Genomic DNA, 72089 nt, shown 5'->3' with positions numbered 1-72089 from the left:
TTCAGTTCTGCGATTTAGACCTAGTTTAATCAAGGAATATGTTTATCTCTAGTTTAGACATTATTTAGGTCTAAATTACTCTTGGTTTAGATGTGGGTTGGGTTTTTGGTTTAGAGATGGTACTTAGTGTAAGAAGATTGAGAAGCACTACAATATTGTTATCATTCTAGAGAAGTTTTCCTTGTCCGTTCCAACCTTTGGATTTTTTTAATTTAATAAGTGAGGATACAGAGGTAATTATAAAACTTTCTTGTTCCCTTTCCAGGACATTCAAGAGCCAGATATCGACTGGTATGAGGTAAGGTAAATTCCAAAATAAACTTGTACATAAAAGGATAGTTGTGTCCATATTAGTCAGAAGTTGTGCATAACAAACATTTGTAAACTCATAATAATTTAAATCGCATTCAAAAGATACAACATACAGTTTAAATAGTTACAACTTCAATAACTAATAAATACAAATTTCAAGTTTAAATTTGTGCTTTATTCTTCATGAACACAAACAGCAGTGGCTGCTTGAGAATACGGATTTTTTTCGTTGAGAATACGAATTCACAACAGTGGTCTGACGTCACAGTTTCCAAGGCTGATTAATGGAGCACAGAGTGCGAAGATAGGAGCCGCGCATGCGCTCTTCAGACTGACCGTCTCAGAATGCACCGCGGCCGCAGCTTCATTCCAGACAGCGCAGAGATCACAGTGGTAAGTTAAACATTCCCTTTTCTGGCTGTTCTTCAAAAGTACATTTTCAGATCGTTTGAGGAGAGAACATTATACTTTTAAGCTTCCCTATTTACAGAGTTGGTGCGTAATTTAAAAAAAGAGTCTGATTTATTTGTTTTGTGTTTATCAGGCTGATGTGTGTTGCTTTATTATCTCAATAATTGCTGTAATAAATTGTAAATGTCTCCCAAGGATGACAGCAGCATATAAAATAGGGCTGGACGATAATTTAATAACAATATATATCAATCGAAAGACGTGTGGCACAATAAGGGAAAAAAAGGGTCGATAAAACTTCAATAGACAGTTTTCCTTCCTTCCTCTTAGCCTATTATATTGGTTGATGCTACAGTCACTACTTCCTCTCAACCAATCGTAATGGAGGACCCAGGCATGCCGTCACAAAGCGCCGCCCTCTCAAACCACAACACAGAGCACGTGAATATGTTGCAGCAAGGAGCGGCGGAGGAAACAGTCCCAAAACGGGGTTTTACTAGTTCGCCAGCCTGACAGAAATAAACCACAGGGATTTGTAAAATTTGCAAGGAACCGGTAAAAACAGAGTCTGGTAATGCGACCAACTTGTTTCATCACGTAAGCCGCTCACACCCGCAGCAGCGCGAGCTGTGCAGCCCCGCGCGACTCCGCGTCATCTTCTGGAAGTTCTTCCAAAACAAAGCAGGTATAGCAGGTAAAGTGGGCTCCCTTCTTTGTGATAAAATGACAAAGCGTCCAAGCAGCATAAGGACATCATGCATGCAGTAAAATGCCTCATAGTGATGGACATGCTGCTGTTGTCTGCAGCTGAAAAACCTGGCTTCAAACAACTACTCGCCACTCTTGATCCGCGATATAAAGTTCCGGGCTGCAAATTTTTCTCTAACAGCGCTCCCTAACAGCGCTGGTCACTTTAGTTTATTCTTTGTCAGTATTTAATAACATCACCCAGGTCTCTTAAGTTGAGTCATTTTTCTTTTAAAAAAAATCAGTTATGGTTAAAAATGTTGGTTAAATAAGAATTTAATTGGGATTGAGTGTTTGTGTGTGATATATAAAAAGTAAGTCATTTAGCAATATTATAAGAGCCAAGTTTTAAATCTTTTTGATAATTATTTTACAATCAACTTTGAAGAATATAAAAGAAAACTAATGCCCTATGGAAAGAAAAGTAAGTACAGTTTAAACACATGCTTCAACATTTTTTACCTTAAAGAAGCTTAATAGCAACAGCAATAATTTCACTTCAAAAACTTGTATTTCACAATGTTGTTGGAGTTATCTTTTTAATCAGTATTTTTGCTCTATATCTTTGTAAGCAAAAACAAAAGCTAACTGACTATCGTGGCTCACTTCCATATGTTCTTGAAAACATATTGAAAACACATTTTGAGTCAAATGGTAAGCTTTCTTTTTAAATATATTACATAGTGATATTACCTGAAACCAAAAACAATCTTAGATCAAATTGGACTTTTTCCATGAAGATTTGCATGTAAAGAGTTTTTCAAGCCACGTCTGTTGAAGGACATCTCTTTCAACTTTTCCTTGGAACTCGGAGCAAAATCTCTAGGTGGCAATTCTGTCAGCATAGGTGGGAATATAGATGGCCAAGCTCTCATCCATGCTTGCTATAGCTGATATGTCAGTCTACAAGCACTATGAAATTATGGTTAATATAAAAACCGTAAAAAACTAAAAAGACTCTTTTAAGCACATGATTATTAATCTTTATAGCAGAATTTATGATTAAATGCATGACATGTTTTTAAAAATATTAAGCTGCTTATCCTTATCTCTATGTCATTAACATCCATGTAGAACATTTGCAGTCACAGGCCCTGTTTACAGAGTACTTAAACAGTGTAATTCCCATGCCGCACCACTAGTAGCGCTGTGATTTTTGAAGCTCCGCATCAAATTGCCCAGAAGAAGAAAACAGCGGCTGGCGGAGGACTGTTTCCGATGCAAACTGTTGTAAATAAACCCACAGCTATAGCTGAAAGCCCCCCCTAAGCAACAGTTAAATCTTGTTGTGTGTAAATGGAGAGTACCTGTTTTCACCGTGTAAACAGAGCCAGAGACTGTACTACAGTAATGCAAGTGTATCCAAAGCATAGTTGTTAACAGTGTTGGGGAGTAACGGATTACATGTAACGACGTTACGTAATTTAATTACAAAAAAAGAGTAACTGTAATTCGTTACAGTTACAATGAGAAATTATGTAATTCAGTTACAGTTACTTCCGAAAATATTAAGAATTACAAATTTAGTTACATTTTTTTTTTAAATATAAAGAAAAACCTTTGCGAAATATGTAATGATATTTTTATTGCTTCGCGCCCTGTATCGCCGTTTCCCGCTACGGCTCCTTGTGTCTATCACTCTGATGATCCATCCTGTGCTGGTGGAGCCTTCTGAAAGAACAGCAAGCGAGCGGACGTTTCCAAAGTTTGGCTTCATTTTAAGAAAGAGAAAGATGCAACAAGGCGCTTTGCAATCATGCAGTCTCTTGTTATTCACACACAACAATAAACCGTGAGAGCCGGCGTGTGTTGTGAAACTGCAAAACTTTGTCTTAGGCGGAGAATCAAACGCGTGTCTACACAGCTCAGCGTTCACAGTGTTGCGTTCGTGAGCGTCGCAAAGCAATGGTGCATTCAGGAGCATGGGACATTTCAGTTTTACAACGAAAAAGGCAGAAAACAGAACAGAACTTAACTCATACAATAATGTATTTATCCAGAAACAGTGTGGGCTTTCTTACAATACTGAATGCTCTATAATTGTATTTCTGTTATTTTTGATTATGCTAGCATCTGCTAGCTTTTTATTAAAAAAAAAACTATAATATTACAGCAGCAAATTATCAAAGCTTTTCAAAGCCTGTTTAAAAGCTCCAAATGGGGCTTCAGATCATACAGCAAGAATTGTGCTGTCATTGTTTTACAGGGCAGAATTTGCATTTGCTGACTCTTGTCCTTTAACTACTGATGGATATACAGGAATAGAGTCATAGAAGTGTCAATTCCCAATTCCGCTTTTTTAAGGTTCACATTCAGTTCTCAAAAATTAAATGTTGAACATGGGTCAATACTCATTAAAACCTTAAAGTAATCAAAAAGTAATCAAAAGTAATTAGTTACATTACTTTTTAAAAGTAATTGAAAAAGTTACACTACAATTACATTTTAAACAAAGTAACTTGTAACTGTAACGGATTACATTTTTAAAGTAACTTACCCATAACTGCCTAATTGATCAAATTTCAAGTAGAGGACTTGCTGTATATGCATGACTTACCTTGTCACTCCTCAGTCCAGAAATACATTCCTCCGACAAATGACGACTTCTTAAAAAGAAATAAAAGGCGCCCTGCGTCTCTCCTCTTCTCCATGACAGTCAAATATCCCGCGAGCTGATGCCGGGTTATGTTGCGTTGTTATGAGAAGAAAATTATGTCATTTAAGCAAGATAAGTCTCTCATTAAAACAAGAAACTTTGCCGTTAAAGGGAGAAAGTTATATAGTTATAGGAAGTTGCCTTGTCAGCCGTCTGTGCGCATGTTTACAGTGTCCTCCACAGATGGATCTCATGGCTGATCCAAGGTCAGTGGTGTGGGCGAGAACCCGATAGGGGGCGTGGTCAATTTGCATATTTTCGAAACATTTAGATATAATACTTAACATTTAGATATAGATTTAACATTTAGATATAGATTTAACATTTACATTTAACATTTAGATATAGATTTAACATTTAGATATAGATTTAACATTTACATTTAACATTTAGATATAGATTTAACATTTACATATAGATTTAACATTTACATTTAACATTTAGATAAAGATTTTACATTTAGATTTAAATTTAACATTTAGATATAGATTTAGCATTTAGATTTAAATTTAACATTTAGATATAGATTTAACATTTATATTTAAATTTAATATTTAGATATAGATTTAACATTTACATTTAACATTTAGATATAGATTTAACATTTAGATTTAAATTTAACATTTAGATATAGATTTAACATTTAGATATGGATTTAACATTTAGATATAGATTTAACATTTAGATTTAAATTTAACATTTAGATATAGATTTAACATTTAGATATAGATTTAACATTTAGATATAGATTTAACATTTAGATATAGATTTAACATTTCCATTTAACATTTAGATATAGATTTAACATTTACATTTAACATTTAAATATAGATTTAACATTTAGATTTAAATTTAACATTTAGATATAGATTTAACATTTAGATATAGATTTAACATTTACATTTAGCATTTAACATTTAGATATAGATCTAACATTTACATTTAACATTTAGATATAGATTTAACATTTAGATATAAATTTAACATTTAGATTTAACATTTAGCATTTAGATATAGATTTAACATTTAGATATGGATTTAACATTTAGATTTAACATTTAACTATTTATTTTACTTTATAAACATATTGTTCACAATTGCATATAAAATCTTGTTTATTGTGAATTTCTGTCTTAAATGTGAGAAAAGTGAGCTAAATAATCAAAATGTATCAGCTATAGAATTTTATCTGAAATTTTACATAGCACGGCTTTACCGGCGCTGCAGCGGAGGAGAGATCGCGCTGAAGTGACTTGAGTTATATTTGCCCCGTAGTAAATGGGCAGGTGGTCATTATTGTATAAAAATTAAAATATAAAAGCGTTCCAGCACATGCTGGGGCGGAGGGATACCACATCACTGGTCGGTAACCATCCCCGCAATTTCTAAATTAAAAATTCTAAATTAAAAAATAACTTACCGAAAATCCTCGCTCTCATGTCATGTTCAAAACATTCTTCTTCGAAATAGTTGCTGCATATCACGTGTTTTCTCTCTGGCCAGAAGTTAGATGGCAAATCCGCTCTCTTCAAGTTGGCAATCCAGCGACGAGCCCAGGGGCTCATGAATCAGAAAGTTGAAATAAGCTATGTTTTTTCTGATTTTACCAGTTGTGTAGGAACATCCAATGGCCATGCACATGGGCATTGTTGCTGTAACAATAGCTCTTGCGAATGTCAATGGTGAAGTCCTCTGGAAATCCGAAAAAATTGTTGATGATCGCAGCTGTGTAGAACGGCTCCTATTGCATTTGCTTGGAAAGAGCGGAGATATGCTGTCGTCGCTCCGCTTTTCCACGTAGCAGGATGTGATGTCAGACGGCCCTTACTGCCCAAATATGGGCAGTAATTGCGGCCCCCATACACAGTGATCCAGATGACAATTTATGTTTTTATTTTCTTATTGATTAAAGATGAGTTCATTAAATAACCACAAATGTATTAGTTTTAGTTATTGCTAATGGTCCCCTGATTTTTCCTCGTTGACCGGACTTCCCCTTTAACTTTGGAACAGAATGAAGGTGTAACGTATTCAACAAATTAAGTTACTAACATGGTTTAAAACAAAGAAATAACTTCTATTAGCATCTTATACAAATAGACAACACCTACAAACACACAATTAAAAATAGTTGGAATGGAAATTAATTTACTGATTATTTTATGTATTTTTACAGGTAGTGAAAAAAACGAAATGAAGCAGCATGTGTACGTGACTACTCCAACTGATCTACATTAGGTCAGATGTAGTCATGTCAGCTTAAACATGCAGCCAGCTGCAGCAGCTCCCTGTCTTCAGCCGCCGGATGGCCGTCCTCCTCTGGGTCAACCTCCTCGTCCTCCATGTCTAGCTGGTCCCCTGCCTCTATACTAATATTGTGGATGATGCAGCAGCTGGCGATTACTTTTGGGGCAAACGTCAGGCAGACCTCCAGCGCCCTTAAGAAGATGGAACGCCACCGTGTCTTCAGACCACCAAAGGCACGCCCAATGATGTTTCTCGCCTTGGCGTGGTGTCTGTTGTAGCGTGCCTCCACCTGGACTGTACCAAATATAAAATTAACTTGTAATTTAGGTAACATGCTGATATGTCTTAATCTTCTATTTAATTAATATAATGTATGTATCAATTGTGTGTCATTGTTGGCTCTATTTAAGGACAAGAAGGTAAGAGATCTTACTGGCAAGCTGTTTCCCTATAGGATGCTCCACAGGCCAGCCAGCAGAGGGTCACCAGCACCTCTATCTCCTGTGGCCATCCATGGACCTTCTGGATGGGCAACAGCTGAAGGAGGAGGAAGATGGTAGCCCTTCTTAGCCTGACGGCTGGTTTCAGGTCCCCTTCATTAAAAAATATTTAGAGGATTGGCACAGAGGTGTTTATCCTCACATATTTTGTTTCTGTTTCTTCCTGTAAATAAAAAATGCCAAATGTTACCATAGTTGTTTTTTCAATTCTCACCTTTTCACACCATAAAACTATGTGGTTAACATGCAGATTATTATAGCTCTCAAGAAAGAAAAGGTCAAATGTATAGTAGTAAATGTAACAAATGGCTTTCCTTCTCTGGTATTTCTACCATACTACTGAAAGAATTAACTGAACTAACTGCACATAATTTATAGATTAATCACTGTAAAGGTGGGCAGCAGAAATAACTTTTCCTTAATGAACAATGCTGTGAAGGTTAGTAGGTGCAACAAAGTAGCTTAACCCTACTCCCTTTACTGTTACTAATATATAAAAATTATGTTTTCATTTTAATTATTTACAGATAAATAGTCACAACGTGATCACATGTTTATTTCCCTCCTCGATGATGAAGATAAAAGTAGGAAATAGGCAGTCAATCTTAAAAAACCTACCAGTTGGCACAGACACTCAACATCGGACTTTTTATTAAAATTACGCACTAACTCTGTAAACAGGCCACATAGGGAAGCTTAAAAGTATAATGTTCTCACCTCAAACGATCTGAAAACGTACTGTTGAAGAACAACAGCAGCAGAAAAGGGAGTGTTTAACTTACCACTGTGAGCTCTGCACTATCTGGAATGAAGCTGCGGCCGCGGTGCATTCAGAGACGGTCAGTCTGAAGAACGCATGCGCGGCTCCTATCTTCGCACTCTGTGCTCCATTAATCAGCCTTGGAAACTGTGACGTCAGACCACTGTTGTGAATTCGTATTCTCAAAGAAAAAATCCGTATTCTCAAGCAGCCACTGCAGTTTGTGTTCATGAAGAGTAAAGCACAAATTTAAACTTGAAATTTGTATTTATTAGTTATTGAAGTTGAAACTATTTAAACTGTATGTTGTATCTTTTGAATGCAATTTAAATTATGAGTTTACAAATGTTTGTTATGCACAACTTCTGACTAATATGGACACAACTATCCTTTTATGTACAAGTTTATTTTGGAAGTGACCTTACCTCATAGACTGGCAGGTTGCCACAGACTACACACCTGATGGAGGTTTAATTGTGGTTCCAGAGTTTAACTGTCCCTTGGATGAAGAGGAATTCACTAGGCTTAATTTGTTTTTAGACAAACATTGCACACACACAAATACTAGAGAGCTATATCTGTGGTGCAGAGAGGACCATTATGCTTTCGTATGAATTATCATAGCTCATAATAAAAGATCACAAACAGCTGTTTTAATTGTATATTTGGAATGAGGTAACAAGACTGATTGTAACTACAGATCATACATACCAGTGTAGCAAAAGTGTTACTTAGTTGTTTGTCTTTGCCCAACTCTATTTTTGAAACAACCTATAGAAATATGGTGATGATAATGTATTTCTTGATGGGAACATTGCCTTCATATCTTGAACTAAAGTTACTATTTTTGAACAAGAATGCTTATAGTATTTTTAAGAAATGCCCTGTACTTTTACATATTAATTATTGTAAAATAAACAAAATGTAAAAACATACAAAGTCAATGTATTATTATATAAAATTCCCTTAACAACACAACAGTTACGTTTAACACGTCAATGTTAACCTTGCAACATACTGTATGTCTAAGCGTCTTCACTAACTGGGCTCAGAAAAAATAACTGAATCAGGCCTTTTGTGATTACAACATTTTAATCTTGTAAACAAAAAACAAAGCCAAATATGCAGATGTTTTTGAAAACTGCATATGTTATGGGATCAATATTATATTTCAGCATCTCTATGGATGGAGTCTGGTGTAACCCTTTACTACAGCATTAGTGTCTACTAAACTCACTTCCACCTAAGACTGCCTGTGTAACATTTTTCTACAAGTCACTAAGTGTTGTTAGGTGCTTTGCTGGTGTTGAAATTAATATGGGTCTGCTCCTGCTTATTTCTGAAAGCCCGTCTTACCCTGGTTTAAGATTTGGCAGCAAGGAGAAACAATTATCAGAGGCAAACATTTAAAATATGCATATTTAATTCATTTGGAATTCCAGTGACAAGGAAAACTTACAAGCTTATTCTACACATGTCCTTCTCCCAGGCATTGCAGCTTCTTTGTCTAACAGGGGTGTCAAACATACGGCCCGCCGAACAATTTAGTCCGGCCCTGTGGCTATATGCATTATCATTATAAAAAAAAAAAAAAAAAAAAAAAATTCCAGTGTCCTGTCTGGCAATGTGGCAATACTACTTGTTGTCTTAATGCCAAAAAGAGCTCGTCAGATTTGACTTTCACAAGTGGAGCAGTATAGTGCTCCGCTTGATTTATGAATGTGAATAGTTTTATTATGATTCATGTGGGGAAAATCTCAAATGATACGGACACTACAATGGGAAAGTAGGAGAGGAAAGAAAGAACAAGAAGAAAAAAAAAACAAAAGGTGAAAGAAAGAGGAGATAAAAGGAAGAGAATGATAAAACAATTATTGAAAAAAACATGTACTTCGTTTAATTGAAAATATGCAGTTCCTATATTGTCCACGAGGGGCGCTGTGTTTTAATTAGCAGATTAAGCTTCAGGTGTGGAAAAATTTAAATCATTTCTTAATTTTTATCTGTTTGATGTATTTTGTCATGTAGGACAATGTTTTTAAGTTCCAAAAATGTGAATAAATGTTTTTCAACATTGTACAATCACTGTGATCAGTTCTTATGCATAATGCACAAGTAAATGTTTAACTGAGAAAAAGTATTGTTGAAATTGCACATACTTTTCTTAAAAACGCTGAGGTTATTCATAATATATTGTGTAAAAGTGAAATTAATTTAATATAAAAATCAACAAGTCCACATTTATTAGTTCTATTTAATCTTGCAATGAGTTTACTCGTGTGGCCCTCTTGAGATCAGATAAAGCTGTATGCGGCCCCTCAACCAAAATGAGTTTGACACCCCTGTGTCTTTTTTGCAAACCCATCGTTTTATCATAGTGACTAACCCCTCCCGTTAGTTTGGGGTTTTTAGGCCCAGACACCGTGGCTCCAGGCTCTATCTGCTCTCAAAACAAGAAAGCTCTTCTCTCAAGGTCTTCATTCAGTAAAGCTGATTTAGTACCAAACTTGTCCTATAAGGGGTCAACCCAAATGACCTCGAAAACCATAAAATAGCTCTCAAACATCCTGTGAGCTGTGTTTTCTGTCTCAGATGGTAGACACAGTTTAAAGGCTTCTTATTACTTTCCATAAGAATGCTGATTAATAAAACAAATAATATTTTCCACAACACTGGTAAAGGGATCAAAACTGCACATGCATTTACAGTAGGGTAACAAATGCTGTGGGCTTCATAACGTTGATGCACAATCATGCTCAAAATTCACTGTTATTTTGAAGGTCTCTCCTGCACTCTCAATTAATGGCACATGGGCTTGACCTGAAATCCACTGGAAGAAACTTGTCACAGACACAGGCTGTTTAGCCTCATCAGATTGGCCTCTCTCCTGATGTTCCACCTCTGATTAAGGAAAAAGGTTGGTTAAATGAGTGCCATTGATTAGTTGCTAAACATAGAGCTATTGCAACCTCCTTGTGGTGTGCATAGCATGGTCTCTACTTACCTTGGTCTTTTCAGACTTTGTAAATAATTCTGCAAGAAGTTTGATAATTCCATTTGTTTTTGGCGTCTCACAGAACTTATATCACTAAACTGAGAATGGGGAGCCTTCAAAATCCAAGAAAATGGCAAACAGGAGGGTTGAAAGTGGGCGCCCCTGTCTGCGACCCCTTCCTAGTGGAAATCTATCAGACCTATAGCCGTTAACATTGACCGCTCCCTGTGGGGAGGGGTTAAGTGTTTGTATCCAGTCAACAAAGTGTGAATCAAATCCAAAACGTTTCAGTGTATGAAACAGATCTTTCTGGGATACACTGTCAAACGCCTTTTGAGTATCTAAGGATATGATTGCTGAATCAATTTTTCTTTCTTTTTGAACACTTATGCTCAGTAAGTGCCTTAGATTATCAGCATAGTACCTGCCTATGATAAATCCTGTCTGACCAGGGTGATACAATTATTAAGTCGTCTTGCTAGGATTGCTGTAAGTATGCATATATCTGTATTCAGCAGTGATAGGTCTATAGGAATGGCAGTCAGTGGGGACCTTCCACCTTTGTGGATTACAACTATGGTGGCTTCTGTCCAGGGTGGTGCCTTCGTTTTAGAATTTTAAGCATGGTGATATGCCTTTAGTAGTATGGGAGCCACCAGAACTATAAAAGTTTTATAAAATTCATTGGCATAACCGTCTGGGCCTGGGCTTTTATTATTCTTAAGCGATTTTATTACCTGTATTTAAATGTCAATAATCTAATAGCCCTCTGGCCATATTCATAATATTTTTGGTTTGTGAACCTCAAGTTACCCTCCATTTCATCTGACAACATGCTCTTTAGTTGTCTGCAGGTTTCGTTTAAATTTTTCAAGATGCTTGCCGAAGTGCATTGTTAGTTTAAACTCTGGTTCTTTTAGCTCGTCCTCCAAGTCTTGTTGTTTAGCATTGTTTTGTTTCTTCCCAGCTGACGTAAAAGAAATTATGCGGCCCTGAGGAAATGCTTTGGCACGATCCCATATAATCAGAGGTGTTGTGTCTGCAGATACATTCATTTCTGAGTATGTCCTTAACTCTTCTGTTACAAATGCAATGAATGCATTGTCATTAAGCAGGGATGTATTACATCCCTACTACATTGTTTGGTTACTGGTCTATGCCCCATGTCCCATTTTAATAAGATAGGTGAATGATCTGAAACAGTAATAGTTAATATTTCTATGTCTACTATTCTATGTCTACATAGATTGCACAAAGCTATAGATTCAAGTAACTTTACATATCAGGCAGGCAATTTCACTTTCTGGGTTTAATGCTCTCTTTTTTTGGCCTTTAACCCAGTTTCAAATGTTAGCTTTTTAAGTTTTTATTGTTTGTTTTTGTGGATCTGTATTTCATTTTACATTTTCCTTTTTTATTCTGTGTTGAATTACTAGTTTTTAATTAAATTTCCTTTATATAGCGCCAATTCATGAAACATGTTATCTCGAGGCACTTTACAAAGTCAAATTCAGATTCTGGCAAATGAAAATAACCTAACCTACACTGAAGGTGAATACAAACTAAACAGAGTTCCATTGAAGCACAACTTCTTTGTTGATTCAATGTGCGCTTTCGCCTTTCCATTACTCTCAGCACTGGAAGCTTGTCTCAGAGAAAATGTCCAATGTTTGCTTGGCCCCATTAGAAAGCAGAGAAGTGTTTAAAAACATGTGCATTTCTGTTTATCCCTCTAAGGGTTGTAACTGATCATGAAGTTACAACCCTAAGTCATAGTATATTAAAAGGGGGCCATATAAAACTGGAGTTACTGTAATCATACCAGTTGATCATAGAAATATCCAAGCAGATCTGAGTTTCATTTACAGGGCTTGCATACGCACAAAATAGGGTCTAAAAACATGGACATCATTTTCCGTGCAAAATCTATAAAAAAGGAAAATGTGAGGCCCTCACGGCTAATCTGACCCAGGCATACTCTTATTTTGGATACACGGGAAACGGGCGACACAGATGGTGAAGTGGTGAATTACAGCCAGAATGCATCATGATTCCTCTCAGACGTTCAATTTCACTCTGTTGTGCCATCAAGCCACGAGGAAAAAAATCAGACTAAGTTGTTACAAAACACATTTGGGACTCCCCCTCACAGCAGGGTTTTTTACTTGATAAAGGCTTGCTTTCCACAGAGAATTGTCCTCATTTCCTGTTGCTCCGTGGAGCGGCATTGGTGAGCAACCTCATCACCCTCAGAACTGCCGGCTGGATAGAAGGAATTTCACCTTCCTCCTCAGTTTGCTTGTTGGGTAACTTTGATGAAAGCACTTTGCAAAAAAAAAAAAAAAAAAAAAATCAAGTTTGCCTGGCTTTAACTGCCTTATTTAATCGCAAAGAAAACTATCTTGGTGAATTAGAAAAGCAAAAAAATTCTCAGTGTATGTTTGGATGGCTCCGTTTGCAGCTCCTTATCACTGTCCTAGTCCATGCTGTCTCTCGGTGCTGGTTCTATCCGGGGAACTGGAACCCGACTGTGCCGGGCACCCCCTTTGGCACTCTCAGTTTTAAACACACGTGAGAACAACATTTGAGCAGGCGGAAGCAGGCTCGGGGTCTTTCTCACACCTCTGTGCTCCGATTGCCGCTCGGAGTCTGGGGCCTGGAAGAGGAGTTAGCCACCTGATTTGTGGTCTTGGCTGGCGGTAGAAGGGTTCGGTTGATTGGCCAGGACTGGGGCCAGTACTTTTGCTCTGCCCTGGAATGTGTGTGAAGGGAGGGCCTAGGTTATGGAGTGGGAGCGTGTGGGGAATGTAGAACCTCAGGTTTGTGTGTGTGTGTCTGTGTGTTGGGGGAGGGGGGACCTGGGAATATAGGATGTGTGGTAAGTGCGAGTGTGTGTACTGCGAGTGTTTGCGTGTGGGGGCACTAGGGTGGGATCCAGTGAATGTGACTGTGTATGTAGTTTTCTGTTTGTTTATTTGTCAGGTTGGGATTGTACTGCCCCCTCTCTCATCTCTTTTCAGGTGAAGAAGCAGACTAAGGATGTAGCGTTCTCTTCCTTTTCTCTACTCTTTCTCATTCACCTTTTCTCTTTTTTCTCTTCTACCTTCTTGTTTCAGTGTCCATATAATATGAAATATTTCCTGCATAAATTATAATAAGAGTGCGTCTTCTTTTTTTGGGGCACACATAACCCTTTAGTATGGATTCTAATAGGTTTTATAAATAAGACCCTTAATCCTTTGTGGTTGTCCAAATGTGACGCTGTTAAAATCTTTCCACACACAGATTACATTGAATTGTTTTAGAAATCAAAACATAGTTACATTTAGAGAGCAACATAGTAAGGAACACACACATTGTTATTACAATATTGTATGACTTTAATCCATAAATCCAGTCATATTAAAACACATGGCTATTTTACATAATTCTTCCAAAAGCTAAGAAAAACAAAAACACAGTGAGAGGATGTAAAGTCCAAATCTAGCCAGAATGTACAGAACCAGGCTGCAGTAGGAACATTAACAGTTGGTAACATGTGATGGAAGAAGACAAAGCTAGATGCAAAAACAAGCCATTGCATTATCTACATCAGATAAACTAAATGTTTTACCTCTGAATGAAGTTAGCCTTTGACATCAAAGCAAAAGAGCATAAATAACTGCAATAAAAACTATTTGTTTGCTGGTGAACGTCACACCTTACCTTCCAAAAACATCATCCCAACAGTATGTAATAGTATCTGAAGACAGTCCGGATGATCCAATTCTTTGTGTGTTTGACGGTGTCAACATTTATTTCTCAGAGCCCTACAACTACTGTTCTGTATGAGTCTTGTTATCAGAAGTGTGTCTGACTCTGGAAGCAGCTCCGAGAAAGACTTCTTCAGAACAAACCCGGTACAGGTCATCAGGACCCAATGACCTGCATGGTTTCTAAAAGGGCCTGATACTCACATCAGGCCTAGTTTCTAGTGGTTTGTCACCCTCCATGAGCCCCTCAGAGGTTTGGTGCAGATATAAGCAAGGGTTTTGTTCTTTCATCAGTGACAAAGACACCCTCTTCTAGTGGCGGATAAAGAAAACTGGTGCCAAGTAAGCAGTGACTCCAATTTATCACCGGACTAGGTTTGGTGAAAGCCTAAAGCTCACCATGTACAGGGAAACTAGTTCTAGTCAACATAAAATTCAAATTCAAGAGTTGTAGGCCCTCTGGTAACAGATTATCTATGTAACTGAGGCCAGGATTAAGAAGAATGAGAGTGTTTCTTTTTTTTTTTACCATCCATCCAACATCATGTGCATTTAGACTCTAATCCAAGAACCGAACTTAGCGTGCCGTTGCTTTCTGCAGCTGAAACTTTCAATCTCAGTTAAACCAATAGGAGTTCAGCTTCAGAAAATAACTGGAAAATATTAGAACCATTATTTCTGACTTTTCTCTTCAACATAACGGCAGAAGTCTGCCACGGTGTTCCTGAGTAAATGCAAGGTGTTTTTCATGGCTTGACCTGGAATCAGTTGTCCTCAAGTCCAGCAGAAGTCTAGATTGGACAACATGGAGACATAATCCTTAATCAAGGAATTTTTCTTCCCCATTTTTATTCTCCGAACAGAAAATGAAACAAAACACAAAGTTCACTTAAGTGATGGTGGCAGCAAAGAGGACTCAAACCAAAAATCCTAAGCCACGACAGTAATAAGCTGGTGACGGCTGCAGACTGTACCTAAACTTGATGTTTATTTGTAGATCTTGGCAGGACGTCAGCAGGTTGGAAAGTAGTGTCAAAGGTCAGATATCAGATGTAGAAAAGGCGAACCCTGGAAGTACTCACATGAAGATCATTGTCGTAGAACTTGGTCTCTATGATCACATTACCACTGGAACACAAGATGTCAAACTTAACAATGAGATCGTTCTGCTCCAAAAACATCAATGTTTTAGTCTCTATAGCAGTGATTGAACGAATATCAGCATCTATCAGAACTTATTCCAACTTGGCTCTACTGATTCTGGTTTGCAGTTAAAATTCCCTAAAAGATCTCAGCCACAAATAAAGTGAAATGACATAATTCTGACAATTTCAACAGCTGTAACAACTCTTGATCTCAGTTCTCATGCAGTGGTCCACGGATTCAGAATTCTGATTATTAAGAATCTCCTCTGACCCAGTCTAGTCAAATGCCTATAAAAAGATCTTAGCAGGACAGGAGTGTTGTGGTTCTTGAGACCACCTTTTTTAAAGTCTTGCTTTTGTGCCTTTCTCAAGTACATTTTTACTTTTTTGGACACGTTAACATGTCCACATCTACAACATCTTTTTCTTTTCTTTTTTTTTACTGCAAATGGGTGTAAAAGTCCTGGCTGCATTCAAATGCAACCAATTAGGTTTATTAATTCAAACTAGCAGTGCTGCCACCTGGGTCTCAAGGAGGAGAACATACTACTACTACTACTAACAATAATATTTGCTACTACTACTCTATGTGGCACCCAGGGAGAATTCTGAGGCCAAAGATTTTGCTCAGGGACCCAGAGTGGCAGTCTGTGAGACAACTAGACATCCAGTTCCTCATAAAATGAGAGGGATAAGAAATCATGGGAAATAAACATTTTAACTTACACACATACATCTCTATCTCTATATCTAATTAATCATTAGGCTCTGTTAACACGACGAGCCACTAAAAACAACTTGTTTCCTTTCCATTAAAAAAGTTTACATGACAACATTCTAATTATGATCTCCATTTACACGGCAGCAAAAGACACTTGAAAATGGTGTAATTCCCATGCTGAGTCACCAGAGGTGCTATGTTCTTTAAAACTCATCATGTGAGCGATTTCTCAAGAAATGTAAGTAAGAAACGCCCAAGTCCCTTTTTGAGTAACTGCCCATGTGCAAGACCTTCTTACCTACTCTCCTCAGGGGATAGCATGAAAACAATTCTCCCAAATACACTCTGGTCTTACTTATTTCTACTGAGGCCTTCCTCTTCTTCTTATAAACTTGGAAGACAGTTTGCTCCTTGTTACCTTCAGACATTTTCATAGTAGACTTTGAGAGCAACGGAGTTGCTCAACGGAATCTGCTATAGCAGAGGTATGGTCTGCTATAGACCATACCTCTGCGGTAGGATCTGTAGGACCCTGTAGCTCCAAACATCCGTAGAAGCTACAGATGCCAACCAAGCAATGAAAAAGTCAGAAACCTCTCTGCAGAAGGGGGTGCTAAGACTGAGCTCTGAATTGACAGAGCAATGGCCATGCATACAGACTAAAGGCGCCGTGACTAATAAACTATAGAGATGGTAGAGAATAAGGTTTCCCTATGGACAGACGATGAGGTTCAACTGTTGCTTAAGATAACTTTGAATTATATCCTTGTCAGTCACAGTTATAGTCAGAAGCCAAAACAGTTCCCTGCTATCCAATATTTTTTTCTCCTTTGGCTTTTAGAATTGTATGCAGCTGCAAGATGTTCATTAATTTCTGCCAATCTCTGTTATACTGCCCATGAGCCCGGGATTCCCTGCAAGAAAGAAACTGTGATGTTTTTGAACCATTACACTCTGGAACCTAATTTCAAACTGTGCCATTGTAAGAAAAAATATTTGCCGCTGTCGTGTAAATGACGAGTACAAATGCAACGACACTCATGTTAACAGGGCCTTAATTCAGCAAGAGACTTCAAAGGGCACAGAAATGTGTAAAGAATGACTGAATGCTGAATTTAGAAAGTAAGAAGAAAACACAGCTGCCTTACGTTAAAACATTGGCTGGCATCATCTGGGACTCCGGAGCTGCTTCTATCAGAGACTGCCATGTGTTGGTAGAGTTTGGGATGACAAAACCAAATTCAAAGAACCATTCTGCACACAGAGAGAAAAAGCCCACATTTCTCAGTCATGCCTTCATAACAAACAGCAACACACAGACATTGCAGCAGTAATTAACAGTGTAAATACTCCATCAGCTTTTGTGGCTACTGGAAACCAGCAACATTAACATGTTGTGATGTGGATACCATGTTGTCCCCAAGGCACTGGTTGAAGCCTCACTCCTAACAGCAAGGCCCTGTGGAGAGCATTCCAAACACACATACAGTGCCAGGTGATAAACATTTATGGGCATGAATGGCAGCTATAATCCAACTGTCCATAGAACCGCAATAACTGGACAGTGTGACTAAAATGATCTAAATAAATAAACAAACAATAAACCTAACTGCAGGCTAATTTTTTATTTGAACAGGAAAGAGTACACTGCAAAAGCGGATCTAAAAATAAGTAAAATGTTCTTAAAGTTAGTGTATTTGTCCTCTATTTGAGCAGGTAAATAAGATTACCTGCCAATGTAATGAGTATTTTGACCCCTAAAATAAGATAATTAGATATACTACACTTGAAATAAGATGATGGAGATGAATTGTTCGGATTTTAAGTGCAAAAATCTGATTCTATTGGCAAATCATCTTATTTACCTGCTCAAATCAAGGACAAATAGACTAATTTTAAGAGCATTTTACTTATTTTTAGTTCCGTTTTTGCAGTGAAAATTTTATTTCCACTCCAGCATTTTGGATTCAATGGAGAGTTACAATATAAACTTTTATGTCCCAAATTCAATAAAAAAAATACCTGATCCTAAAGGGAAACAAGTGTAATTAATATCATCCAAGTTTCTTTCAAAGTTGTTGTAATTGCTGACGGCAGCATGTAGAAAGGCTCTCCTATAGCGGTTAGTATTGCAGCAGATCTGAAGAACCCTTTGACTGAAGACACTGTTGTTGCATTGTCTCATGAAGCTGTAGACAACCCCTCATTCTCATACACCGACACCATATGCATGCTTAGTATAAGGTAGGGCTGGGCGATAATCAATCCATCTTTATTGTCAACTACAATTTGCATTGTAATCGAAATTACAGTTTCAGCACCACCGTCCATCACATACATTTGGGGGGAACGGTTGACTGAGGCCTTGCGTTGCCAAAGAACGCAGCCGTTAGGCGCATTCTTTTAACTGCCAAGCATCCCGCCTGACGCGGTTTCCTTAGGGTACTGCCTTAACCCAACATACACAAGCCAAAACACAAAATACTCTTTTAGTTTTAAGAGCAAGCTGCACAAATTTTGTCAGCTTTGAAATAGGATGGGGGAGTGGTGGCCTAGTGGTTAGAGCAGTGCGCTTGCGCTCTGAGAAGGATGCAAGAAGGATGTACCCGGTTTGATCCCAACTGCCTGCCTGCACTCTGGGTCCCTGAGCAAGACCCTTAACCCCTGATTGCTCCCCGGGCGCCCCACAGTGGCAGCCCACTGCTCCCCAAAGGGGATGGGTTAAATGCATAAGTGAATTTCTGCATTGTAAGATGAATAAAGTATCAATTATTATTATCTTTGTCGCTGGGCTCCACGTGGCAAATCCAATATTCCGAATTTGTTGGGCTTTTTCTGCCTTGAAGCGAGCGTGCACATCCAAGGTTTTATCCCATCTCTCCAGCCAGCGTTCCATTACATCCAGCTTACGGTTCTGCTCGTGTATATATATATATATATATATATATATATATATATATATATATATATACACATACATACATATATATACATACATATATATACACATATATATATATATATATATATATATACACACATATATATATATATATATATATATATATATATATATATATATATATATATATATATATACACACATATATATATATACATATATACATATATATACACATATATATATATATATATATACACATATACATATATATATATATATATATATATATATATATATATATATATATATATATATATATATATATATATATATATATATATATATGTGTGTGTATATATGTATGTGTTTGTGTGTGCATATGTGTGTACATATTAATATGTATATAAATATGTGTATATGTATATATATGTGTTTTTGTATACTGTTATATATTATGAATGTTATTTATATATAAATAAATAACATGCAAAATATTTCAGCACATGACTTTCTCTGTACTTCATAGTTTTAGTACATAACATAAAAGTGTATGGAATTTGACATTTTAAAAGTTTTAAGCCCCCCTGAACATGAGAAAATCCTCGTTATTCGATGCTGTAGCGCACATATTCCCTAGTTACTGGAGGAAAATAGGGAGTACCAATATGGCGGCTGGTGGCTTCACAATGACGTGTGTTATATACGGCCAATATGCGCTCCAGTGAATAAATACAGCTCAGTACTCTGTCCAATCACAGACACTTTTTTTCCCCATTCAATCAGAGTATGGGTTGCAAATACTGCAATCGGATGGATTAAATCACAATCCTGCAGCTTTTGGCAGAAATGACTAAACATAACGGTGGGATTGAAGAAAAAGAATAAACAGTTGAATATTTTAGCCTAAATTTTCTAGGATAAAATATTCAACTGTTTATTTCTTTTTCCTTTTTTTTTCTTCAATCCCCCCCCCTGTCAATACCTGTCTCACTGCGTGCTTGGATTGGTTCATGCATGTTCAATTCAAAGGCACAAAATAACTCCATAGTAGCCTCGCTGTGTCGTGCTGTGCGAAGCCCACCGCTACCCCCTCGTGCCACCCATCAATACTCATAATAAATTGAATATATTTTCTGTATATTTCTGTTATTACTGTAAATATGCCTGTCAATATGCATGCCTGCCAATGCATTAAAGTGACTGACAGTACTGCACACTGCATGGCAGTGTCTTATTAAAATATTTTTCTATTTATCAACAGGAAGCAAATCACATAAAAACATTATCCTCATTATTCAGGTAGGTGGGAAAATAATGTATGCATGAATAGAATATTGTCTTTTTGCCCTTATTCATCCATCAAAATGTAATATTAAAATTGTGGTTGAATATTTTTGAACATTGTTTTAATACCACAAATTGTGTGTCTTCTTTTTTTAGGGTGTCCTTTGGAGGATCCAGTGGACTTTGTGAACAGTTGGACTTGAGGTCTAGGGAGAGAAGGTAGAGGAGGAACCGTTATTCGCAGCCTTATACTGTACCTCGGGGAGAAGGAAGAGGAACTTTTTGAATACTGCTTGGTATGGCATGATTTTAGTCATTTAAAAATAATGTTTTATGGTGGGCTAAAGGGACTTTGTGTAGGAATAACTGCCATCTACTGTTGCGGTTGTATTTCGATATAATAGAAATGATATTGATTGATATCGATAACTATCAACAAATTCAAAACATATATTTAAAAAGCAGCCCTGGCCATTTTATTTTGTTGCATAGCAACCTATTTTTAGATAAAAACACAAACACAGACTGAACCTTTTATTCAACCACCTTTTTACCAAAACTACAAGTTTTTAAAAAAGAAAAAAGTATGCATTATCTTTGAACTATTTGAAGGTGGCAAAGCTCGGTTCCTGGGTCTGCTCTGTGATTGGTTAGGATGTAATGAATTAATATTAACCCACATGTCTAAAATGCAAAAGGAGGGAAAATTGTTTTCTATTAAACTTTTATTGTCCCTTTTTTTTCTATCATCGACGAACGTCTATCGATTGATGTATATCGTTATTGAATTATCGTACAGGCCTAGCAGACAGCAGATGGACAACAGCCGCTGCATGTAGCGGCATAAACAAGCCTCTACGCAAAGAAGTGGTCCGTCAACACAGGGCAAAAAATGGCAATGTTGTATCATTTACCTGATCCAGGTTTATCAGCTTCCTTTCGACTGCTGTGACTAAAATGACATCTGTTTTGTTACCGACAGCCATCGGCCCAGCTGCACATAAATGCAGCATCAATGTAACGCACCATTACTGAACGTATATAAACATGGCGACACGATATGGCAGCCAGTACAGAGCTTTCCATGTATATCCATGTATATACAATATAAATCATTATTCAGAGCTTATTAGAACACTTCAGTCTGTTGATGGGTGCACTTAGTGATTAATAAAAAAATACTTTTTGACTATTTAATTTTAAAGGGCTTCACAGTGGTGCAGTGGTTAGCGCTGGTGCCTTGCAGCAAGAAGGTTCTGGGTTCAAATCCAACCCTAGGTCTTTCTGCATGGAGTTTGCATGTTCCCCCTGTGCATGTGTGGGTGCTCTCCGGGTACTCCGGCCTTCTCCCAAAGTCCTAAAAACATGACTGTTAGGTTAATTGGCTTCTCTAAATTGTCCTTAGGTGTGAGTGTGTGCGTGAATGGTTGTTTGTCTCTCTGTTGTCCTGCGACAGACTGGCGACCTGTCCAGGGTGAACCCCGCCTCTCGCCTGGTGAAAGCTGGAGATAGGCACCAGCAACCCCGCGACCCTAAGGGATTAAGCGGGTTAGAAGAGGGATGGATGGATGATTTTAATAGATAACAGGAGATGTTATCTCCTTTACACAATGTCCCTTTAAATGTTCAATTTAAGAAGAAAGTAGTCAAACAAACAGATGTATTCTTGTGTTCTTTCTTCCCTGATAAAGAAGTCACTTTGATTCATGCAGCTTTTTTATTTGTTTTTCGTATAAAACATTCTTTTTTGTTGTTGTGCATTACATGCAGGAGGACAGTCGAAGTGACGTCAATAAACATATCCTGAAAATACTTGTTCTCCACGGTGCTGATGAGGATCCAGTTGATGTCTCCATCCTTGAAGGCCAGGAGATTTTGGCAGCATTCAACAGTACTGCAAAAGCCTGCTCGCTGCTCCTGGGACTGATATATGCCCTGAACTTGGCATACCCTTCACTGATCTCTATTTATTCACTGGATTGCTGATTTGCTGTTATTAATACATATCTCTGTGAAGCCACCAGCCGCCATATTGGTACTCCCTATTTTCCTCCAGTAACTAGGGAATATGTGCGCTACAGCATCGAATAACGACGATTTTCTCATGTTCAGGGGAGGCTTAAAACTTTTAAAATGTCAAATGCCATATACTTTTATGTTATGTTCTAAAACTATCAAGTACTGAGAAAGTCATGTGCTGAAATATTTTGCATGTTATTTATATATACACACACATGTATAAATAACATGCAATATATTTCAGCACATAATTTCCTAGTAGTTGATAGTGTTAGTACATCCACTGACTGTAGAATTACCTGTGAAACGTTTTCACACAGCCAGAAATTTGCTTGTTGTTGCAACCAAATCCTGTGGGTTTCTGTGAGAGTAGGGAGTAGCAAGATGGCGGCCAGTGACTTCAGTTTTTCAGGCAAATCAGCACTCCAGTGTATAATAGAGATCAGTGATACCCTCCCACTTTGCACTATACACTTTTGAAGTCTTCCAAAAACTTGGATGTATTTAAACTGTCCCCAAAAGTAAACAACTTTGAAGTTTAAGTTGCTTTCCTACATGCATTTATGACTTTGCCATCTTAGAGGAGGAAAATGTGGCATCAAATGCCAAGAATTAGCAGTGGGTTCCATTTAGTGTTAGTGGAAGGTTGCCTTGTCATTAATGTTTTTTATTTTTTGCCAAATAAGGTATCTGTTATTTTTTTAACCAAATAGTAGATATCTTTATTCAAATATCTAGTGGAGATTTTATTCTTCATTCAGAATGGTTAGACAGTTGAAGCAGCTAATTTTTTTTTGTGTTGATTTTGTTTCATTAATTTTGTAACTGCATTCTTAAAAGTCAACTAGTCTGGACGGCTGGTTTAAGTGTTGAAATTGCACTTTTTCAGTGTGTAGGTTTGTAAGATTTTTATTGCACATTTGAGTAGTGACTATTAACAGATCTGTGTTGGATGTGGTGTATATGTATTCTGTGTATTTGTTGTTTACAAGTCATACCAATCTTATCTTTTTTTCGGTACAAATTCTAATGCAGTACAACAAAATGTACTTTTAATATTAATGCTATATTTGTACATGCTTTTTTCATTTAAATAGAGGCATACATAATCTATACTCTACCAGACGCGGATTCAGGCAGGGGCGCGGGGGGCACGCGCACCCCCCTTTTGGAGAAAGGACGCACTGTGACGCCGAATTCTAACTGCTCACAGCTCAGGTCTTGTAATACAGAGTGATGAAGTGATGGAGTTATCCATCACTCTCTGCCGTACCGGTCGTCGCCATCTTGGATTATTCTTCTTCTTCTTCCTCTTTTTCTTCTTCTCTTTTTTTATGATGGTTGGCCAACAACTTTTAGGTGCATTACCACCACCTTCCAGGTTGGAGTATGGATCAACATTAATCTTATTTTCTCCCTACAGAAAAAAGGTATAATGGTCGCTAGAAATTGTTGATAATAAGAAAACATGGGGTTCTCACAAGTTGTGTAAAGTTTTAAAAGTAATTCAATTTTAGGAAAACTTTTTCAAGTACTGGGAAAGTTATGGAAATTTATTTTTTGTTTCACAGTTTTTGTAAAGTAATGAAAAAAGTGTAAAGTTAAAAAAAAGTGGACATTGACATGCATACAATAGTTATTGTGTAGTGTGTATTGTCTGGTCTAAACCTGTTGGTGCCACATGTGTTTTATTGATAAAACTAAGAATGGTCTCCTTTATGAAAACATACTAGGCTTAAAAATATTGCCAAACTTTACAAACTGGAAGAATAAAGGTATTAAATATCTGGAACATTTACTTGACGGAACCGATTTCATCAATTGTGCTAAACTAAATATGCAATATGGCATTAGTAAAAATAAATTCTTGGAATATGAACAACTTAAATCTATAATTAGAAATAAATTTAAGCATATTAAAGGTGGTTTACAAATCCCAACTAATATATTAGAGTTCCTAGATTTAACACCCCCCCCCCCCCAAACTACTGTCTAAATCATACAGGACACTGACTAAAAGAGAAGATTAAATATCTCTTCCTATTTTGAAATGGAAGGAGGATTTATCAGTCAGCTTTGAACAAAACTTCTGGGCTCAGATATGTCTAAGAACTTTCAAATTGACTAGAAACACCAACTTACAACTAATACAATACAAAATCCTTCACAGAGTACACTACACAGGACAAAGATTATTCAAGATGGGTTTGGCACAATCTAATATCTGTCCACACTGCATAGGCAATCATCCTGATAAATATATTCATGCGTTATGGTTATGCACACCAGTCCAGAGGTTCTGGACACAGATATGTAAGGACTTATCAAAGTGCCTGAGCTGTAAAATTACACCTTCCCCATCAGTTTGCTTGCTCGGTAATTTTGAGGAAAGCCCTCTGGAAAAAGAAATAGTTTACATGGTTTTCACTGCATTATGTATCGAAAAGAAAACTATCCTCATGAATTGGAAAAGTAAAGAAAATCTCAGTATCAATCAGTATAGAAATCTTTTGTTGGATCATATTAATCTTGAGACAGCATCTGCATCCACATCTGATCGATCTCTTTGGGCTCCTTTGATCACTTAGTGGAATAGGGGAAGGTGGGTTGCTTCCTGCAGGGCGCAGTGGCTGGATGGAGGGGTTCCTGGAAGGAGGGGGCGTAGGGACTTACCCTGCCTGGATGTCTACTGTCGAATGTATGGTGAGTTGTTTGAATGTTAGTGTTGGGGAGGGATTAAATCTACGGGGTGGGGAATGGACGTTCTGGTGGGCTTGTGTCCGGCCCCCTGTCCCGTTCCGTGTCGTCTCCCGGTGCGGGTTTCACCTGGGGGGGGGGTGGGGTTTGGGATGGCTCATGCGGGCTGGCTGGCCAGGGTCCCCCCTCTTATTTATTAATTTATTTATAAAAAAAAATTTTTTTTGGGGGGGGGGGGGGGTTAAAGCCAGTAGGCTTGGTGGGTGGGCTGGGGGTGGTGGAGGTGTTGGTCCTGGTGGGCCCTGGCCCCCGGGCTACGGTGGTGCCGCTGGTAGCGCCCCCTTCTCTGGGTGGGGCTTTCGGGAAGCGGGGGTGCCTATTGGAGTCAGTAGGGGAGCTGGCTCCCTGGGATGGCTCCCCAGTCCTTTGCTCCCCATCCCCGGACTCCTCCCTCTGCCTGCTCCATCACACCGCCACACATGTAGGTCCTTGGGGAGGGGGGCGTTACTGGAGGTTGCCACTTTCTGGTGATGTCCCTCTCCCCAATTTTATCATGCATTTTAGACACTTTCACTCCAAACATTTTCACAACACACATTCATGTAGGCCATGGTATGGGGGGAAGACGTCTGAGGGGGGGCTTATGTTGTGTGAGCCTCGCCTCGGACGGCTCCCTTCACCTCCTCTCGCATTTAGACAGTGAGGGTTCTGGGCAGTTGCTTGGAAGGGGTGCGCTGGCACCAGCTTCCTTCCGAAGGGGGGGTGGCCTGTGCCGTGCACCCTCTTCGGGGCACACTTGAGAACAACATGCAACAACACAACATCTGAGCGGGCGTAGGGAGGGTCGGAGTCTTTTGCACACGCCCGTTCTCTGATGGCGGCACGGAGTCTGGGGCCTGGTGGTGGTGCGGACCACTGTGTCCAGGGGCTTGGCGGGGGGCTGCTGTGGGTAGTCAGCGGCTTCCCGGGTCTGGGGCTGACGCCTCTGCTCCCCCCAGGAGGGGTGGAGGGCAGGGGTGGCTAGGGTAAGGTGGGGGAGGGAGGGGGTTTATTAAGTATTTAGGGGGTGAGGGGGGTTCTGGCTGGGTGGCCCGTACGGGTCTTGTTGTCCCCCCCTCTTTGGGGGGCCTGGTCTAGGGGGCGTCTGGTCCGGGGGTTGGGCACAGGCAGTCGTATAGTTGAATTGTGGTGACCCCCCCCCCACTTGTGAGTGTTGGATGCGAGTGTTCTTTTTTTTTTTTCTAAGTCTGTGTGTGGTGAGTGATGCACTAGGGAGGGATGGTGTGAAAGAGGGGTTTTTTTTGTTTTTTTTTTGTAAGTCTGTGTGTGGTGAGTGGGGCACTAGGGAGGGATTGTGTGAAAGAGTGTTTTTGTTTTCCTTCCAGGTATGGGTCCGGTCCGCTCCCTCTCCCAAAAACATCTCAAGGCTCCGCTAGGTGCGGAGCCCATCCCCCCACGTCCTGCCCTCCTCCACTGCGCTGGCAGGCGCCTTGGCCCTCTGGCGGGTTGGTGGTCCGCGGGTTTGGGGCGGGTTCCCGGGTGGGTGCCGGCCCATTCCCGGTGGCTGCTCCGTGGGGCGCCCCTGGGGCCTCTGGCCCTCAGGGCCCATGGCCGGGACCACTTGAGCGGGGCTGGCTTCCGGCGGAGCCCACAGGCTCGTCCCCACGGCTCTTGGGGGCGTCGGCATTGCGGTGGCTGGGGGATTTCCTTGGGGTAGTCTCTCCTCTTTCCTTGGCGGGGGGGGGGGGGGGGTTGCAGATATCCTGTGTCGACACCTCCTGGGCGCCCTGCTTTGGGGGCCCCTTTGGGAGTCCAGGGTTAAGGGTCCCCTGACCCCTTCCTCTGTGCTCGGGGAAGGCGGGCCTTTGGTTCTCCACAACCACTATCGAGCTATTTCCTTCTGGATAATTTTCACCTAAACTAGTGCACTCTCACAAACTCCCACAGGTGCAGGGTTCCATGTATTAAGTGTTCACTTATATACAGAAAGCCTGTAATTTATTTATTTATTTATTTATGTTCTTTCACTTTCTTTTTTCAGGTATCACTTTACACATGTCAGCTTAAATAATAATACATATGATTTAGCAATGGCATCAAGGTGTTACTCGATTGTATCTGTTGCTTTATGTTTGTTGGTTGTGCTGTTCTTTTCGCATCTCTCTTTCCAGGTGATGGAGCAGACGGACAGCGTTTTATCATTCTCTCCCTTTTATCTCTTCTTTCTTTCACCTCTTCTCTTTCTTTTTTTTCTCTTGTTGTTCTTCCTTTACTCTCCCGTTGTAGTGTCCATATAATTTGAATTTCTCCCAGCAGGGATCACAATAAAGCTATTAACATGCATAAATCAAGCGGAGCACTATGGCGAAAGCTGTTCGCTCCACTTGTAAAAGCATGGGGGCCCTTTCTTGACTCATTTCAAAACATACAATAATGCTCCAGATTAATTAAGTTAATTCATTTTATTAAAATGTGTCCCATTTCTGTCAGGGATAGGTCACTCCCTACTGGGCAGTGACCTGGGTGGTCTAAATGGGATTGCTTTGTAGGAATTAATTTTTTGTATATTATTTTATGTCTGTGTTGGATAAACACTTCTTTGTATTCACAAACTGTATGTACAAAAAGAAAACTCAATTAAAACTGCAAGCGGTGATGATCGGCCATCGCAGCCAAGTGCCGCTCTGGCCTATTGGCCACCGCAGGGGTTCGCGCACCGCCGGTCGCCAGCCACCGCAGAAGTTGTCACGCATTTTCCCCGCCCATCCACCGGGCGAATCACACGAACGCGTTGGGCAGCACTCCCCCACGACTCACAAAAAATCTGGTGAAGATCGGTCGACGCAGCAAGGAGATACAGCCGTTGAATAATGAAAATGAATTGGGCCACCGGACCGGACTAAAGCGTTCAGCGGGCCGGATTTGGACTATCAATATTATTTATATCACAGTTAAGCCGTGTTAAAATGTGTGTATCATATTTGATACTGCAGGTATATAAGTTACTTTATCACTGAACAGTCATGCAACATTTTTGTAAAGTAATGTATGTCCTTCCTGCCTCAATTTAGCCACATACAATTTTTTAATTAATAATAATTATTAAATGCTATTTCATAATACATTTTGGATTCTTTCACCATAACAATCATTCTAAATCCTTACTCTTTGCGTTTTGAGCAACAGTTTATGTAATTTTAGACGTCAAAAAGAATTGAGGAAGAAGAAAGAAAATGAAAGTACTGGGAAAATGTCATCAACATGATATTGGATGGCAATTAAAGTGACATAAAGCAGCTAGCAGAAGATGATGAGGATGATGATGAGGACTGGACTTCCAGTCCTCATCATCATTGAGCAGTGATGAGGAAGACTGTCAGGATCAAAGTGTAGCCCAGATAGGCATGAAGGTTGAGGTCCAAACAGCAACTCTGGACACAGTCAGAAATGATTCAGTGAAGATCAATGTGAAAAGGAAAGAATACAAAAGAAGGATAATACAATATCAAGCCCCAATCTTTCAATCTCATTGTAAGTGTTGAGGAAGGCAGAGAGAACAGGTGTGACATGACACCATACATGTATTTCAAGCAGTTTGTCACGGATGAAATGCTCCTGGGGATTGCAGATCAAACAGACATATGGGGCTTGTACATATTTGTTAGTATTGAACATGTAAATGTAAAACGATGGGATCGCAAATTCAAAACTCATATAATGGCTCCCAGACCAGCCATTGTTGAAACCTTTAACAAGTTCATGGGAGGTATTGATCTCCTTGATATTTTATCTGAACTTGTGTACTGTAAAAAAGTGTAAAGTACATCTTTGCCTAAACAATGACAGACAATTTTGGTGTCTACCACGATCCAAAATAAATGGCTGTAAAACATAGGTTAAAAAAAACTAAAGGAAAAAGTGCCTGAAGTGTTCTTTAATTTCTAGATGTTTAGGCAAGATTTGTTTTTTTTATATATAAGCTTAATAAAGTTTAATAAACATCAATATTCTAAAAAATTAGAATTGTTTGACTATTTTTTGATGGGTCAGGCTTTAAAGGGTTAAATATATTTGGAAACCAAAGACCTACTTGGTTTGTGGTTTATTTGTGGTCTCTTGCTGCCACCTGGTGGACAAGTTTGAGCAAATATCAATGCTGTCAATTTCAAAAGATTAAAAATATATGGTTTGAGGTTACTTTGCCACACCACCACGCCCTAGCCTCGTGAGACCATCCTGATCTCGCGAGCTTTCAAGGTTTCACTCGCAGATCAGTCTGGCTACTCTCCGTTAAATAAAATTTGGAGCCGTTCACCAAACGAACGTCCAATCAGCGTTGGCTTTGAGGCGGGTTGAGGTGTGACGCAACGGGAAGCGCGACAGTTCAGTCTAAAGAACATGGCGGCTTCAGCCGATGAAACTAGCGTTAGCGTGGCTATCGAGCAAGTTTTATCGGAATTACAGAGTATTTATTTGCTGAGCTAACGAGCCTTTACCTGCAGCAGCAAGAGTAGCTTGGCTTGTGGTTGTGTTTTCGTCGAATCTGATTGGTTCATTTGGCCCGTCTATCACCAACATAGGCCAATCAGCTAACCAGTATTTTTGCCCCTTCCCAAAATTACTTCAACGGAAGGTTTCCAGATGGATATGCGGAGCAAATCTATCTGGCGGAGTCAGGTAAACCACGCCCCCCGGCTCCATCGAATCCACTTGGGGCTGGAATCCACAACACACCAACATGTGTTCTGTCTCTGGACACAGTTTCATGTTGATTAGCTCAAAGGGGTAACATAGCGACTGTTTACAACAAAACATGACACTTCCTGTTGTTAGGGGGCGCGGCCTTACTAATGTCATCATTTGACCATTGGATATTGTGGAAGACCCGATGATGATGAATCACGGAAAGTTTGGTGCCCCTGTGTGTTTCTGTGTAGGAGATGTAACACTTATATTTTTTGTGGCGAATAGGTGAACTTTGACCTTTGCTATCGCCCCTTCAGCATGCTCAAAAACTCACCGTTTGGATAACTTTTAATTGGCCATGCCTTATGATCAGACTGACCGAGTTTCATTGGGCAGCTCTCCCCCACGACTCACAAAAAATCTGGTGAAGATCGGTCAATGTCAGCGAGGAGATACAGCCGTTGGATAATGAAAATGCATTGGGCCACCGGACCGGACTAAAGCGTTCAGCGGTTATAATAATAATTGAACTTTATTGATCTCACAATGGAGAAATTCACTTCTGTATTTTAACCCATCCCTTGGGGAGCAGTGGGCTGCCACTGTGCGGCGCCTGGGGAGCAATCAGGGGTTAAGGGTCTTGCTCAGGGACCCAGAGTTGCAGTCTGTGGGAGTTGAACTCAGAACATCTGGGACCCAAGCTCAATGCTCTAAACAGCTGCGTTGTGTCTCTTCTCTGTCTTTTGTAACCCCCAGTCGGTCAAGGCAGATGACCGTTCATACTGAGCCCGATTCTGCTGGAGGTTTTTCCTTCCCGTTAATGGGAAGTTTTTTTCCCTGCTGTCGCTTCATGCTTGCTCAGTATGAGGGTTTGCTGCAAAGCCATGGACAATGCAGACAACTGCATTCTGTTAGCTGTGGCATCATCCAGGGAAGACAGATCACCCGCTACTACCATCTAACATAGAACAGATTACTGGATCAATGTGTGCTTTTGTGCTTTTTTGTCTGTCTTGTTGTGTCTCTGCTCCGTCTTCTGTAACCCCCAGTCGATGGAGGCAGATGACCGTTCATACTGAGCCCGGTTCTCCTGGAGGTTTTTCCATCCCGTTAATGGGGAGTTTTTTTTCCCGCTGTGGCTTCATGCTTGCACAGTATGAGGGATTGCTGCAAAGCCATGGACAATGCAGATGACTCTCCCTGTGGCTCTACGCTTCTTCAGGAGAGAATGCTACTTGTCAAGACTTTGATGCAATGAACTGGTTCCCTTATAAAGGATTTTTTTGACCAATGTGTATAATCTGACCCAATCTGTACAATTTGATTGATTTTGACTTTGTAAAGCGCCTTGAGATGACATGTTTCATGAATTGGCGCTATATAAATAACATTGAATTGCATCATCTCTTTAGACCAAGTAAACTATCACATTTTATGAGACAGTTATATAATTTTAAAGATAGAATCATCTAACGCAGTTATTCCCAAACTATTGTTTGCGTACCCCTAGGGGGTACGCGACGTCATGACAGGGGGTACGGGAAAAGATTTTGAAAAAAAAAAAAAAATGCAGGAAAAAAAAAAAAATCAAATGCTGTACAATAGTGGCCTCGTACGCGAAGCAGCAACCTTAAATTCAATGAATAGCACGAGCTCGAGTAGGGCTTGGGCTTGACACTGATAAAGTTGGTTTGAGGCGAGCTGTGACGTCCCCGGAGAAGGACAGGAGGAGCCGCAGGGTTTCTGCTGGTGCAGAGGGGGAGGAGTGCCGTCATCAGCGGGCGGTGGAGGGGGTGTGGTTCCTCCGCTGATCGCAGCCGGCAGGGTCCAGCCGCTGTGGAGAGGCTCCGTCATCCTAGCCGTGGAGGTCATTATGCGGCCGGGAGGTGAAGAGGAGCCGAGCGCCTCAGCGCACGGAGGAGCTGCGCGCAGCGGAGTGTGCGGCTGGCGTGGGCCAGAATCAATCTGTAGGACGCTTCCTTAAGAAGTTTCGTATGAACTGTCAGGGGGCAACTTTCTTCCACCGGGAAAAGTTGCTACACATAGCAGTGAACTCTAAACACCAATGTTCCCACGTTTTCACTTGCACATTAATTAGTTATAGCCGATAAAAAATCTAAACTGTGGCGCTTCGGTCGAAGAGGTCACGTGATTTGATTTTTGCTGCTCAGCCAATCAGATCGCTGTATTGTCAGCTGTGCGCGTTCACCAGTTCATCATGGCTGCGCTCGTAAGATGTTTGTATGCATTTGTTTCCAGACGAAGAAAGCTCAATAATAGCATTTTCTGGTGCCAGCTGGCTGAGATCTTGATGGCAAGAAAAAAGAAAAAGCCCAGTCCATCCATCCTTCCATCCATCCATCCATCCATTTTCTAACACGCTTATCCCCGCTGGGTTTGCGAGGTGCTGGTGCCGATCTCCAGCTGTCAATGGGCGAGACGCGTTGTATAAACTCGTTGTGCCAAACGAGTTATCCCCTTCGGAATTTGTAGAATTTTGTATTGTATTTTTGAAATCAATAAAAGTTTTAACCTTCAGCTTTGTGAAGTCTAAATATTTTAAATATCACATTCTAATAAAATGAAATAGATTTTTTAAACTCCTAATACATTGTTCTATTTTTAAAAGAGACATATCTCGTTTTCTTAATATGGTTAATATCTCTATATGGTTCTTGGTTGAATTAAAATCTTATTAAATCTGATCATTTTGGCTGTACCTTTATTCAGTGTTCATTTGATCACACGTGAAATCCGCTCTATATGATCCATTCATGCGGGTCAAAAAGAAAAAAAAAAGAAAAAAGACGAACAAGCTGACAGCTGTGATGAACTCAGGAAGGTGGATTTTTGGTTTAAGCAGACAGACATGCGCCAATCTAATAACATAAAGCTAATATTTTCGTGACACATGTGAAAATGACCACAGAGCCGTTTACATTCTCATAACGTGTTATATTGAGTGATCAATCGAGTTTTAACCGACAGCAATCCTTTATGATAGCACTAACAAGTGTTACATTTTCAGTTTTTTCACACTAACTGAACGATAATGTAACGACACCATTGCTATATTTCGTTAAGAAAAGTAAAACATCTTCATTTCCACGCCTAACAGGATGGAAATTAGACGGAGTTGACTGGATTCATTCTTCCAGCTGAATGCGCTCCCGACGCAGGGGATACAAATTCTGCCGGGGATAAGTCGTTTGGCACATCGACACCTGTTGCCTTTGCTATTCTAGCGCAGCAGGTCTTGGTGATATCACAGTAAATTGGGCAAAAGTCTGGACTATTTCTCCCCTGCGATGGACTGGCGACCTGTCCAGTTTATACAACGCCTCACGCCCATTGACAGCTGGAGATAGACACCGGCACCTTGCGAACGCAGGGATAAGCGTGTTAGAAAATGGATGGATGGATGGATGGATGGACTGGGCTTTTTCTTTTTTCTTGCCATCAAGATCACTGCCAGCTGGCACCAGAAAATGCTATTATTGGGCTGTCTTCGTCTGGAAACAGATGCATACAAACATCTTACGGGCGCAGCCATGATGACGTGGTAAACTCGCTCAGCTGACAATACAGCGATCTGATTGGCTGAGCAGCAAAAATCGAATCACGTGACCTCTTGGACCGGAGCGCCACAGTTTAGATTTTTTTTATCGGCTATAACTTCTTAATGTGCAAGTGAAAACGTGGGAACATTGGTGTTTTGAGTTCACTGCTATGTGTAGCAACTTTTCCCAGTAGAAGAAAGTTGCCCCCTGACAGTTCATACGAAAAGTCACCCTACAGATTCTGGCCCACGGCCTTCAGTTCCTCCTCGGTCTTCACAGCCTGGTCCCGTCGCTGCGTCCGGTGTGTCGCTGATGAGCCGGATAGGGCTGCTCACCGAGTACCCTGAACTGGCAACACGCGCAGTCAAGAAATTAATGGCATTCGCCACTACATATTTATGTGAGAGGATTTTCATGTCTGACCAGCCTGAAAACTAAATACTGACACAGACTATGTGTGGAAGACGATTTAAGACTGAAACTGTCGCCGATTCGGCCAGACATACAGGGGTTATGCGCGTCCTCTCAAGCACACCCCTCACATCAGAGTCACAAGGACTCCGTCACGCTCCACAGTTTTGGCTGTATTCTGAACAGGCTTGTTATAGTCTTTGTTCTTGTTTGTTACATGTTATTATGTTATGCCCTTTTATAATGCAGATGTATTTAGTATCTGCAGTCAAGTTAATAAAACTCTGATCCCTATGTTGAATGTTTATTTTTTTTTTTTGGGGGGTACGCGGATGGAGATGAAATGCTCCAAGGGGTACGCGATGCAAAAAGTTTGGGAAGCACTGATCTAACGTTATTACTCTTAGCAAGTTAAAGCTCCATAATAATTTTAGACCAGGTTTTAGTTCCACTCTTTTATTATGCACATCTAGGCTACCTATAAATATAAAGTATGGCATGCCAAAAAACATTTTCAACAAAAGGCAATTTTAGTAATTGCCTTGCAATTTTATATCTAAGCATTAAAAATGATAATATTTCACCAATTTTCACAGCAAGATGGAAATAACGACTATCCAACATTTTAAGATTTTGTAAAAACTTTTTTCCTTTTTTACCTACCTTTTGAAATTAATACTTGTTTCTACTTCTCCAAAATTATACTTCAAGAAAACTATTGTGCTGTCCTGGGGCCATATGCAGCTAGACAGCTAGGACAAAAGTTCCCCACACAAAGCTTCCTTTTCTTGCGTTCTCTGAATAACCTTTATTCACAAATCTGGCTTTAAACATAATTTTTGTAAAAAGACGAATATTTTCCAAGGCAGAAGCGTGTAGAACAAATTCAACTTCAACAGGTGAGAGCACTCACTATCTCACGTAATTCACATAGAGATCTAACAAAGTTGTGATGTCTCACTCGATTAAATATGAACCCAAAACGTTTCTAACTGTTTTTAGCATGGATTTCCTCTGACTAAGAATTAATTAATATCTTATTTATGTAATGTATTCACGACATGAATTCCTTGCTGTTTTAACAAAAGGCAGAACAACTATAACGTTACTTTCTATAATTATTACAGGTTCTGCTGAGATGTCAAATTCTGGAGAGTGCTTAGACACCCTGACACACAAATATGGATTAACTTCATTTCATGTGCACTCGTGAACTTGTTTTAGTTTATTTAGTTTTCTTGATGTACTGTAGAGCGTGATGAGGTCTGTTGTGGTATTGTGTGCACTGGATTGAAGGGACAGTTGGTGTTGTCTGTCAAACCCAATCTTCTTAAGCTGCAAATTCAGTATAGTTACAAGATTTCTTGCAACCTCTCATATGGAACTAGTCTAAAAAATAAATGATGCATTTTATTGTAAATATAAAATATTTAAAAACAAGATAAACATAGAGTATACAAATGTTTATAAATAATTATAAACATTGTTTTGCTTTGAGTCAAGCTCCAGAAAAATATTTTACAATTCTTTTTAAATCTTTATTGTGCTCCGCTCCAGCCTATTGGCCACCGCAGGGGTTCGCGCACCGCCGGCTGCCAGCCACGGCAGAAGCTGTCACGCATTTTTCCCGCCTGTCCACCGGGCAATACACACGAAGGCATTGAGCAGCGCTCCCCCACGACTCGCAAAAAATCTGGCGCAGATCAGTTGATGCAGCGATGCATTTGGCCACCGGAGGCAGTGGCGACGCACCAGCTTAAAATCTATGTATTGACATCTTAAAAATGGTCTTAAAAGATTATCCTGTTTTGGTTGATATTGTAGCCGAATAGAAGAGATGTTCTCAAAGCATTAAATAAGCCTTTTGACTTTTAAAAATATTGTCCTGTTAAGGTAATTTTAAGTTACTTTTTATTAAATTTGTCAATATCCTATAGAAGTCTGGACATATGGCAGCAGCGTTTCAGGTGACTTCACTGCTACATGGAATCCAGTTGGGCCTGGAATCCACAACACCCCAACATGTCTTCTGTCTGTGGACACAGTTTCATGTTGATTAGCTCTGAGGGGTAACATAGCGACTGTTAACAATAAAACATGACACTTCCTGTTGTCAGGGGGCGTGGCCTAAGCAATGTCATCATTTGACCATTGGATATTATAGGAGACCTGATGGTGATCAATTACTGAAAGTTTGGTGCCTCTGTGTGTTTCTGTGTAGGAGGTATAACACTTTTATTTTTTGTGGCAAATAGGTGAACTTTGACCCCTGCCAACGCCCCTTCAGCAAGCTCAAAAACTCACCGTTTTGATAACTTAATTGGCCATGCCTTATGATCAGACTGCCCGAGTTTCAAGCCGCTCACTCAAAATCTCTAGGACAAGTTCGATCAAATACCAACGCTATAATCGTCAAAAATGAGTTCAAATTACGACCTTAAATCTAAAATGGCCAACTTCCTGTGATACTTGCACTATGACAATAATTGTAAATTCTGAGCGTCTTGTTGAGCTCTACAACTATATCAAACTTCATGTCTCTACGACAAAGTAAGTGAATAGCAAAGGGTCCTTTGAAAATTTCTAGGTGGCGCCGTTGAGGCATTTTTCTTTAGATTTTTGTGACGACCTTAAAATACAAAATTTTTAAAACAGTCACCATGCATCTGCAAAGTTTGGTGAGTTTTTGAAAATGAGAAAGCCCCCAAAAAGGCCCCTCTTTAGGGGGGCAGAATAAGAAAAATAATTAACACTGCAGATACAATAGGCCTTCACAGCGCTTAGCTGCTCGGGCCTAATTAATAATTAACACTACAGATACAATAGGCCTTTGCAGCGCTTCACTGCTCGGGCCTAATAAAAAGACAGTGATTAAAAAACACTTTAATATCAAGATTATTGTCAGTAATGAAGTCATTAATTAAAATGGATTTTCCTGACAAATCTAATGTTTAATAAACCCAGTTTATATGACTTGGTGGTAGATATTGTCTCTGTGGCAGGTTGCATCTGACAGTTTCTGACTTTTAAGTATGATTGTTTATTCTTGTTTGTTATCCTTCTGTTTTTCTTATTGCTGCCACGTATTATCACAGATATTCCAGAATCTCCAAAAGAAAGCCCAATGCTGATGCTAGAAACTATCACGTCTGATAACGTTGCTGCTAAGGCCCGGTGTGTATCACAGAGAAGTTATCTGAAGGTCCTGAGCACAGGCATGTTCCTTGATATGTAGAGGAGGATCTGGGGCTCTGCGGCCTTTGGAGGATGCTGGTTTAGTCACAGAGCTGGGGTTGTCACAATGGCTATGTGGAGAGGATGTCAATTGTAGGTCAATCTTAAATACTTTGTTAATGTTATGAGAAAATAGTCTATGAAGGGTAGAGAGAAAATATTTAATGAACCTGAATAATAAGACTGAACTGGACTGCATTGTTTGATAACCAGGATCAATTGGAATGAATGTACTTGACTTGGAGTGTGTTTGATGCCACCCTGCAGAGGTACACACTCGCACACCAAGTCAGTTTGGATTGACTTAGTGTAAATCTTCTGTCACACAACCTTCATGTCCTCTTTCACTTCATCCATACATCTCCTCTTTGGTGTTCCACTAGGCCATGAGACAATATTCACAGTGAAGTTTGCGTACAACAATGGGATCACTGACAGGGCAGTCAAAAGTAGCCGGTCAACGGCGGCAAATCACCGTCTATAGCCGCTCTTGCCGCCGCCAACATTTCCCCGATTATACATCCCAAAAATCACCTTTGCATCTGTCTCCACTGAGAGCAACATTAACGAGTGATTGGGTTCCTTGTTCCAACCGAGATGCTACTTTTCCGATCAAAACACAGACCGGTTTTATTAAACCTCTTGTGGGGAAAAAAACTGTTGTTATTTGGCAGATTCGTTTACAAAATTACGGGTGTTATGAACAACATTAAATCCAAAGTTTTTATCCGTGGTACGGCTGATTTATTTGTTGTGGTCTCTTCTCATTCACACACAACAATAAACCGTGAGAGCCGACGTGAGTTTTGAAACTGCAAAGCTTTGTCTTAAGCAGAAGATGCTTTCAGGAGCATGGGACATTTCAAACTTACAAGGAAAGAGGCATAAAACGGAATAGAACTTAACTCATACAGTAATGTATTTATCCAGAAACAGTGTGGGCTTTCTTACAATACTGAATGCTCTATAATTGTATTTCTTATATTTTTTGATGATGCACATCTATTAGCTTTTTATTCTGAAAAATCTATATTACATATAATATTACAGCAGCAAATTATCAAAGTTTTCCAGGGGATGCATTTTGTGTTTGTCTCTAGAATCCTCGCCGATGATATGATATCGTGTGTGATGAGTGCAAGTGAAATTAAACTGAGATAAGAGATTTCGAAAGAGCAATATGACTGAAATAAATTCAACATGTAAATTCAATTTCAAATTCCAACCCTGTATTTTTAATCATAAAAATTTTACTTTGTTCGTGAAGAAATGTTACGATCGTTTTTAGAACAGAACTGTGAATATTAATAAGAAGAAGATGAATAGACCTCACCTAATCTGATCTGTTTTATGTGGTGCTAGTAATTCAAATTAAACTAATTTTATGCAAATGGAGATTACCTTACCTTGTAAAAACGTGATAACATCATTTGAAAAAAAAATGTTTCAAGAATAATACAAAAAACTAAGGTTGTTTTTGAAGAATTGATCATTCACTTCTTTTTTGCCATTTATTCAATTTGAAACATGCACTCTGACTCTATTCTTTAAATAATCACCTGTCTTGAAAGCTTCCAAAATACATCAGGGAGACTCTATTTTTCAAAATTCTCCCCTCCGGGGCTAGGGCACCAGCATAAGTGCACCCTCCTACCTGATAGTGCGTGGCCTGCTACTGTAAAAAAGTTTGACTGCCCTGCACTGATTATTAAAAACTATTATCTGTTTAAAAGGGAACAGTGTTTCAGACATTTTTTTGTTTATTAAAACTAAAGTACAGGTTTTAAACTACAAATGGCTACATTTAGGATCTTTTGAACAAGATACCAATAAACCTTTCATTTGAGGGATGAATCAGTTATGGAAAATGTAGTATGATGAATTATGTAGTTTTTGAGTTGTACTTTAATGGACCATCATTGTCCATTCACCTGGCCAGGCACAGAAAGGTTTGTCAGAGTACAAAGACCAAGAAGCACATAAACTGGAGATACTAACAGAACAAAAAAAAAAAAGACAAAAACAAAAACCAACCAAAAAAACAGGTCTTTTAAATTTATAAAACACTTTATGAGCTTAAATACATGATTTATGACCCAGGCAATCATCTCGTTTTGTCATTTTACAAGAAAATAACTTTAATCTTGAGGTAACGGAATGATGATCATTTCAGAATAATGAAAAAAAAAATTGTGATAACACAGGAACCTACCAGCGGCTTACGACTAGGGCTGCAACGATTAGTCGACGTTGTCGACAAAAATCGATGATAGAAATTGTCGACAATGAATTCCATTGTCGACTATTGTCGCCAGACGTGTTTTTCAAACAGAGTGAGGCATCTCACTTGATTATGATCTCTGCCGAGAGTCGCTCATGCGCAGTAGTGTCTCTGTCTCTGAGCAGTAACATACAAATATGGCGGCGTCAATATCAGGTACGCGTACCAAGACTTCTAAAGTTTGGGAGCATTTTAGCCTGGATACGGCGCATAAAAAGATTACTTGCAAGGTTTGCAAAGCAGACCTTGGGTATCATGGCAGTACCTCGGTGATGCACGAACATTTAAAGAGAACGCATGTCGGGGAGTTGAACGAAACGGAGTCTGACTCGCCTCGATAAGATGCAAGTAACATTCAAGCCAATGCAGTTTTATTGACATACATTGTGCATTTTATAAGCGCATTTTTGCTATTAAAAAGAGCTTGAGCGTTATGCCAGACAAACATATTTTAAATTAAATGCATGCAGTCCAAAGAAGAGAAGCACCATGGAGCCCTTCCTGCAAAGGAGGCAGACATGCACCCCGCAACAGGCGGCTGCCCTCACTGAGTCAGTACTGCAGATGCTCATCTATGATATGAGGCCACTCTCCATGGTTGACAGTGCTGGGTTTCAACAGATGATAGCCCAGTTCAACCCCGACTATATCCTGCCATCCAGGACCCATTTCACCCACTTGATGGAGCAGAAATACAGTACAATGTTTCTGAAGGTAATTGTTTAAAATACACACACACAGAGTTCATATAAGCAATCACACATTTAATTTAATAGCGATTATGTATTTCATATTAGCAATCAATCACCCCCACCCACCAACACACACACATTTCATACAAGCAATCACAAATGTCATTTAAAAGCAATTATATATTTAATTAATATATTACATATTTACATATTATGTATTAAAATATCTGAAATACATAACTTAATTTTTGTAGTATGATAGAGCAGCTGCAATAAAACTTATGTTGAATAGTTTCTGTTGATTTGTAGGTTTTTGCTCTTTAAATATTTACAAAAATCAACTTTTGTGTTTAAAGGTAAAGGAGATCCTAAAAGAGGTCAGCAGCTCCCTCACACTGATGTGTGATGTTTGGACCAGCCGTGCCACAGAGGCATATCTTGGAGTTTCGTGTCACTTCATTACCAAAGACTGGCAAATGAAAACTCTAAACCTCTCCACTCTACCTCTAGAAGAGAGGCATACTGCTGCCAACATCATGTTATGGATGGAAGAGATGATAGAGAAATTTGACATCTTGCCTAGCAAAATTAAAGCAATAGTACACGACAATGGGTCTAACATGGTGGCTGCAGCTCGACTCCTGGAAGAAAAACATGGTTGGTTTTCTGTGCGCTGTGCTGGGCACACTCTCCAACTTATTGTTAACAGTGCCCTCAAAGAGCCCAGCATCAACAAAGCCACCGGTGCAGCAAGAAACTTAGTGGAGCACTTTAGGAGAAGTGAGCTGGCGAATTCAAAACTGAAGAAGAAGCAGCAGCAAATGAACACAGCAGAGCACAAGCTGATCCAGGACGTAAATACTCGATGGAATAGCACGTACTACATGATGGAGAGACTCTGGAGCAGCGATGGCCAGTCACAGCGACCCTCTCTGACCCTGAGGTAACACCTAGAGGCAAGCACTACTGTGACCTCAAACCAGAGCAGTGGGTGCTACTTGAAGAGCTGGTGCAAGGGTTGGGGCCTTTTGAATGTGCAACCGTTTTCCTCAGTGGACAGGAGTATGCTACTGCTTCATGTCTTCCACAGCTGGTTAAAGGTCTGCAACAGTCCATACAGCAAACACAGTTTGAGACGAGTGCAGGAAAAGCCTTTCTAGCAATTGCAGGAAAGGGAATAAGTGAGAGGTGGGAGAATCTTAACACTGTGTCTGCAGAGAGAGACAACCCACTTGTTCTTGCAGCTGCCATCGACCCAAGATTCCGAAAGATGAAGTTTATCTCCACTGAAGATGGCAAAAGGGTGCAAAGCACAATTGAAGTTCTTGCCATAAAAGAAGCTAAGGCTGACACTGGGATACATGATGACCCTGAGCTACAGCTGAAGAGGAGGGGCAATGTCTCAGGGGTAAAGTCAGCACTGGATAACCTTCTTCAGTCCGACACTGACAGCCGGAGTGAGGAAGAGGAGGAGACCCAGGAGGACCAAAAAATCCAAATGGTGAGGAGGGAAGTTCAGCTGTTCTTCACAGAGGCACCAATAGGCAAAAAGGATGATCCGCTCAGCTGGTGGAGAGAAAATGAGGGGCGTTTTCCCACACTGTCCAATGTAGCAAGATCCCTTTTGTGCATTCCTGCAAAATCCACCCCCAGCAGAGCGAATCTTCTCAGCAGCAGGACATATCTGCTCGCAGAAGAGAGCAAGTCTCACACGAGACCATGTTTATATGCTGACTTTTCTTAGTATAAATAAATTGAACAACATATCCTGAGCCTCATCTTGATTTTAAACCTGGTCTGTCCACCATGCCAAGTTTGTGTCCAAGTTATATCACACAGCCCATGTTTACAACTTGAGTAAAGACAGCTCTGAATGCTTATTTTCAGCTGTATCTACTAATGTTAGTTGTTAATACCGTTAGATTTCAGACTGTTGAGAATTGTAAAGTTCTTTTGCAACAGACAGTTGACCACTGAATGTACTTCACAAAATGCACATCTTTGTTTTATTTAATGTTCTGCTGCTGCTAATGAGCCTGTTCTTGGTTTACAGGGGAAACATTTTTTATTTGATTTTAATTTATTAATCATTTATTTGCCTGTCCCTAAAAAATGGACAGAGGTTTATTTATTTATAAATTTTACGTCTCTGTTGACTGAGCACTGTGCCTAATTAAAGTTAGGACATTTTTATTTAATTTTTGTACAAATCCACAGTATGTGGAATAAAATAAGTTTTTTTCATTGTAACCATTTTTTTTGTGTTCATTATCATGTGCCACATAATTAAATCAACTTCATGCTGAATTTAAGAAAAAAGTAATAATTATCCGATTAGTCGACTAATCGTTTCAATAGTCGCTGACTAGTCGACTATCAAAATAGTCGTTAGTTGCAGCCCTACTTACGATGGAATTACTAAGGCGGTGAATGAACAGAACAATAAACTGGATAAGCTGACTGTGATGGTTGGACACAGAGGTGAGATGGGATAAATCTGGAAGTGTGAACGTGACATAGCCCAACTATTTGGAATATTCAATCCTGGAGCCAGTGATGAAAAGACTTTAAAGCTGAAGGAAAAGTTGGTTCAGCTTGTTCTCAAAACAAATTGTGTATTTAAATCAGACTTCCCACTATCTAAATTCTCCCCTGCGTTGTTATGGCAAAATCGCACAGACCTACTCCCCCCAGTGCAAGACATCCGTGGAGGTGTCAAGCTGACCTGCGAAGTGATAAAGACTTTCCATCAAGGACACTTGCCTGCCGGTGGGACGGCGTTCATGGACATACAAAATTCCACACAACATGCACACACTACTGACTTACATTTATCTCATGAACTTATAACAAATCTCAAATGTTCTCCTTATACTATTATGTGTCTTGTTATATTTGTGCCTTTTCGTGCAATGAGGTTTTTTTGTGTAGGATTTCTCATACTGTATCGTGAGAGGTTAGAGTTTGATAATTTTTTGTCTTTTTTTCTCCCACGTTTTAATCTTCCTTCAACAGATTCAAGGGCAGCGCCCTGTGGGCACCGTGTAAGGCGGGGTCCGGGGCAGTTTGGAGGAATGCGCCTAACGGCTGCGCTGATGTAGCAGCGGCCAACTGGCTGCGTTCCTTGGCAACGCAAGGCCTCAGTCAATCGTTCCCCCAAAATGTTTGTTATGTGTATGTGATGGACGGTTGTACTGGAACTGAATTTTCAACTGCAATGAAGATTGTAGTTGACACTAAAATTGATTGATTGATTGATTGATGAAACAAATATTGATCTATACCAGTGGTTTTCAATAGGTGAGACAACGCTGCCGCTCATCACTATGAAACTATGTAGCGATATTTGTGCCTTCTGTTTGTGCGCGCAGTGATACAACTCTCAACACTCAGAACCGGTCTGGCGTGCGCTCAACTCTGAAAAACTCTTCTCAACCCACTGTCCTCACGCTCAGTTCCATCTCTGCTCGCGAGCACCTGCTCATTCCACGCTCAACGCCAGCTGTGCGCTTGCTCAGCTGTTTCTGCACTTGCGACTTCAAAAACTGTCCACTCCACCAGCCAATCAGACAGGTTTTGTTCCATTCAATCAGAGCACGTCTTGCAAATACTGCATTCAGATGGATTAAATGTGTTGACGTCTGTTAATCAAAATGCTGCAGCCTTTGGCAGAAATTACTAAACATAACTGGGATTGAAGAAAAAAAAGAAACACAAATAAAAAGTTTAATATTTTAGCCTAAAATATTTAGGCTAAAATATTTAGACTAAAATATTAGTTACTAAGAGTTACTAAGTGAGGTGTGAAAAATATTTTTGTCTCTTTTCTTTCCAGCTTCTGGGGGGTGATGCAAAAGTTTATTCTGATCATAATCATCATCATTGTCATCATTATTTAAGGGCACTTTAACAAAAGGTAAAACAAAGTGCTAAACATGAGAAATACATCAGATGGCAAGGCAAGGCAAATTTATTTATATAGCACAATTCAGTACAGAGACAATGCAAAGTGCTTTACATGATTAAAATATAGGAAAATAAAACAGAACAAAAGTAGGGATAGAATGTAGAAACAAAAAAGAACATTAAAAACAGTATAACAGTTTAACTAGAACAGTCAGAGTCAATTTTAAACAAATGTGTTTTTAATCTTGATTTAAAAGAACTCAGGCTTTCCGCACTTTTACAGTTTTATGGAAGTTTGTTCCATATAAGTGGAGCATAGGAACTAAATGCTGCTTCTCCGTGTTTAGTTCATGTTCTAGGTATGCAGAGCAGGCTAGAGCCAGAAGACCTTAGTGGTCTGGAGGGTTGATACACTGATAACAAGTATGTGATGTTTTTGGGTGCTAAGCCATTCAGGGATTTTTAGACTAACAGAAGGATTTTAAAGTCTATTCTCTGAGATACATGGAGCCAGTGTAATGACTTTAGAACTGGGGTGATGTGCTCTACTTTCTTAGTCTTAGTGAGGACGCGGGCAGCAGCGTTCTGGATCAGCTGCAGCTGTCTGATCCACTTTTTAGGCAAACCTGTGAAAACACCATTGCAGTAATCAATTCTACTAAATATAAACGCATGGATTAGTCTTTCCAGATCCTTCTGAGACATTAGTCCTTTAATCCTGGAAATGTTCTTCAGGTGATAGAAGGCCGACCTTGTAATTGTCTTTAGATGCTTTTGGAGGTTCAGGTCTGAGTACATCACTACTCCCAGATTTCGGGCCTGATCAGTGGCTCCTAGCTGAAGCAACTGAAGGTGTGAGCTAACTTTTGATCTCTCCTCCATTTGTCCAAAGATTATTACTTCAGTTTTGTTTTTATTCAATTGAAGAAAGATTTGACACATCCAGGCATTGATTTCTTCTAGGCATTTACTCAGTGCCTGAACTGGTTCATAGTCACCCAGTGACATGGTGATGTAGAGCTGTGTGTCATCTGCATAGTTATGGTAGCTGATGTTGTTGTTTCTTATAATCTGAGCTAGAGGGAGCATGTAGATATTGAAGAGGAGGGGACCCAGGATGGTCCCTTGGGAAACCCCACATGTGATTTTTGTCATCTTTGATGTAAAGTTACCTACTGATACAAAAAAGTCCCTGTTCTTTAATTAGGATTTAAACCAGTTGAGAGCTGTACCAGAGAGGCCGACCCAGTTCTCCAGGCGTTCTAACAGGATGGAGTGATCGACAGTATCAAATGCTGCACTGAGATCCAATAGTACCAGTACGGTGGTTCTTCCACAGTCTGTATTTATATGGATGTCATTAAACACCTTGATAAGGGTGGTCTCTGTACTGTGGTGAGCACGGAAGCCAGACTGGAAAACGTCAAAGCGGCAGGTCGTTGTTGAGAAGGTGTTTAATTGTTGTAACACAGCTTTTTCAATAATCTTACTGATAAAGGGGAGGTTTGAGATGGGCCTGTAGTTCTGGAGTAGTAGTTTGTCTAATTTGTTCTTTTTCAGCAGTGGTTTGATAATTGCTGTTTTTAAGGACTGGGGATAAACACCTGACAGAAGGGACGTGTTTATTATCTGAGTCAAATCAGACGCTATGACTGGTAAAACTTTCTTAAAGAAAACTGTGGGTAGAACATCAAGGCAGCAGGAGGAGGAACTTAGCAGCTGAATGATCTGCTCTAAGCTTTTGTGGTTTATTTGGCTGAATTAGGACATTTAGTCAGAAATAGTTCCAGCTGAATACAGCATTGGTTCTGGTGTTGATATGGTAATACAAAGTGATCCTCTAATTTTTAGGATTTTCTCAGTGAAGAAGTTAGCAAATTCATTGCAGGCCCTGGTGGAGTGGAGTTCGGAAGTCACGGACACAGGAGGATTTGTTAACCTGTCGACTGTGGCAAATAAGACACGAGCATTATTAATGTTCTTGTTTATGATCTCAGAGAAGAAAGATTCTCTTGCATTTTTCAATTATAAGTTCTATCTGTCCCCTCCCTGGGCTGCCACCTTACCGTGGTGGAGGGGTTTGAGTGTCCCAATGATCCTAGGAGCTATGCTGTCAGGGGCTTTAAGCCCCTAGTAGGGTCACCCAAGGCAGACAGGTCCTAGGTGAGGGACCAGACAAAGTGCAGCCCAAAATGCCCCTTATGATGAATACAATTATTGGACCTCGTGTTCCCTCGCCCGGACGCGGGTCACCGGGGCCCCACTCTGGAGCCAGGCCTGGAGTTGGGGCACGTTGGCGAGCGTCTGGTGGCCGGGCTTTTGCCCATGGAGCCCGGCCGGGCTCAGCCCGAAGAGGCGACATGGGTCCCCCTTCCGATGGGCTCACCACCTGTTGGAGGGGCCAAAGGGGTCGGGTGCAATGTGTAACGGGTAGCAGTGGAGGGCGGGGACCTTGGCGTTCCGATCCTCGGCTGCAGAAGCTGGCTCTTGGGACGTGGAATGTCACCTCTCTGGTGGGGAAGGAGCCTGAGCTTGTGCGCAAGGTTGAGAGGTTCCGACTAGAGATAGTCGGACTCACCTCGACGCACCGCTCTGGCTCCGGAACCAGTCTCCTTGAGAGGGGCTGGACATTCTTCCACTCTGGAGTTGCCCATGGTGAGAGGCGCCGAGCTGGGGTTGGCATACTTGTTGCCCCCCATCTCGGTGCCTGCACGTTGGGGTTTTCCCCGGTGAACGAGAGGGTGGCCTCCCTCCGCATTCGTGTGGGGGGACGGGTTCTGACTGTTGTTTGCGCTTATGCGCCAAACAGCAGTTCAGATTACCCACCCTTTTTTGAGTCCTTGGAAGGGGTACTGGAGAGTGCCCCTCCTGGGGACTCCCTCGTTTTGCTGGGGGACTTCAACGCTCACGTGGGCAATGACAGTGGGACCTGGAGGGGCGTGGTTGGGAGGAATGGCCCACCTGATCTGAACTCGAGTGGTGTTTTGTTGTTGGACTTCTGTGCTCGTCATGGATTGTCCATCACAAACACCATGTTCAAGCATAAGGGTGTCCATATGTGCTCTTGGCACCAGGACACCCTAGGTCGCAGTTCAATGATCGACTTTGTTGTCGTTTCATCTGACCTGCGGCCGCATGTCTTGGACACTCGGGTGAAGAGAGGGGCGGAGCTCTCCACCGACCACTACCTGGTGGTGAGTTGGCTCCGATGGCGGGGGAGGAAGCCGGTCCGACCGGGCAGGCCCAAACGCACTGTGAGGGTTTGCTGGGAACGTCTGGCGGAGTCCCCTGTGAGGCGGAGCTTTAACTCCCACCTCCGGGAGAACTTTAAACACGTCCCGAGGGAGACGGGGGACATTGAGTCTGAATGGACCATGTTCCGCGCCTCTATTGCTGAGGCGGCTAGTCGGAGCTGTGGCCGCAAGGTTGTCGGTGCATGTCGTGGCGGCAACCCTTGAACCCGCTGGTGGACACCAGCGGTGAGGGAAGCCGTCAAGCTGAAGAAGGAGTCCTATCGGGCTTTTTTGGCCTGTGGGACTCCGGAAGCAGCTGATGTGTACCGGCAGTCGAAGCGGCAGGCGGCTCGGCTGGTCGCCGAGGCAAAAACTCGGGCGTGGGAAGAGTTCGGAGAGGCCATGGAGAAAGACTTCCGTACGGCTTCGAAGCGATTCTGGTCCACCATCCGGCGTCTCAGGAGGGGGAAGCAGTGCAGTACCAACACTGTTTACAGTGGGGGTGGTGTGCTGCTGACCTCGACTCGGGACGTCGTGAGTCGGTGGGCGGAATACTTCGAAGACCTCCTTAATCCCACCAACACGTCTTCCATTGAGGAAGCAGAGCCTGAGGACTCTGGGTCGGGTTCTCCCATCTCTGGTGCTGAGGTTGCCGAGGTTGTTAAAAAGCTCCTCGGTGGCAAGGCTCCGGGGGTGGATGAGATTCGCCCTGAGTACCTTAAGGCTCTGGATGTTGTGGGGCTGTGTTGGTTAACGCGGCTCTGCAACATTGCGTGGACATCGGGGGCAGTTCCCCTGGATTGGCAGACTGGGGTGGTGGTCCCCCTATTTAAAAAGGGGGACCGGAGGGTGTGTTCCAACTACAGAGGAATCACACTCTTAAGCCTCCCTGGTAAGGTCTATTCAGGGGTTCTGGAAAGGAGGGTCCGTCGGATAGTCGAATCTCGGATTCAGGAAGAGCAGTGTGGTTTTCGTCCTGGCCGTGGAACACTGGATCAGCTCTACACCCTCAGCAGGATTCTTGAGGGGGCATGGGAGTTTGCCCAACCAGTCTACATGTGCTTTGTGGATCTGGAGAAGGCATTCGACCGTGTCCCCCGGGGGATCCTGTGGGGGGTACTCCGGGAGTATGGAGTACCGGACCCTTTAATAAGGGCTGTCAGGTCTCTGTACGACCGGTGTCAGAGTCTGGTCCGCATTGCCGGCAGTAAGTCGGACTCGTTTCCGGTGAGAGTTGGACTCCGCCAAGGCTGCCCTTTGTCACCGATTCTGTTCATAACTTTTATGGACAGAATTTCTAGGCGCAGCCAAGGTGTTGAGGGGATCCGCTTTGGTGGCCTTAGGATTGCGTCCCTGCTATTCGCGGATGACGTGGTCCTATTGGCTTCATCAGGGCGTGATCTACAGCTCTCACTGGAGCGGTTCGCAGCCGAGTGCGAAGCGGCCGGGATGAAAATCAGTGCCTCCAAATCCGAGACCATGGTCTTGAACCGGAAAAGGGTAGAGTGCCTTCTCCGGGTTGGGGAGGATGTCCTGCCCCTAGTGGAGGAGTTTAAGTATCTTGGGGTCTTGTTCACGAATGAGGGGAAGATGGAGCGGGAGATCGACAGGAGGATTGGTGCAGCGTCTGCTGTGAAGCGGGCGCTGTACCGATCCGTTGTGGTGAAGAGAGAGCTGAGCCAAAAGGCGAAGCTCTCGATTTACCGGTCGATCTACGTTCCTACCCTCATCTATGGTCACGAGCTTTGGGTCGTGACCGAAAGAACGAGATCCCGGATACAAGCGGCTGAAATGAGTTTTCTCCGTAGTGTGTCTGGGCTCTCCCTTAGAGATAGGGTGAGGAGCTCAGTCATCCGGGGAGGACTCAGAGTAGAGCCGCTGCTCCTCCACGTCCAGAGGAGCCAGTTGAGGTGGCTCGGGCATCTGGTCAGGATGCCTCCTGGACGCCTCCCTGGAGAGGTGTTCCGGGCACGTCCCACCGGGAGGAGGCCCAGGGGAAGACCCAGGACACGCTGGAGGGACTATGTCTCCCGGCTGGCCTGGGAACGCCTTGGGGTTCCTCCTGAGGAGCTGGCCCAAGTGGCTGGGGAGAGGGACGTCTGGGCCTCCCTACTGAAGCTGCTACCCCCGCGACCCGACCCCGGATAAGCGGAAGACAACGGACGGACGGACGGACGAAGTTCTATCTGTAAAGTCTCTCTTTATAGATGTCATCGTGAACCTGAAGACTGTTCTTTCCCACCTGCGTTCAGCTTTTCGACACTCCCTTTTTTCACCTCTCACTGCTGGAGCCTTTCTCCAAGGAGATTTTTTCCTTCCGGAAAGAACTTTCACTTTAACTGGAGCAATGCAGTCAATGATGCCTGAGACTTAAGAATGAAAGTTATCTAAAAATCTAATACAAATTCATACGGATCACTTTGAGCCAAAAAATAAAATAATTAAATGTAGTCTATTAAATATAAGGTCTCTCCCTCCGAAGACTTTGTTAGTTAATGAATTGATTTCTGATAATCAGATTGATTTGTTTTGTCTCACAGAAACCTGGCTACAAGAGGACTACGTTAGTATAAATGAGTCAACCCCCTCCAGTTATTCAAATTTCCACATTCCCAGATCTGTGGGAAGAGGAGGAGGAGTGGCAACTATCTTTCAGTCTGATTTATTAATTAGTCCCAGGCCAACTAATAATTACAGTTCTTTTGAACATTTAGCCCTCAGTTTCCCTCATCCAAACTGCAAAGCAATAAAACCTCTTCTGTTTGTTGTTTTGTATCGTCCACCAGGCCCTTACACTCAGTTTTTGGATGAGTTGTCAGATTTCTTATCTGATTTGGTGTTAAATACTGATAAGGTTATTATAGTGGGTGATTTTAACATCCATGTTGACACTGAATGTGATAACCTTAGTGTAGCCTTTAAAACTATCCTAGATTCAATTGGTTTTGCTCAAAATGTGCATGAACCGACGCACTCTCGGCTCCATACTTTAGACCTTGTTCTGACATATGGCATTGATTGTGAAGAATTAACAGTATTCTCTCACAACCCTGTCCTGTCTGATCATTTTTTAATAACATTTGAGTTTAATCTAACTGAGTTCTCCACCCCCAAAAGAGGGTTCCATTATAGTAGATTTTTATCGGATAATGCTGTATCAAAACTTAAAGAGTCTGTCCCCTTTTTAATATCCTCAGTATTGCAGAAATGCCCTGTAGATGGCAGCATTGCTGTTTCTTCCCATTCACAAATCGATACCTTTGCTAACAATCTGACTTCCTCATTGCGTTCTGCATTAGACAATGTAGCTCCCTTGAAAAAGAAGGTGATTATTCACAGGAAGCTGGCTCCTTGGTTTAATTCAGAGCTGTTCCTTGAAGCACAATGTTAGGAAATTGGAGAGAAAATGGCGCTCTACACACCAAGAGGAATCCTACTTAATCTGGAGGGACAGACTATTGTTGTATAACAAGACTCTTCGCAGAGTTAGAGCAGCATATTTTTCATCATTAATTGAAGAGAATAAAAATAATCCTAGATTTCTCTTTAGTACAGTTGCCAAACTTACCCAGAGCCACAGCTCTGTTGACCCATCCATTCCCTTAGCTCTTAGTAGTAATGATTTTATGGGATTCTTCATAAATAAAATTGATGCCATTAAAAATAAAATAATTGGCATCCTCCCAAACATGATTACCTCGTCCTCAGTAAGTGAGGCAGCATTGGAGGAATCTTTAGAATCTGCGCAGTGTTTGAACTGTTTAGAAGCAGTAGAGCTTTCTGAGCTATCTAAAATTTTAGCTTCATCTAAACCATCTACCTGTATGTTAGACCCAATCCCAACCAAGTTGTTTAAGGACATATTCCCTTTGATCAGTGGCACTATTTTAGACATGATTAATCTATCCTTAGTAAATGGATATGTACCACAGGTTTTGAAAGTAGCTGTTATTAAACCTTTACTTAAGAAACCTTCTCTTGATCAAGATGAGTTAGTAAATTACAGACCTATATCTAATCTTCTTTTCTTATCTAAAATTCTTGAGAAAGTAGTTGCTAATCAACTTTGTGAACATTTACAAAGTAATGACCTACTTGAGGAGTTTCAGTCAGGCTTCAGAGCTCATCATAGCACTGAAACAGCTCTGGTGAAGGTCACTAAGGATATTCTCATGGCCTCAGATAATGGACTTGTGTCTATACTTGTCCTGTTAGATCTCAGTGCTGCGTTTGATACAGTTGATCACAATATTCTCCTACAAAGACTTGAGCATACTGTAGGGATTAAGGGGAAAGCATTAGGCTGGTTTAAATCTTATCTGTCAGACAGATTCCAATTTGTTCATGTTAATAATAAATCTTCCTCAAACTCTAGGGTCACCTGTGGAGTACCACAGGGTTCAGTCCTTGGACCAATTCTCTTTACTATATATATATGCTTCCGATAGGCAAAATTATCAGACAGCATGGGATTAATTTCCACTGTTATGCTGATGATACTCAGCTATATTTATCCATAAATCCTGATGAATCCAATCAATTACTTCGACTGCAGTCATGTCTTGATGACATCAAAAGCTGGATGACTTTAAATTTCCTGCATCTAAATTCTGACAAGACCGAAGTTTTAATCTTTGGGCCAGAGTCCTCAAAAAATAAACTTCTTAACCAATCACTTAATCTGGGTGGCATTAACCTGGCCTCTGGTAATAAAGTAAAAAATCTTGGTGTTATTTTTGACCAAGACATGTCATTTAAATCCCATATTAAACAGGTTTCCAGAGTTTCCTTTTTTCACCTCCGGAATATCGCCAAAATTAGAAACATTCTGTCCAGGAGTGATGCTGAAAAACTGGTCCATGCATTTGTTACTTCAAGGCTGGACTATTGTAATTCTTTACTATCAGGAAGTCCACAAAATGCAGTTCAAAGCCTTCAGCTGATCCAAAATGCTGCAGCAAGAGTTCTGATGAAAATCAACAAGAGGGATCATATTTCTCCAATTTTAGCTTCCCTTCATTGGCTTCCTGTTAAATCAAGAATAGAATTTAAAATTCTTCTTCTAACGTATAAAGCCCTTAATAATCAAACTCCATCATATATCAGAGCTCTGATTACCCCGTATGTTCCTAACAGAGCACTTCGCTCTCAGACTGCAGGTCTGCTGGTGGTTCCTAGAGTCTCTAAAAGTAGAATGGGAGGCAGATCCTGTAGCTATCAGGCTCCTCTCCTGTGGAACCAACTCCCAGTTTTGGTCCGTGAGGCAGACACCCTGTCTACTTTTAAGACTAGGCTTAAAACTTTTCTTTTTGACAAAAATTATAACTAGTGGCTCATGTTACTCTCAGCTACCTTTATAGCTTTACTGCTATAGGCTTAGGCTACTGGAGTATATCAGGATCTAATTTTCTCACTCTATTGAGTTCTACTGTTCTTCAATTATGCATTATGTGTTGTCATTTCTGCTTTAACTTTCTGTTCTCTCTCTTTTCTCTTCATAGTAGGTACACCTGGTCTGGCGTTCTGTTAACTGTGACATCATCCAGAGAAGACGGCTCACCCGCTACTACCATCTAATGTAGAACAGATTACTAGATCAGTGTGTGCTTCTGTGCTTTTTTGTTTCTCTTGTTGTGTCTCTGTTCTGTCTTCTGTAACCCCAGTCGGTCGAGGCAGATGACCGTTCATACTGAGCCCGGTTCTGCCGGAGGTTTTTCCTTCCCGTTAATGGGTGGTTTTTCTTCCCACTGTCGCTTCATGCTTGCTCAGTATGAGGGATTGCAGCAAATCCATGTACAATGCAGATGACTCTTCCAGTGGCTCTACGCTTCCCCAGGAGTGAATGCTGCTTGTCGGGACTTTGATGCAATCAACTGGTTTCCTTATATAGGACATTTTTGACCAATCTGTATAATCTGACCCAATCTGTATAATATGATTGAACTTGACTTTGTAAAGTGCCTTGAGATGACATGTTTCATGATTTGGCGCTATATAAATAAAATTGAATTGAATTGAATTGAATCTACTAGCTCATCTACTGAGTTGCAGCCCAAGGTTGAAGTAGCAGAGTAAGCTTGAATAAAAGTTTCCGTGGCATTGTCCTTAAAGGTGGGTTTTCTTACGATGTCCCTTTGGCTAAATGAGTCACTGGAAATAATGCTTTCAAAGGTAACAGAGAAGTGATCAGTTACATTGACCTTAGAAATCTTTAGATCTTTAGTGATGATCAAGTCTAAAATATGTCCCTGTTTTTGGTTTAACATGTTGAGTTAAAACAAAGTTTCTAAGTGTGTCACACAGTTCTTTTGCACTTTTGTCTTCAGGGTTGTCAACGTGAAAGTTGAAGTCTCCCACAATAATTAAACTGTCATATTCAACACATATCACAGATAGGAGGTCACTAAAATCATTAAAAAAGTTTGATGTAGACTTAGGAGGCCTGTAAACATTGAGAAACATAGTTCGTACCGCGCTCTTTACCTGGAGAGCCAAATGTTCAAAAGAGTCAAATTTTCCCAAAAAAAACTTTTTACACTTTAGTGAATCATTAAACTATGTTGCTACTCCTCCACCTTTCCTTTGCTCTCACAAAGAAAATTGTAGTTTGGAGGTGTCGACTACAACAGAATAAGTTCTTCATTAGATTCATGTAACCATGTTTCTGTTAAAAACATTACATCAAGATTATTGCCAATAATGAAGTCATTAAATAAAAGGGATCTTCCTGACAGAGATCTAATGTTTAATAAACCCAGTTTATATGACTTAGTGGTTGATGATGTCTCTGTGGCACGTTGCATCTGACAGTTTATGACTTTTAAGTATTTGTTCCTGTTTATCCTTTTGTTTTTCTTATTTCTGCCACGTATCATCACAGATATTCCATAATCTCCGGCAAAAGGCCCAATATGATGCTGGAAACTGTCATGTCTGATAAACGTGCGGCCAGGGCCCGATCTGTATCACAGCGAAGTAATTTGGAGTTCCTCAGTACCAGAATGTTCTGTGATACGTAGAGTAGGAGGCTCTGAGGCCTTTGGAAAATGCTGGTTTAGTCACAGCAGAATGGCTATGTGGAAAGGATGTCATCTGTAGGCCAATCTTAAATACTTTGTTCATGTTATGAGAAAATTCCAGAAAAGGAACTTCTGGGCTTTGTGGAGAAGAAGGGGAGGCGGGTGCAGTCTGGACCGGTGTTTGTGACGATGGAGGTTCTTGGTCCTCTCTTTGTCCTGCTGAGATCTGGGATGAATCCTCCTGTAGCTCTGACGACGCCTCTTTCTGTGTCATCTTTCTGGCCATCTTTATCTTGGCTTGTTCGGGCTGTACTGGGCTTATCATTTGTTTTGGCACTGGTTGATCTTTGTTTTGGAACAAAGCTGATGGAGCATGGTTCACAGAATAGAAGATGTTTGAAATCAGCTGTTTTGCACCTGACCTATTTAGATGTAAACCATTGTCCCTGAACAGATGTCTCCTCTCCCAAAAGATGTTAAAGTTGTCTATGAAGGTCACAGTTGTTTGTTTGCATGTTTTTTTCCAGCCATTTGTTTAGAATCAGAATTATAGAAAAAATCTCATCTCCGCAATTAACGGGCGCACGAGAGCCGCTGAGAAACACCTTGACATTAAGGCCCTCAACTAAGTTCAACAGACGAATGTAATCCTCCTTCAATACTTCTGATTTTCTTATCCGGGTGACGTCGCCCAGGGCTTCAGCTTGTATTATGAGTTTTTCCAAGGTCTGGCGTTCTTTCAAGATCCTTGGAAAGATGTCTGAAATATCAGACACCAGGCCACAGTTCCTGTCGTTATAAATCAACACCTCTGTGTTTTTCTTGTTACAGAAATGTTTAATCTCACTTACAGATCCATTGCATAATATCAGGGTCCTCGGCCCTGTGGCATGTCTTTTCTCTGATGTCTTAGAACGAAGATCGTTGACATACTTCTGATTGATGTCAAGATCCTCCTGGGTCACATTTTGGAGCGGAGCGAATCTGTTTAGTAATGGAATTCCAACATTTCCAGTAGGCTTACTCCTATCATTTGTTTTGAGAACAGCCCGGTGTGGTTTCACTTGTCTTGGGACATCTCTCTGTAGTCTCGGACAGTTTTCTTTGTCTAGGTGTGGGGTTCGTTGATCCTTTGGTCTTGCACCCAGAGTGGTCCAGGGATTCTCATTTTCCTCAGGTAACTGTTTGTTCGCTGAGTCGCTGGGCTGGTGGTCACCGCTCGGAATCACAGGCAGGGTTGTTGCATTTCCATGCGCGGCGTTTACATCATAATTCACTTCGAGTCGACAGATTTTCAGTTCCATAACAGCTATCTTCAGTAAAAGCTTGTCAAAGTCCATTGTGGTGAAGGTAGGCATCTTTTAAAAATCAAAAAATAAGTAAAAGGACATAAATAAAATAACTAAATCCAACTTTCTGTGGTTTTGGTTAAGAGATAAAAAGGAGATAAAACGTAAAAGGCAGGAAAATGCAAGCAAGTAGGGAGCAGAGAAAAAAGCATCCGAACAGGCAGAGAGGCGGAGATCTAATATAAGATAAGAGATAACATCTAATAAAATGCTTGTTTGTTAAAATAGCAATGTTTAAATTGTGTATAATTAGCCTTAAAAGTAAATCGTAATATGGATTGTGTTGACGTCTGTTTAATTCAGGTTTGCTTTTTTATTATTATTCTTTCGGTTGACGTCTCGTGTTGACGTGAGTTCAGTTTGACATTGCCGTCTGTTTAGTTCAGTTTGTCTGCTGTTGAAAACAATCGTTTATGAATTTGCTCTAATGACAGTTCAATTTTAAAACTAGGCCCACTGTCCGTGATGTTTCAGTAAAAGTAACCTGTAAGATAGAAATATTTGGATGGATATTTTATGAATAGGCCTTTTTTATGAATGTACTCTGTTAAAATAAATACAATAAAAAACATGCATTGGGCTATCAGTTGTTTTTGAAACACAATATTCCAGGAACACAAAAGAAAGATGCATTTACTGCAGGGACCTGTGTGGGGTAGGTTTGTGGTTGGGAGGGGGGAGGTTATCTTTACCTATTCCAAGGGGAGGCTCACATTCAATGAATTTGAAAACCGCTGATCTATACAATATATGAAAAATTGACATTAAGTTTAACTTCTAAATAACTCATTAGTCCCTGTTAGAAATAAGTGGGGTAGACTGATGTCACATACGGGACAGCCCAATGCAGTCTCCAGTTTTAGATGGCCTATTGTTATCACTGCTTACCTTCTAAACACTGTCCTTTGAAGAAAACTTTCTGCTCCAACCTAAACTTTTCCAGTTGCTCAGTGGAAGAAAAGTTCAGCTCTCTGGACACAGCTTTACATTTCAGGATCTTCTTTGGGACACGAGCTAAAAAATACAAAAATGGGGACAAATTACAATGATCTAATGCTACTAATTACAACATAGCTTGTCTAAAAAGCAATCCTAATAGATCTTCACATGTGGTTTTACTTAGAAGGGTTTAATGTAGGGAACAATATGGCCTTACACACATACCTTACTGGTAAATATGTCCTGGCTTAAAAGTGGCTTTCAAAGACGCTAACTAAACTGGACTACAGAGTCTTAAACTAAACAAGATTCATTAAGGTTTACTAGTCTGAGTTATTTAACCCGATGTTTTTTTTTATAAAACTTGGAATGGATAAACAAAAGGCTAACACTGAAGATCGAAGTTTTTGGAAATCATAATTTTATTGAAACAAAAAGGACTTCATACACAACCATTTGTATTGCTGACTTCAAACTGGACCAACATCTGACATCAAACTAGAAGGACATCCAGTGGAGCAATGGAAGAGCTGACACACCATGTACAGAGGTTATATTCCTTGATGCAGCTATCCCGGATGTGATTCCTGTCCTCAGACCATTTCCGTGTCTTTCCCTCTTCTCTGCTCTTCAACTTGTCAAGCAAGTGAGTAAAGGTCTGTAGTACCTTCAAAAAACTGTGAAAAGTTGCATTTGGCCTCATGTCCTACTTATGGTGGTGGTGGGGGGGGGGGGGGGGATACACCTCAGACCCAACAGAGGTACACACTCACACACCAAGTCAGTTTGGATTGACTTGGGGTGAATCTTCTTCATCCATACATCTCCTCTTGGTCTTCTGCCAGGCATTTTCTGCCCCAGCAACCTTCTACTGATGTACTCACAATTCATGCTGTACATGTCCAAACCATATCAGTCTGGCTTCTAGCTTTATCTCTAAAACATCCAACATGAGCTGCCCCTCTGATGAACACATTCCTGATCCATCTTCGTCACTCGTAAAGAGAACCTCAACCTCTTCATCTCCGCTACCTCGAGCACTGCATCCTGTCCTTTCCTCAGCACCACTGTCTCTAAACCAGACATCTGATGTCTATTTGCATGTTTTCTTTTTTACTACTTTGGGTTTTGCTTGTCCTAGCATGCATATTTTGTCACATCGCTGTGGAAATCGGTTGCTGTCTTTCCTTTATTTGACTATTTACATTTTTTACCAAAGTATGCCATATTATCAAATAACCAATAATTGTGCAATACTTACTCTGGTCGTATTTTTTGTTACTTTTATTTTTGCCTTTCTGATAAGCTCAATCTCTGCTGCTTTAGAAAAAATTATAGGCGTTTGATTTTTTTATTAGTGTGTAATTACAGCTATATTTTGTAATCCTGTTCAGAAACACTTTTTGAGAAGAAAAGAAGAAGAAGAAATCATAATTTGTCATTGCAATTGTACATTTCAATGAAATTTGTCTTCTAAATTTTAACCCATCCCTTACGGGGCAGTGGGCATCTATCACAGCGCCCGGGGAGGAATCTGGGGCTAAGGGTCTTGCTCAGGGACCCACAGTGGCAGTCTGCGGAGATTGAACCAGGTACTTGCAACCTTCTCAGCGTGCAATTGTGCGGCTCTAAACACAAAGTCACCACTCCCCTGTTATACTGGGTTATTGTTACACTGGGTTTTGGTTATACTGGGTAAAATCATCCTTCCATCCTGAAAGTAGTTAATACATTATGTATTCACAAAAAGGAGGTTTAAAAAAAATCATTCTCTGTAGGAGCTGCATGCCTGTAAAAACTAACCAATCTTTGCCATTGGGTCCAGAGGTTATAGAGTTTTGTTCCTTCTCTCACCCAAAGACGTTATATACTCACCCTCCTCTGTCCCTCAAGTTTCGGAAGAATCCCCTTATCTATTGGTTGTCCCACATGGCAATCATTCTGACGCACTCATCTAACGCCAGCATCCGTGCTCTTTCATTCTGAGTGATCCCCATGAAGAGCAAGGTAAGACGGTCTTGTGCATGAGCAGTTATTCAAAAAGGGACTGGGGAAAAGCGCCAGCCTTAGCTTTAATGAGTTAGTGTGTAACTCTAAAGCCTACCAAACTTGTTTGTTTAATATAAATTACCTTAACTTGTATAATGCTGGGCTGCACAGTGGAGCAGTGGGTAGCGCAAGCACTATACACTTTACACCACATTCAGTGATTCACTCACATATTCCCACAGTGACAAGCTACATTGTTGCTTCAGCTGTCCTGGGGCAGACTGACAGAAGCAGGACTGCACCACTGTTGCAATATAACATTTACTTTGTGAACGTACCTTCATGTTCTACCCCTGGCACAGAAAGATCTTCTGTTCCTTGCCACAGCACTTTCCCCGTCTCTGCATCACGAAGATTCATCCAGTTTCTGGCAAGAAAATGTTAAGGAAACACAACCAAAAACAAGCAACCAGAACTTTTATAAACCAACTGCCTATGTTGAAGGTGCTCTGACTAAGATGCAACGCCATCCGCAAAAGTTCTCCAACTTGTTTCTCTGGAGTCTGGATGAGTGGCAGGATATGGAAACAGCTTCTCAGTCTGCCTTTGTCTGTTTGTCTATGCTGTGGTACTGCAGTTTCCCTCACTTCCCCCTACGTCATTGGGCTGTTTTACATAAATAGCCCCAAGCAAATTAATTAGTTTCAGAGGCCCTTCAGGTTAAATGTAGCTCTAGTCTACCTAAGGTATTTATAAGAAGGATAAAAGAATAACAGAAAAACTTTGGATAATCATGAATAAAAAGTGGAGAAATGTACAAAGAATGTATGTAAAAGAGTTAAGAAAATATTTTCTGTATTGCATGATAATTTTGGTAGCCTAAATGGTCATCTAAGTTTGTGTGTGCGATGCCGTCTCCTCGCTTTGATTGCTCACTTTTCAGGCTGATGCGTAAAAGCACCAAGGTGTGCAGAGTAAAAGGCGCCTTGATCTGAAGCAATACACTTTAAACTGCATTTGTGCAGTGACCAATTTAACTTTTAACACTCCCAGAGATGTTTGTTTTCTCCCTCCATTTAATGTCCGTCATTTTGCCAAATCTGACCACTTTATATAAGCAGGCAACCCCAGCACAATGCTTACTACAATATCAAAAAGATAAGGTAGTAAAATATCTGGCGAGTAAAAACAAGCATGCCAAAATAATGAAGATCTAAATAAGGTGCTTTAAAACATCTTGATGCTGTGTGACAAACAATAAGTTTTGTTATTTTTCACTATCATGACACAATTATTAATCCAGTCTAATATCTCTCGTTTCATTACTAGGAGCACATTTGTGTTGTTTTTTTTTGTTTTACTTGTACTAATCAACCAATCACAGTTCTTAAGAGACAGCATTACACCTACCAACGGGGTCAACCATACCTCCTCACCAAGATAAAAATTTCTGTCATGTCCTTACTGAGAGTGGCTCTCAGCAGCATCTGAATTGCTTTGTAAGACAAGACGCCTAGGTAGGAATTTTTAGGTTAAGACGAGCTCTCTGAGAGACTGAGAATCTTTGTGAATATGGGCACTGATCAAGGACAATAAATGCGGTAAAAGCTTCACGTTTGTTTCTGGAGTCCTTGTTGCAATCTTGGCTGTGCTGCAGCAAACTCTTTGAATTATGTGTCAAGTTTAGTCTTGAAATGCTTTATCTAACTTTTGTGTTACATATGAAAATCAGTATTAAATACCCGGTCACCACTCGCCACGCATCCAAATAACCATGGCAACTGAGCTGTCAGATAGTCAGAGACACCTCAAATGATTTTTGTAGTGACAGCAAACCAACAGCTTCTTGAGTGACATCAGTAACTAGAAACTTTCAATTTCTGAAGAAATTGAAGAAGGCGCCCGCCTGGTGGTGCGCATAACCGTCAAAGCCAAAGCTTCTGAGTTCCTTGGTTGTAGGCCCTTATTGCTTGGAGATTTTAAATCAAATCTTCTGAGTGATAAGGATTTGTCTACGTCAAAACCAGCCAACAGGAGAACGTCTGCATCGAAGCAGCATGGAAAATTGGTGTTATTAAAACACAATTAAATACTTAAATGTAGCATGAAAAAATTAAATATGTGAATAAAAATGTTAAAGGCTTCAATAAATGGTGAAATGTGTTGATTTAAATTAAAAAATATTTATTTAAACCCAAAGGAAAATTAAATGTTGGGTAAAAATGTAAAACTCTGGAATTGCCATAACAGGTTACGATCCTGCAACGTCTTGATTGGCAGCCAAACACCCAACCCACTGTACCAAAGACCAGTGCCATGCTCTGCTCCGAATTATGGAGAGGTCAACTGTGTTGAAGAAGCGGTTTTTGGTTAATTTTGTCACCAGGGTAACTGGAAATGGCGTCAAGTACAAAAAGCCCGCTTCACAGCATCGAGACGAACGTTTTGATGTATAGCATGTGGAGGCAGACCCTACGATTCGGCCTGTATTAACGGTGATGGATCCTTATTAGGTGGATAGTATTAGGCTCCGCATGCATTTCAATGCATAGGCAGGCGCCTAATAACAAACTGGGTAATTTGAGCTTGATTACAGCCTAATGCTGATCATTGTAATGTAGTGAATATGCCTCCAATACTTGGATGAGGAAGTCTGTCCTCACACACTATATGGAGTACTTTAAATTGTTAAGACAGGTCAGCAATCGTGCATGGGGCCTGCCCTTACTTCCTTTGAGACACAACTATTATAAATCAGAATAATTATGATTATTATGATAATATATCAAAATACTGAGTTGAGCAGGATTATAACAATATGAGTCCAGTCATAGTTCTGATTATGCTTGGAAATCAGCTCCTTGCTGCAGATGAGAGCAACAGTTTTAGGCATCATATGGATGAGAACGTCCCAAGGGGGAGGCTTAGGATGGCTCAGGGATGTTAACTACAGAGACCGCAGGGGAGCTAGAATTTGAATCAGCACCGCTGACGCACGGTTCCTCCTGGTTTCCCTCTCCAACAATCGGAACAATATCTTGTGGAATGACCTACAGTGCTTGGTATCGATGTCGTTTTATAGGTCCAGGTCTGATTCAGACAGGGTCCAGGACAGCCAAATATTGGCTTCTGGTGTGTTATAGAGCTTCTAGATAAATGATGAATGTGAGAATCAGGAAGAAAAAGAACAGAATCCAAAACTGGCTTCAGTAGCATCTTCCAAGGAGCTCGCCAGCAAGTATAGGGGAAAAATAAATTATCCACAGCATTAACTCAGTCCAGTTCTGACTAGATTTCTATTCACACAAGCTCAAACAAAAAGAAACTGTACTTCCACTACCATAATGTGACCTACCAAATTTCCCCCAGAAAGGGGTTTATGTCAGTTCATGTTCACTACAAAACATTTTAAAGCTCCACTTCCACATGAACCTCATATACACACGGTAGTAAACAAGTATTTGCTTTCAAAATACACAACCAGCACCAAACCGAAATCAAATGGGCCAAAGCTTCAACGTTTTCTTCTCTGCGCAATGTGAGATCAACATTCGGAACCTTCTATTTAAATTTTCCGGATTAGAATTGGGATTGTCACCTAATCTGTATTTGACAGCGCAGATGAAGAACTGCTCCTCTTCGCTTCCTTCATCATAAAAATTACCCGCTGTTTACAGAGCAGATCAATTTCGACAATCTTTTAAACGCAGCATAAACTCGTTTTTCCAGAAACGGCCATTAATCTGAGAATATACCCAGAAAATACGACCGCTTGGGCCAACTTCTCTATATTGGAACACGAGATTTAACAAAACAGTATTTTTCACGCTTCAAGGGCATTAGGGCTAAAAAACTTGAGACAAGTAAGCAAGAGCCAAAATGACATCTGGTCCCGCGAATCTAAAGCAGTTTTTCGTGGCAGCCCCGCTAGGCACAAGGAACTCTAAGGAAACAACAAGCTACCAGTGAAGCCCCGGGTCCAGCTGGGCCGCCCGTCGCGTCCAGACAGTGGAAACAGTAGAGAAGAGGCGCCGCAGTGGTGCTGCAGGTTAGCCGTAGCAGCTCAGCTCAGCCATAGAGACCTGTTTGGAACACACAGCTAGCGCACTGCAAACGTCTGATGAAAGGATACAGTTTAAAGCCCTTTAGTATTTCCTTGGCTCTGTCTTCGTCCGAAGACATTTTAGGAGTCGTTTCTCTTTGCCTTGCGCGGATTCTCCAGACTTTGCACAATAGCTAAACTGCCGTCAACTTAGCCTAGCTAACCAAATCTTGTCCTGGAATAGTGGGACCAACAGGCCCGAACAATGAAACATGAACAGTTGGACTACAGAATAAATCCGATTCCACTAATATAATTAGCTAAACACACTCAAAGGCAACAGACAACGGTCTCAGCCAATTTAGGTGTCACAGTCGCTCGAACGAACCAATCACAGACAGTATGCCACCGGTGGGCGGGACCAAGGTGGGTCTTAACGGTCGTCAGATGCTACGTCACTGCGATGTTGCATTCGATGGAAACAGGAAATTTGATATTCCCATTTAGAGTGAAAAGACCCATCATGGATCCTTTGGGGTGGCTTTGAAATGTATCCATCACCAACATCTCTAGCTGAGGTAAATTTTTAAATAAAGTCCTTAAATTGTCAACAAAATATCTAATCGGCAGGACTCACTGTTCACACCAATTTTCCGAATCAGAACCAGTTTTATTTGTCAGGTATGTCTACACATATGAGGAATTTTACTATAGATTGTACAATGCTCACAATGTGCTTACTTATATAATCATACAATACAAAGTCTGTAACATTACATCATATTTCTAATTCCTCTGGAAAGGAAATTAAGTATGTCCATGCTGATTCCAAAGCAGAAAGTCAAACTTTTCTTTTTCTGTTGCTGAGCAATAATTTAACACGTTTAAAAAGGTTTTTTAAGATAACAAAATTGAAGATATAATGCTGCGGAAGCAGAAAGTCCTCCTTTAGCCTTTAAAACAATACCATCTACTTGATCAGTAAGAATAGTAGCAGGAGTAGGTGGGAATTATGGTGAAAAGCTGGAACTTTCGAGACATCAATGCATTAATGCAACATTTATTCATATTTCCTATTGTAGCATAAACCCTGGATTAAACCGAGCTGGACTGAATTTAATAGGTTTCTTCCAGGGATAAACTTTTAAAAAGACCCTTTGACCAAGCTAAAATATAAGAAAAAAATATATTTTTTGAAGACAATATTCTTCATATTGTACAGGCTGTTACAGTAAATGTTCTTTCAGTGGCTGTAGTAAAAGCAGTCTGGTCATTCCTAATAACAGAGGGGAGAACATCTTTCAAACGTGAAGCTAGAACCTTTGCAAGCAGCTTCAGATCCAAATTTAAGACCAATATAGGCCTATATGAAGAGCACTCTTCAGGAGCTTTCCCCCTTTTTAGTACTAAAGAAATATTAGCCTCCATAAGAGATGGGGGGAGAGCCCCAGCTGTGGATGAGGACTGCAACATTTCAAGTGTAGGGTCGACTAGAACAACATTAAACTTTTTTATAAAAATCTGTGTTCGTTGGGACCTGGTGCTTTGTTGTTAGGCAGTTGCTGGATACAATTCTTAATTTCACTCAGAGATAGTGGCTTACACAGGTTGTCCCTCAGTTAACCAGTAATTTTTGGTAAATCCACCTTTGTGAAAAAGTTAAACATATCCTGCTCTGAGAGTGGGTTCAACTGAGAGACTTTTGAAAAGCGTTGTTAATTGTTTTATTATCATAGTTACACACACCAGTTGAATCTCTGATATATGAAATATTTTGTGCTGAAGCCCTATTTTGAAGAAGGTTGGCCAAATATTGATTAGGTTTGCTAGCAAATGCATACATCCTTTGCCTCATTAAGAACATCGATTTTTCAGCCTTCTTTGTAAGTAAACTCTCTAAAGCCCTTTTGACCACATCTATGTCATTTCTTAGCTTTTCTGATGGAGATAAGGCAGGTCATTTATGTACATTGTAAATAATAGGGGTCTTAACGCTGACCCTTTGGGCACTCCCATGTCATTAGGACAGAGATTAGATGTAACTGAACCAACATTGCTGCCTTTTCTCCAAGTAGGACTTAAAACCACAACAGAGCTGCTGGTGACATTTAGAATTGCTGTAATTTGTGCATTAATATGCTGTGATCCACAGTATCAAAGGTTTGTTTGAAACTACTTCCATTGGCTTCTTCGATCATTTTAGTACAATGAGTACTTTTAGTCTTTTTCAACTTGCCTGTAACTTGATTTCTGAACACAGTATAGATGAGGTGGTCACTAGTACTTTTTCTTTGCAAAGACTTTTTGAGTGCAACGTCTCATTGTTTCATAATATGCCAAATGTCAATATTGAACCATGGAAGGGAGTACTTCTTTTGTTTACTTGTCCAGGTTTTAGTGTACTTATTTGTTAAGTCATTTAATGTGTCATGATATTGGCACCAATGCTGGTCTGATTCACCATTTGACACACCTGTGCAGCCCCCCCCCCCCCGTTCTCATCAGCCTTCACCTCTGACTACATAACCAGCTCTACTAGTGCCAGATTATTACAAGCCACCAGTGAGTTTAATCCAGCGTTCCTGAATCCTGTCCGCCTGCCTGCCTGTTACCTGACCTGTTTCTGCCTTCTCCTTCTCTGAGCCTGCCAAGCCCGTCGAACCTCATTGTTGTGCTGTCTGGACCTCTGACCTGTTTCTGTCCCCTGACTCGGCCCCCGGATTTTGCTTTGGATTTTCCCTGGATCTCTGATCACCTGGCTCTGACCCTGGATTTGCTCTCGCATTTTGGACTCTGGTTATTCCCCCTGACCATCCTGCCTGATTCTACTATCACGGTTCTCACCCTATGCCTGTTTTTCGACCACCGATTTCTGCCAGTCCCAGGAGTAATATCTTTCAAGTTGCCCTGATCGGACTATGGATCACATTGTACTCCACCAGCGACGTCGCCTGACAACAGGAGCTTTCACTCACTCTCCCAGCTTGTTTCTGGATTGTGAGAAGGGGTTCCTGTCCCAGAGACTGGTGATTCATCCTCAACCTGCAGCAGTTTATGTCTCAATAAACCGTTTTTTTAAAACTATCTGATCTTGTCTGGCTGAATTCTGGGTCCTCTGTTTCCAGCCATTACATAATGCAGAAACAAAAATTAGAATTTCTGTTGTTTGGACTATAGTTTCTGTTTTATTGTGATAAAATATAAATTTTTTTGGTTAGCTTTCTTACAACTAGTGTCATATTGTGATCTCAGAGCCCAGTGATAAGACTGTAAATTTTAGTTATTCTTTTGGGTCTGTTTGAAAAAGTCGAATATATTAGTGATAGACTTTGTTTGGCAATTCTAGTGGGTTTATCCATCGTCTGTGTTGTGCTGTTACACACTGTTTAAGTTATTTAATGTTTAATAAATGTCTGTTAGGTATTATGAATATCAACCCATTCAGCTGATATTAGGACAATAGTTGACAGGAAGGACAGAGACATCTATAACCTGGTATATGGTATATTGATCAAGGTTCACATTACCCATATTGAGGCAAAAACTGACAAACAAACAGGCGATGAACAAGGGTTATTTGTTTTTTATTTTTTTGCATTCAGCAGAGTCACAGATAACAGATAATGAGGTATTAGAGTGTAACGTATGATGGGCTAGTAACAGTGGGGGTGAGGTTAAAGCGCTGGACTGCAGTCTCCTGTCAGGGGGCGATTGCCCTCACAGCTCTTGGGAAGCAGCTGTTTCTAAGCTTATTTGTTTTGGCTTTGAGGCTTCTGAAGCATTTACCTGATGGGAGAGGGGCAAATGGCACATTTCCTATGTGGGTGGGATCATTTGAGATGCGTCTGGCCCTTCTTTGGACTTGTTCTGCATAAATTGAGTCCAGATCCAGGATTTTTCAAAGGGGGGTGCGCATCTAAGGGTCATGGGGTCAAGGGTCATGGGGTCGAGACAATGTGAGGCTAAACGACCAAAGAATGCCATCTTTACTCTTTCACACTACCCTAATTATTCATCTAAGGGTTTTTTAATTGATAATAATTTTAATGGATGAACATAAGTGGAATTAGCATGATTACCTTTTTGTAATTGAAAATGGGTTTTTAAATCAAAATCTCGTGCTTTTTACAGCATGCACAAGGTTAAAAAGTAGTTTGAAGAAAAAATTATCCTTATCAACAATTAATCAAACAAAGATTTTCTTTATTTCCAGAAATGATATTTATACAGAAAATTAAATAAAAAGACCCAAGGACTTAAGAACTGTTTGGTACAGTTCAAGTGATAAAGGAGTTTTAAAAATGTACATGTATTTTAACAATATATTTTAACCATATAAACTATATTAAGAAAAAAAATACTTAGAAAGACCCAAGGACTTAAGAACAGTTTGGTATAGTTCAAGTGATAAAAGATTTTTTAACATATTTTAACAAGACAAACCATGTTGAGGAAAAAAAATCTTTAAAATAAGTTAAAGAAGTTAAGCTATAAACCTATAATAGAACTGTAAGACTTGACAAAGAATATTGTCCTCTTCTACAACACCTTCAACTTAATGATGACAATAATAATGGGTTTATGAATGTCAACCCTCTAGGATGCTTCTGGGCAAATATGTCTATGATTTTGTTGATGTCTAAATGAATGTCCTGGTGGACATACATAAGTAGCAAAGCCACAAACCTTTCCTGTCCCATTGTTGACCTCAGCAAAGTTTTCACTGCTTTAAGGCCCGAGTTAGCACGTTCCACAGAAGCACTCGTAGACAGAAGGTGACGAATCATATAAATGTTTGGGTAGCACTTCATATTTGTTATCCTTAGAATTTCAGGGAGGGAGCTGGGTTTTTCCACTGATGATGACCACTTTGTGTGCCACAACTTTACTTCCTGCCTGAATGTTGATCCTGATGGTAGATCATCTTTATATGATGTAAAGATCTCTTTCTCACTCTCATCGTTCATCATATGCAAGTTGCTTGGCAATAGTTTTAAGCCTAGTATGTTTTCATAAAGGAGACCATTGTTAGTTTTAACAATAAAACGCATGTGGCACTAATAGGTTTAGATCAGAAAATACACACTACACAATAACTATTGTATGCGTGTCAATGTCCACTATTTTTTTTACTTTACACTCTTTTTTTCATTACTTTTCAAAAACTGTGCAACAAAAAATTACTTTTTAAACTTTTCCGTTACTGGAAAAAGTTTTCCTGAAATTGCACTACTTTACAACTTGTGAGAACCCCATGTTTTCTCATTATCAAAATTTTCTAAATATCATCATACCTTTTTTTCTGTGGGGAGAATATAAGATTAAGGTTGATCCATACTCCAATCTGGAAGGTGGCGGTAATGCACCTAAAAGTTGTTTGCCAACCACTATTAAAAAAAGAGAGGAAGAAGAAATAGTAGTAGAAGAAGAACGCGCTCGTCCCTGCCACTGAGCTATATTATACACTGGAGTGCTAATCACCGTCTGTTTGAACGAGTCGCTTTGAAGCCACCAGCCGCCATATTGGTACTCCCTATTTCCCCCCAGTAACTATGGAATATGTGCGCTACAGCATCGAATAACGAGGATTTTCTCATGTTCAGGGGGGGCTTAAGACTTTTAAAATGTCAAATGCCATATACTTTTATGTTATGTTCTAAAACTATCAAGTGCTGAGAAAGTCATGTGCTGAAATATTTTGCATTTTATTCATTTAAATATATATGTTTAACATTTATAAATATATAAATAACAATATACAAAAACATATATTTACATATGTGTATACATATATATACATAAATACATATACACATACTTATATATACATATATATATATTTAATATGAATAACATGTAAAATATTTCAGCACCTAATTTCCTAGTAGTTGATAGTGTTAGTACTTCCACTGACTGTAGAATTACCTGTAAAACGTTTTCACTCAGCCAGAAAACTGCTTGTTGTTTCAAGCAAATCCTATGGGATTCTGTGAGAGTAGGGAGTAGCAAGATGGCGGCCAGTGACTTCAGTTTTTCGGCAAAATCAGCACTCCAGTGTATTATATAGCTCAGTGGTCCCTGCACGCTGTTATCTAAGATGGCCACGACCAGTGCGGCAGAGAGTGATGGAGTTTCATGGATTTATCATCATCATCTGAGAGCGATTTGGAATATATAGAAGACTTTCTTGACAGCAACCTGATTTTTGACGAAATCCAGCCATACCAGTTTGAGGCAAGGAGACCAAAAAGGAACGATGTGAGTTGAATCTGTCTGCTGCGGCAGCCGTCTCCTTATTTTTGTGATGTTTTTCCACTTTTACCCGATGTATTGCAACATTAAACTGCCATGCACGTGGGTATTGTTGCTTCAATAATAGCTCTAGAAAATTTCAATGGTGAAGTCCTCTGGGAATCCGAAATAATTGTTGTTTATCGCAGCTGTGTGAGCGCAGTGCCTCTCTGCTAAGAAACAACACAGGATATGACGTCAGGCCGTCATTACTGCCCATATTTGGGCACTAAATGCCGCCCGCAGTATCGGTGATTGCGACGACAATTTATGCCGCGCCGGCGTTACAGTGCGTTCTAAATGACAGGTACTGGCTTTTAATCGTAATTCTATGAAGGATGTTTAAAATTTCGGGCTCTTTAAAAAATAATTTTGGTCTCCGAAAGGGGTGTGTGCGCGCCCCCCAGCGCCCCCGCCTGAATCCGCGCCAGCGATCCTGCATATGGCATCCCACGATCCCCTGCGCTGTTCTCACCATCCGTGCTAGGTTCTTCCTCTCCTGGACTGTGCAGCTCCCATATTGTACAGTTATGCTGAAATATAAAACACTCTCTATGGTAGCTCTATAGAAGTTCTTTAGCAGTTTGGGTTCAGGTATAGGACCCCCCATCCCATACCCCGACCAGACGCCCCCCGGCACAAGCCCCCTGGGGATGGGGCCAACATGACCCTTACAGGCCACCCAACCAGAACCCCCCTCCCCCCTAAATACCTAACAGGCCAACTCCCTCCCCCTCCATACCCTAGCCGCCCCTCCCCCCCACCCCTTTTTGGGGAGAGCAGAGGCATCAGCCCCAGTCCCGGCAAGTCACCCGGGCCCAAAAACAAGACCCGCCAAAACCCCGGACCCGGTGGCCCGCTCCTCCTCCAGGCCCCAGACTCCGGGCAGCAATCGGAAAACAGGGGTGTGAGAGAGACCCCGATCCTCCTACGCCTGCTCAAATGTTCTGTTGTTGCATGTTGTTCTCAAGTGTGTTTAAAACTTGGAGTACTGAAGGGGGTGCCCGGCACAATCCACCCCATCCCCCTCCGGAAGGTAGCTGGTGCCAGCGCACCCCCTCCAAGCAACTACCCAGAACTCTCAATGTCTAAATGCGAGAGGGGCTGGAGGGAGCCATCTGAGGTGAGGCCCACACAATAAGCCCCCCCAGATGTCTTTGCCCCCCACCCCCCCAGACAATGCCCTACATGTATATGTGTTGCGAAAATGTTGTGAGTGAAAGTGTCTAAAATGCATAATAAAATTGGGGTGAGGGACGTCATTAGAAAGTGGCAACCTGCAGTAACGCCCCCCTCCCCAAGGTCCTACATGTGTGGCAGCGTGATGGAGCAGGCTAGTCAAAGGTGCGCTCACCTTTGCTCACACAGCAAAACGCCGGAGGAGAGGGAAGCGAGCTGGTGCATCACCGCCAGCGCGGACTCCGCTCACCGCTACCGGGAATAATCCTGTCCAACGTGCGTTCCCAGCCAAACAAACTGCACGAACTGAAACTGATGCTGGGAAAAAACAGGGACTTCTCTTCATCTGCTGTCTTTTGCTTCACAGAGACGTGGCTGGGAGGACTAATCCCAGATTCCGCGCTGCAGCTGGATGGCTTCCAACTTCACAGAGCTGACCACGACACACATCTTTCCGGCAAAGCGAAAGGTGGAGGGATCAGTTTTACATCAACAGTTGGAGCAACGATGTGTCAGTGATCCAGCAGCACTGTTCTCCTGACCTGGAATCCTTCATCATAAACTGTAAGCCTTTTTATTCACCCTGCGAGTTTGCTTCATTCATTTTGGTCGGTGTTTACATCGCGCCGAAGGCAAACGTGCAGGTCACACAGCGTACGCTCGCAGACCAGATACTGAGTGTGGAGCAAAGAAATCCAGACTCTTTAGTTATTGTCCTTGGTGACTTTAACAAAGGAAACCTCACCCATGAACTTCCTAAATATAAACAGTTTATTAAATGCCCGACCAGATAGGAGAGCATTCTGGATCACTGCTACACCACAGTCAGGGACGCTTATCACGCCGTCCCCCGTGCTGCACTGGGCCAGTCTGACCACGTCATGGTTCACCTGATTCCTGCTTACAGGCAGAAACTAAAACTCTGCAAACCTGTAGTGAGGACATCAAAGAAGTGGACCAGTGAGGCTGTGGAGGATCTTCAGGCGTGTTTGGATTCTACTGACTGGGATGTTTTCAGAGCTGCTTCCGACAGTCTGGATGAGTTCACAGAGGCTGTGACATCATATATCAGCTTCTGTGAGGACTGCTGTGTTCCATCACGGACCAGGGTGAGTTACAACAATGATAAGCCCTGGTTCACAGCCAAACTGAGAAAGCTAAGGTTGGACAAAGAAGATGCCTTCAGAAGTGGAGATAAATGCAGATTCAGAGATGCAAAATACAAGTTAGTAGGGCAGTGAAAGACGCTAAACGACTGTACTCTGAGAAGCTGAAAAAACTGTTTTCAGCCAACGACACTGCTTCTGTCTGGAAAGGGCTTAGACAGATAACAAACTACAAGCCTAAAGCCCACCACTCCATGAATGACCGACAGTTAGCAAACAACCTGAACAACTTCTACTATCGTTTCGACAGACAAAGGGACAGTCCTGCAATCACCCCCCACGACACCACTCAACACATCACCTCTACCTCCTCCTCAGTGACAACTCTTTCCATGCACGAGAGAGATGTTAACAAACTCTTCGGAAGACAGAACCCCCGGAAAGCTACTGGACCAGACTCTGTCTCTCCATCCACCCTGAAGAACTGTGCTGATCAGCTGTCTCCAGTGTTCACAGACATTTTTAACACCTCACTGGTGACATGTCACGTGCCAGCCTGCTTCAAATCCTCCACCATTATCCCTGTTCCCAAGAAGCCAAGGACCACAGGACTTAATGACTTTAGACCCGTCGCTCTGACCTCTGTGGTTATGAAGTCCTTTGAGCGCCTTGTGCTTTCACACCTTAAAGAAATCACCGACCCCCTCCAGTTTACCTACAGAGCCAACAGGTCTGCAAACGAAGCTGTCAACCTGGCCCTTCACCACACCCTCCAGCACCTGGACTCTGCAGGTACCTACGCCAGGATCCTGTTTGTGGATTTCAGCTCTGCCTTCAACACAATCATCCCAGCTCTGCTTCAGGAGAAGCTCTCTCAGCTGAGTGTGCCTGACTCCACCTGCAGGTGGATCACAGACTTCCTGTCTGACAGGAAGCAGCACGTGAAGCTGGGAAAACATGACTCTGACTCACAGCTCATCAGCACTGGTTCCCCCCAGGGCTGTGTTCTTTTTCCTCTGCT

General features: G+C 41.0%; 2 protein-coding genes across 5 annotated transcripts; one reads left to right on the top strand and one right to left on the bottom strand.

The window, feature by feature from the left end:
- Nucleotides 1-13984: 13984 nt before the first annotated feature.
- Nucleotides 13985-62874, bottom strand: pde6d (phosphodiesterase 6D, cGMP-specific, rod, delta). Of its 4 annotated transcripts, XR_002427664.2 has the most exons (6): nt 62583-62870; nt 58789-58877; nt 56411-56536; nt 17395-17500; nt 15355-15508; nt 13985-15171 (listed from the first exon to the last, which is right to left on the bottom strand). XR_002427664.2 is itself a non-coding variant. In XM_012858435.3 (5 exons), exons 1-5 carry the CDS (start codon nt 62630-62632, stop codon nt 15427-15429), a joined length of 453 nt encoding a protein of 150 aa, XP_012713889.1. In that variant the 5' UTR covers nt 62633-62871; the 3' UTR covers nt 13985-15426. The 4 variants fall into 4 exon arrangements, 3 of the variants coding, with proteins under 3 accessions (XP_012713889.1, XP_035987556.1, XP_035987557.1); XM_012858435.3 differs by having other exon boundaries at nt 13985-15508; nt 62583-62871; XM_036131663.1 differs by lacking the exons at nt 13985-15171; nt 15355-15508 and adding an exon at nt 15958-17160 and having other exon boundaries at nt 62583-62873.
- On the top strand, nt 38766-41635 carry LOC118560556 (zinc finger BED domain-containing protein 4-like). Its single transcript, XM_036131661.1, has 2 exons — nt 38766-40037; nt 40372-41635. Exons 1-2 carry the CDS (start codon nt 39813-39815, stop codon nt 40960-40962), a joined length of 816 nt encoding a protein of 271 aa, XP_035987554.1. The 5' UTR covers nt 38766-39812; the 3' UTR covers nt 40963-41635.
- Nucleotides 62875-72089: the final 9215 nt, after the last annotated feature.

This window comes from Fundulus heteroclitus, unplaced genomic scaffold (genome assembly GCF_011125445.2).
Source record: "Fundulus heteroclitus isolate FHET01 unplaced genomic scaffold, MU-UCD_Fhet_4.1 scaffold_45, whole genome shotgun sequence".
Lineage (NCBI taxonomy): Eukaryota > Metazoa > Chordata > Actinopteri > Cyprinodontiformes > Fundulidae > Fundulus > Fundulus heteroclitus.
The sequence above is the reverse complement of the archived record's forward strand: the minus strand, read 5'-3'. Positions and strand labels throughout refer to the sequence as shown.

Bases quoted from the DNA above. Each gene is read 5' to 3' on its own strand.
- LOC118560556 (XM_036131661.1), top strand. From the start codon at position 39,813: ATGGAGCCCTTCCTGCAAAGGAGGCAGACATGCACCCCGCAACAGGCG. The intron at 40,038-40,371 runs GTAATTGTTTAA...TTGTGTTTAAAG, and splicing joins ACAGTACAATGTTTCTGAAG to GTAAAGGAGATCCTAAAAGA.
- pde6d (XM_036131663.1), bottom strand. From the start codon at position 62,632: ATGTCTTCGGACGAAGACAGAGCCAAGGAAATACTAAAGGGCTTTAAA. The intron at 56,537-58,788 runs GTACGTTCACAA...TGTATTTTTTAG, and splicing joins GCCAGGGGTAGAACATGAAG to CTCGTGTCCCAAAGAAGATC. The intron at 17,501-56,410 runs GTAAGCAGTGAT...CTCTGTGTGCAG, and splicing joins CAAAGGACAGTGTTTAGAAG to AATGGTTCTTTGAATTTGGT.